Here is a 72,089-nt window from a genome sequence, read left to right as displayed (position 1 = left end):
CATGGGCTTATGCTACGCCTGCACCACTTCATGAATCGCTATATGCCTTCATTTGCATGGTGCAACACTCCACATGGGGTGATTTGCATACCTACGCCGGGGGCTGCGCAGATCTGGCATACGCCGGTAGTGCAAGTGGAATTGGATTGTACCTGAATCGCTCGGCAGCCATATTTGGCATTATAACACCTACGCTATGCGTGCGCCTGGCGCAAGCTTCATGAATCCCGGGGTATACCTAAATATGATACTGGTGGGCATGTACTCTGTTCAATATGCACATCTGTGTAAAATAAAGGTGAGACATGCCGATCTGGCAGTGAAAGTGCGTGGTAGGGGTTTAAAGGAAAAGTGAATAGCTGTAAAACCGAAAAAGACAGTACTATCAGGTCACACAAAGTATACATAAATATAATACTGGTGGGGATGTACTCTGTTCAATATGCACATCTGTGTAAAATAAAGGCGAGACACGCTGATCTGGCAGTAAAACTGCGTGGTAGGGGTTTAATGGAAATGTACCAGTTTTTGTACATTTATATAGCATTTTGAAAATATTTCCTTTTACAGTTGTATTATCTAATTATGAAAATTCTGTTAAACATTTCTAGCTTTTTGGGATTCTGCATGTAAAGATTTACATTGCAGGTGAGGATGGTAACATCAAACAGTTTAAATGCATCTAGCCCACCTTTCAGTATCATGACCCTGAAACTCCATACTTTATAGCCTTGTTGGTCAGTTGTTAGCAGTTTACAATTTAACAGCTGTATTATTTGATTATGAAAGTCTGGTAAATACTTTTAGCTGCTGAGATTTTGCATGAAAGGATTTGCATTACAAAAAAAAAAAAACTTTGTGGTATCCCTCGAAGTCTCAGGAAAAACCCAAAATGCAACCTATATTGGGTGAAAGGATGTTCCATTTTTTAATTCAGCTGTGGACTACCTACTATTTTCTATTTGATTATTTTGTAGCACTTACTTTATAGTTATATTTTACAGTTTGATTTTTATTAAGTGAACTAGGTGCATAACATAATTCCGGAAGTGAACTATCACACCCTCCATAATGCAAAGGATTTGCATTACAAACAAATACATGAAGATGAAATAGCTTAAAAGCAACCAGGCAGTTTTTCAGTATCATGATCCTGTACGTACATACTGTTCAGCATTTTGTTTGTGTTGTAAGATCTTTGACTCACATCTCCAGGATCGGGGTTTCAGTTTAGAAATTTAGACCACCAATTTAGAAAGCATATGCAGAAACAGTGAAATTATGCAAACAGGGAACAGAGTTGGTTGTACAGCATTACAAAATTTGCCCTTTCCCCACTATAGTGCAATCTCAGAGTTGGTATATATCGGGGGGTTGTGGTATGCATAGCCCCCCCCCCACCTGGGTGGGTTTGATATACTGTGGTGTGTGTTTTGGCATGAATGTTGGTCCATTGTCTCTTTTCCCTGGTAAAATATTCAATAATTGAACATTCACTGAAGTGAACATTTGATGTTTTAAGTTTGACGAACAGAAGTTCGATGGATTTATCATTCGATGACTGAACATAAAACTGATTCCTACAGCAGTTCCTTGATGAGATGCTACAACATATGGATTAACATATATGGATTCAATGGACAGCAGAGGATAGAACCACTATGTGGGTATTGTATGACATAGCTCATTTGCTTGAGGCCCTGGAGGCCATTGATTGTACCCATGCCACCATTAAAGCCCTGCTTCTTACACATGATGTTTGATATATCAGTCTGAAGGGCTTTCACGTCACCAATTGCCAGGTGCTGTGCAGTGTACATGTTATTACATATTGTGTGTTCTGTGGTCCATTCAGACAGTTTCCCTCCAAGCACATACAACAATAAAGGAGGAAAAATAACCCACCATAGAATAAACAAGTACACCACTGAGAAAAGGGAAAGAGCAGGCTCAGATTAAGTCACAAGAGATATGATCAAAATGCTGTGTGAGTAAGGGAGACATGGCTCTGGGGGTTCTCATCACAGTTTGTTGAGGAAAAAAAGTATTCTAGATGACTGAAAAATAAGCATTTTAATGCCAGTTTACAAGGGAAAGGGGACATTCAGGACTGTAGGAGTAGAGATATATCAATCTCCTATCAAATTGCATGAAAGTGATGGAGAGGGAGAATGACAGACAAAATTGATGAGTATTAGAAAGTAAGGTGGGAGATGATCAGTTTGCATTCAGATCATGATGCAGCAAAATTGACCTGATTTTTGCAGTGAGAAGGATGACAAGGTGCCAGGAAAGTGAATTTTGGCAGCCCTGTGATGGATCAAAATCCCAGAACTGCTGGTAGAATTAGGGCAGGCTAAGTAAAAGGATTCAAAACCACAAGTACAATCAATGTTAGGACTCACAGATGGGTGTAAAAGGGTGTGCATGAGAGTTCGACTCTGAGCCCACTACTGGTCATACTAGTGAAGGACTACATTAGCAAGCAGGTCAAAGGGGATAGAACAATAAAGTTGCTGCATTCAGATTATGTTGAACTACAAACAGACTCTGAAAAAAAAAATAACTGATAGGAGAATAGAATGCAAAACTAAGAGAGCACATGGAATGAAGCTGTGTATGGACACACAGTTGTCATTGCAGCATAGAAACAGAAAGGAAAATAATGGAAAATGCTAGCATCTTCAAGTGTCTGGAAAGGGTAGTTGCAGAGAACAGAAATCTCAATGAGAAGGTCAAAGTTGGAATCAGAGCTTCTGTAGCCAACTGGTACAAAGTGTTAGGGATAGTGTGTAACAGAAAAATGCCAATGAAGCTGAAAAGTAAGGTGTTAAAAACAGTGGTGTGACCCGTACTACTGTATGGTACAGGATTCTGGGCAGTAAAAGCAGAGCACTTCTGGAAGCTTCAGATGATTGTGATAATGTGTCCGAGATAAGAAAGATATACATTGCAGGACAGGTGAAGAAATGATGTCATAGCAGAAGCCAAAGTAGCACTAATTGCAGAGATGATCCAGGAGAACAGATTATGATGGTTTGGTCATATGTGCAGGAAAGCAGAAAATGATTTAATGAAGAGAATTTGCAGATACAGCAAGTGCACAAGAGAAAACAGGATGCTCAGTCAGGCATGGATGGGTTGCGTGAGATATCCTGTGACTGTTAGGCATTTGAAGATGGTAAGAGAGTGTTACTGCATTAAGACAATTGGAGACAGTTAATGTAATACCCAAACCCCATGTAGAAAAAAATGGAAAAAGAGGGTGATGATGATGATGGTGTAGCAGATATCTCATTAGACAAAGTTATTATTTTATGAGACATCTTTGTGGGATGCACAGCAGTAGACATCCTGAATAAGTCTATCTTTAAGACTGTATGTCCTCCTCTAGCTGTACTCCATCCCTGACTTATCTGCTCACAAAGATCATGATAGATCCATGACTCACAAATGAAGGTTGGTAGAGAGCATACACTAACTGCAATGAGCTGATCCAATGAACTGGTAAAGAACAAATAGATAACTCTCCCCAATATCACCTGTAGATCAACATTCCATTTTAGTAGGAGGTGATCCTGTACACAGATCAACATGAGGGATTTTTTAAAATCACATTTTTCTTAGCGTGGAGTGATACAGAATTGTCATAATTCACACTATTCGTAACATTTATTTATTTATTTAACATTTGTTGACCGGGAAAGTCTGACTAGGTTCCACAGATCCTGTTTTCAGAGGAGGCCCAGGGAGAAATGCTCCAGACACACATCTTTAGAATGTGGGAGGAAACCGGAGTACCCAGAGGAAACCCACAAGAACACAGGGAGAACATGCAAACTCCACACAGAAGGCACCCCGGCTGAGAATCAAACCAGAGAACCTCTTGCTGTGAGGCGACAGCATTAACCGCTGCACCACTGCGCCACCCAGGCAAGAAATTATAGGCAAGAAAGTTTGTGAAAATGACCTAAGCAAAAAAAAAAAAAAAAAAAACAGAGGCAGAATAAAGAAGCAAATAAGGGAACTGGATTGAGCTCTGTAATTGGTTAATTGGTTATATTCTGACTAATACTTACTTAAACAATAATCCGCATCTGGGTGTGGGTAATGCTGGATTTACCCACAGCTGGTGTGGTTTAGTCATGAGGGTGAAGCCCAAGTGATCAAACAAAGACAACTATGGGTAAATCCAACATTACCCACACTCAGACATCGGTTATTGCTATTACATAATGACATTATTTAAGAAAAAAAAAATACTTACTTTTCTTAAATAATGTCTTTATATAATGGCACCGTGCTGTCCTTCCACTGCTGGACATTTTCTTGAGCCTTATCTGATGTACTGCACATGCGTTTGGGACTTGCATTTCTACACATACCCAGCACATCAGTGCTCGGGAAAGTAAGCAATGGAGAAAAGAAGATCTCCATTGCTCCATTTTTTTTTTTTTTTAATTAAAATAAATTTTAGGGCAGTTTAGTGGTAGGAGAGAGACAGCATGGAATAAATACAAGGGAAATCATGTACATGTCTTTAGTTTTAAATAACTTACCTGATTTCCCTAGTATTTTCTCCATGCTGCCTCTCTCATATGTCCGGAGTCCAGAATACATAGATTTTATTTTTATTTTTTTAAAAAATAAAACTTACAGAATATACCAACAGAAAATAGTCTGGGTGACCGGACTTTTTTCAGTTAGTATATTCTCAGATTTACAATGGGCATGCTGGTTGGGCTAGACAATCAGTGTGCTCATTTTAAAATATTAATGGCCAGTCATTGTATAATTTACTTATACAATGACTGTCCATTAATATTCCAAAATGTGCACACTGATTGGACAGCCCAATCAGCATGCCCATTATAAATACCAGAATATAACAATAGAAAAAGGCCCAGTCACACGGACTTCTTTCCGTTTGTAGATTCTATAACTTTTATTTTTTTTTTCAATAAAAATTAAAAAAAATGTAAAGTCCGGACTCCGGACATACCAGAGAGGCAGCATGGAGGAAATAGAAAGAAAATCAGGTACATTATTTAAAACTAAAGACGCATACCTGATTTTCTTTGCATTTCCTCCATGCTGTCTCTCTCCTACCCCTAAAGTAGCCCAAACATTTTTTTTTTTTAAATTAAAAAAAAAGTAAACCAAACAAAAACGGAGCAACAGAGACTTTCTTTCCTCTCTTGCTCCCTTTTCAAAGCATTGATGTACTGGGCATGCATGGGAATGCAAGTCCCATATGCATGCGCAGTACCTCAAAACAAGGCAGCAAGATACCACCAGCCACGGAAGGACAGTACGGCGCCATTATACAAAGGCATCATTTAAGAAAAGTAAGTACTTTTTTTCTTAAATAATGTTATTGTATAATAGCAATAACCAACTCCATGGTTGTGGTATATTGAAAATTACCCATGGTTGCCTTTATTTAATTACTTGGGCTTTGCCCTTGTGATCAAACCATACCAACCATGAGAAAATCTTCAATATACCACACCACATCATCGGTTGTTGCTTAAATATTTCATCCCTCATTACTTGAAACAAAACTGGATTGCCTGGATAACACACACATACACACACACACACGCACACACACACACACACACACACACACACACACGCACACACACACACACGCACACACACACACACACACACACACGCACACACACACACACACACACACACACAGGAGCACTACAGAATCCTGAAAGCCCAAAATCCTGAAGACCAAAATCCTGAGACCAAAATCCTGAAAGTTCAAAATCCTGAAAATGTAAAATACTGAAAACTCAAAATCCTGAAAACACACGGGATACCAACACTTACTATATTCCAGTATAAGTACTTACAGAAACATATTACCCTTCAACTATATACAGGGGGGGCAAGCCCCCTTGCACCCCCACACCCCCTGCTACTTAAATAAATCAACTCTGAGATTGCACTGCACCCCCACACAACCTGCTACTTAAATATATCAACTCCAAGATTGCACTTCACTACACTAATTGCAATCTTGGGGTTGATATATTTAAGTAGAAGGGGGTGTGAGGATGCCGGGGGCTTGCCCCCTGCTTATACTTGTAGAACAGTAATATAGTTTGTGTTTTATTTCTTTCTGTATGTACTTGTGCTGGAATATAGTAAGTGTTGGTATCCTATGTGTTTTCAGGATTTTGAGTTTTCAGTCCCCAGGATTCATGAAGCTTGCGCCAGGTGCAGGCGTAGCTTCGGTGATCTAACACCAAATATGGCCGCTGAGCGATTCAGGTACGAGCTGTTTCCACGTGAACTACCTGCGTATTTACACCCACACAGCTCCCAGTGCCTGTATGCAAATCACCCCATGTGCAGCAGTGTAGCATGCAAGTGAAGGTATATAGCAATTCAGGAAGCGGTGCAGGCGTAGTGTAAGCATGCAGAAATGTAAACCGAAAAAAAGGTTTACATTTTTCAAACATAAAATCAGAGCCATGACAGCGGACCAAACTCACATATTATACTGTTAATATATGCCAAAGGCTAAATATATGGCCATTGGCATAAAACAACATGCACAAAATATGAAAAAGAACATTTGATATTATGCCCACACTAACGGGAAGTTAAAGCGCAGGGCATCGGTGCGCAAAGGGGATCGCAAGGAATATACAAAAATATAAAATAAAACTGCAATGAAACACATATCACGATTGCCCCATAATAGTCAATGGCAGGCATGCTACACCATACTCATGGCACAAGGGTTGCTAAGGGGTAGTGACAGTGTTATGCGCAGTAGCTAGGAATTAGTAGGCAATGCCATGCAAATGAGAGAAGTAATACTGAATTGCAGATTTCCCGCTGGTATAACAATGCACAAAACAGAGTAGCGTTATAACACTGAGGTGAGCCCTTGAGATAAAAATGACATCAAGAGAGGGGTGTATCACCATTGCTGTAAACACATTGGAGTATTGCTAACTTGGTTTGCCTGTTGCTAAGCAAAGCTGCAGGATAGGGGTGTGTTGAAGTAGCCATAGCTTTGCTTAGCTGAGAGCACACAAGGTAACCGAATGTGCATGTGAATGTGGTTGAAAACACGCTGTAAACCTGGTAAACGGTTGTGTGTGGCGTGCACCAGAGCGAAAACAGGAAGGATATGGGAAAAAGATAAGGAAATGCTGCAGCATGGAAACAGGAGTACAAATGAGTAATTAACACCTAGGAACCCACAGTGGGCCATTGACAACAGCTAATAAGGCTTCTAGCAGCTACCTGAAGAACGGGAAAGGGGAGGTGCCATACTGCAAAGAAAACAGAACTGTCAAAGCAGAACAAAGCAAAATTGCAGTAGATCAGCAACATAACACATTTCGCAACACATTCCTGGGTAGGGAAAGTACAAAACAAGAAAGCCAGCAGCTGTATGCATGCCTGTCAATGGGAGGGGATTCAGGTTGAAAATTGAAATAAAGGGCAACAGATAAATCATGGCAGGCAAGCATAATTCAACACCAAAGGCCCTACAATTGCAGTACTCACTGTAAAACCCATAATTAAGATACCCTGCAGTTGGAATTGCACATACACACCCAATGACATCAGCATCATCCATAGCACAATAGTATAAAGTGTGAAAGCACCTCACACACACTTGTGTATTCCCAAACGCTCTGCACTATCGGTGTAAACAGACGGGGAACTTTTAAAATGTACATGTTAGGGGCTGCCATAGCTTTGATTCATCAGCATGTGTTGGAGACTGAACGTGGTGTGGAGGATGATGCTGACAAACACCTCAGTCACCAGAGGAGAAGAGTGTTCAGACCAAGGGTAACCTACCAGGGGCTAAATGATCTGGAGATAGTAGAGCATTACAGGGTGGACAGGGATACCATAAAGCAACTTGTTGAGCTGTGCCGGCCATGCCTCAGAGTGAGAAATAACAGAGGGGAACCCATCCCAGTGGACACAAAGGTATGTGTAAGCTTGAGAATACTAGCCACAGGTAACTTTCAAAGGCCAACTGGGGATATCCTGGGGGTCTCACAGACATCAGCATCCAGGGTACTCCACCAGTTCCTGGATGCCATGTTACCACATGCCAATGAACACATATACTTTCCCCGAATGTAGGAGGAGTTGGCCAGCAATATGCGTCTCTTCCACCGTGTGGTAGAATACCTGGAGGTACTGGGTGCAATAGACTGCACGCACATGCACATCAAGTCACCACCTGGTGAGCAGGGTAGGCGCTACATAAACAGCAAGGGATACCCCTTCATCAACTGCCAGGTTGTGCGCAATGCCCAGGGTATTATCATGGATGTGTGTGCTGGCAGCCCTGGAAGCTATCACGACTCCCACATCTGGCATGCCTCACAGCTGTATCAGGTATTTGCCAGGGGGGGACATCCCATATGGCCACGTGGTGGAGAAATGCTGGCTATGCACTGGAACTGTGGATGATGACTCCCATCACAAATGCACACACACCCATGCAAGAATGCCATAATGAGGCCCATGTACAAACCAGAATCAACATAGAGCATGTGTTTGGGATGCTGAAATCATGGTTTCATTGCTTGGACATATCTGGTGGAGCCTTGCAGTACTCTCCATGTACGTGTGTTCATATCTTCATAGTATGTGCCATGTTACACAATATGATCCTGCGGAAACAGCTGCAGCAGGGACAGAATGGTGGAGGCCCTCACAACCCACCGCCGTTGCCAAGGGCCCCACAGGCACAGAGGTACTCAGACCATGAACACCCTGAGCCAGCCCCAGTAGGCAGATGGAGGCGTGCCCAGTATGCCTATGCCTTGGCAAACAGGGAATTGTATAGCACACACACTGACAGTGTAAGCACCTATGGACTGACACCCTTCTCCACCTGCACACACAGTAAACATGGATGGCACACACACAAGACCACCTGTAAATTGTCATGTATAGGTCGTCTAATGTGTGCATCCTACAGAGGCAACCCTCAACTATTGCACACACAACCGCTAATAGCACAAGGTAAGTCAACACCTGAACAGTAAATTAAGCTATCAGCATGTGCTGATACTGTATGTATAGGTTCATATGTACATAGGTAGGTACTTGGCTAACTGCCCGAGGCCAATCATATGCCTAGCCAAAATGTGTCAGCTGTTGCCACCTCATTGATTAACTAACTGTCCCTCTGTGGAGCAGAGCCAATTGCGGGATCCCTGGGGTGTACCCACTGTTCCCCATCCACTCTGTGAGGTGTCCCTGGAGTGTTAGTGAGGGGCTCCATATAATGTAATCAGGGATGTAGTTCCAAAGCATGGGGAGTACCTGTGACAGGAATCTGTTACCCCAGCATCTTATAGTTATGGTTGTGGCAAGCTTTAGCTGATTACAGTGTGTAGCTCACTGTGACATGGATTCCCATAGGTGCAGCATATCCATTAAGCCTGACTTGGACATGGCTTTGTTGGGCAGCAAAGATCATCTCTGAGTAAACGAGATGCCACTGAGTAATGCAAGAGTTCATGCAGTCTGGCAGCATAGGACACATGTCTGAGGCCAGTAATGCTCTTGGTGAGGTATGTTCGTGGACCCTTCAGCTGTTGGATGTGCCTTCTGAGGTACATCCCAAATGGATTATCATACTCAATGATGGGATTGATGAGTGATGAGTAAAGGGGCACAATAACCTCAGTATGTCTAGATGCGAACCCTTAAGTAATCAGATGGCCTACATAGACAGATGGGCTAATTATGTTGGAGATATGATTGTCAAATGAGAGATCACTATCTAATGTAGTCCCCACATATCCATTACCTTGTCTGTATTAAAGTGGCTGCCACTCATGTGTCAATATGTGGGTGTTTAGTTTTCCCAACATGGAATGACCATGCAGTTCATGGCCTTTAGCTGGAGGCCATGACTGTGACACCCTGCGTTGGTCTATGTGAGGCACCTTGAAGGATGTCTGTGACAGCTGGACTGTCAATTATCGCTCCCAGTTTGCATTAATCACCAAACACGGTCTGCTGTAGTCCACCTGTGTTTGCCTGTACCTCTGAGAAGTATATGGCAAACAGTAGGAGTCTCAGGACTGAGTCCTGTGGGACACCAGTTGTGACTGGTTAAGAGTTGGACCTGGAGGCTGCTAGGCTTACCATGTGGGTTCTGTGTGTAAGCCTGTTTGCAACCCAACCTGTGATGTATGGGAGTATGTACTGGCTTGTGAGTTTATAAACAATACCTGAGTGGGGAATGGTGTCATAATCCTTACGAGGTCCAGGTAGTATGTGTGAACTACCACACCCCATACCTAAAGTCTAGGTGACTGTAAGACATCAAACAAGTTCAGTAGGCATTATCTGCACTCAGTCAAGTAGACCTGGGTTGGGTTGAGTGTCTGGTGGTTCCCAGTGTCTCTGTTAATGAGTTCCATGATGATGCACTCCAAAGCCTTGCAGACCAGGCTAGTCAGGCTTATAGAGCAATAGTTCCCGGAGTCTGCTGTGGTGCCACCTTTGTGGAGTGGGATCAATGCTACTGTGTGTCACTCTGTGGGTATGTAGCCTGTAGAGAATCTGTGTTTGAACAGTGTGTTTAGGTGAGGGGTTAGTTCATTTGGAGCTCATGTAAGACACAGCCTGGGACACTGTCTGGTCCCATTGAGGCTGTATTTGTGGCTTTGGATTGGGCTGTTTTATCCTGTGTGTCGGTGGTTGCCAGGGCTGTACATTCTTCTGGTATGGTTAAGGGTTGTTTAGGGGTTGAGAGGGGTGTGAAGTTTGCACTGAACCTGTCTGCCAAAATGCTGGCAATATCAGTCGGTTCAGTGTATTTTGTGCCAGTCTGCACCAACTCTGAGCAGATCTGAGAGTTCTCACTTAGGTTCATGACATAGCTGAAGAACGCTTTGTGGTTGTCTGTAGGGTCCTTGGGGAATTGTCTTTTGAAGCTAGCCTTGGATGCTTTCATTAGGGATCATAGTTTCTTGCTGATACTGATCAGGGATGTCTGTCCTTCTAGGGATTTCACTCTTATCTGTACAAGCTACCTCCTACTATTGTAGAGCCCGTGTATGGCAGGGGTCCACCAGACCGGTTTCCTGTTCTTGGAGGAGTGAGTCTAGGTTAGACTTGGGATAGCATGATCCATGCATTCCTGCAGAAGATCATAGAGTGCCTTTGTATAGGTTTCAGCATCTATGACAGCATTGTCCATTGGCGTGGGGGCTGTGAACCATTCCACCTTGGGCATAAGCAACGTGAAGTCTGCTTTGGAAAAGATTTTCACTGTGGTTTCCTTGTTTGGGGTTGTGGGTGGAATGTGAATATCCAGAGTGATTAGTCTATGGTCTGATCTAACCAGTGAGGGGTTGACGTTGGGTGTGGAACACTGGTCGCCCATGTTGGTGATGACCAGGTCCAATATGTTGTTCCCTCTGGTGGGGGTGTAGACCAGTTGTTCCAGGGCATTTGAGTCAAGAAATTCTAGGAAGCGCTGGGCAAGGGAGTTAGTACTCGAGTAGTTCTTCCAGTTAATGTTTGGGTAGTTGAAATCACCCAGTATTAGGGTGTTTGGTAGGACCCGCATATTTCCCAGTGTCCCCGGAAATGCAGAATGTGGGTCCTGGGTCATGGTGGGTGATCTGTAGCAAGCTACAATTTGGATTGCAATGTTGCCCATTGTCAGTTGCATGTGGATGATCTCTGATGCATCGTGCTGTACCACTAACCTGGATGTGTGAGTATCCTTGATGAATATGGATACAACACCCGTCTTTTGTGTTCCGGTCTGGGTTCTGTGGCCAAAAGGAATGGTATGAGTTATAACCTGGTGGTGCTGGGGTGCTCTCTGGAGCCTTAAACCGGGTGTCTGTTACTGCACAGATATCGATGTTCTCCATACTGAGGAGTGCCTCGAGTGTGTGCAATGTGAGGTTAGACTTCTGGCGTTGAGTAGCAATACCCTCAGTTTCTGGTTACTTGTGCTATGTACAGTGGTGGGTTTGTCTTATGAGCCTTGCTTAAAAGTCCACCTTGCCTAATATCCACCTCTCTACTATTGTTTGCAATCAATGACAGCTGTGCATGTGTACATGTTCTGCAAATGTGTACTGACCCTTGTTACAGGGCTGTGCCAAATGGCTATGTGTACACCTACATAGAGTGGATATTGACAGTATAGACACACTGGATGAACGTGTAGATTTGTGTAGCCTAACCTCTCATTTCCAGACTAACAGCTGTTTGGAAATATGTTGACAGTACTGGTAATGAAACAGGGTGCATATCATCTTTAACTCCAGTGTGACATCTGCAGTAGGCGTGTAAGATGTAGGAAACTGCTGTCCATGTGTAATAGCAGCTTCATAGGTGATGGCATACACTATCTGATTATATCCTGATCATGTCGATAGTGGCAGCAGAGTCTATTGATATTTGCCTCTGTGTGGGGAGTGGGTGTCTGTACCCAACAGAGCTCATGGTTCTGCTGGGTATGTGAGTTTATACCCAGACAAGGGTACAGCCCTGTTCACACTTGCATCATCTGTAATCAACTATCAGGATGTGATGTGGCCTTCAGAGGAGGATTGCTACTAAAGGTAGCTACCATGTTCCTGTAATAGTTAGCATTGCCATGTCCAATGTTGTTGTGTCTTTCGGCTTTTCCTGGTTAGGGGTCACCACAGCGGAACTCCGGTCCGCTAATGATTGGCAGTAAATTTTTATGTGCCGAGTTGCTGGCCCTGATGCACAACCTTCAATGAAGGTACGCCCATTCACACATGTCTCCATACAGAAGACGCTCTAGCTGAGAATCGAACAGGACGTCTTACTGTGAGATGACAACACGACAGCAGCACCACCACCACAGTACAGTGTTGCCATGTCCATAACTCAGATATTTACATGTGTGCATCACTGTCTAAAACATCTTCATAAGCAGTAAGTATACTAAATACAGTACGTGGTATTGTAGTACTGAATGCTCATACAGGCATGTCCACTACTCAGCTACTGGTGTTTACTAATGTCAGCTTTGTGTATGTGGCCATCCTGGGGGAATGCAATCTCTGTGCCATGTACACTGCCAAACCCACCTAACACAACACCCCACACATTGTCTGGGATGCAGCTACAGGGGTGATCTTGGAGGCAGTCCATACTACACCCATGACTAGACTAGACAGTCAAGAGGTGTAGGTTAACACATGCATCTCATCACCACAACCAACACATACACTTACCAGAACACAGTAAGGACACACACACATTTCACCAGATATCGCACACATCCACAGAGGCCTCTAAGTATCTGGCCAAGCAAGAGGCCTCCCAAGTTGGAATAGACAGACAACAGAATACAAAGACTGTATGACATAGTTCACATAATTGTGTCACACCTCAGAACACGTGGCCTAAAACATGGCCAACAGTACTCATTTGTGAATGCAAACCCTAGCACTATGTTACACACCAAGCTATATGAGGGCAAATATACTGTCAACTGCCTGTCTGCCATGATTAGCCACATACCCATACACTCTGACCACCTTTAGAACTGTACACATGTCTCTGGCATATGCTATGGTGTTGTGCAGGACCTGTGATGCAGTAGCCTGGCCTGCATGGAAACACATGTAGGAAATGTCAGGTCATGTATCCCATGCAGGTATGTCCCAAGGCCTGGGTAGCATTCTACCAGTGGCCAGAATGATGCAGCAGTACAGGGACAAAGATTGTATTCCACAATCGTGAAATTTACTGGTGTAATTCAAAGAGTATCCAGCATCTCTCTGCCTGGGATAACATGATTGATAGATCATGATGCTTTGCCAGACAGGGCCTGCACCTGTCACCCCTGAGAATCTGGATACTGGCAATGGCCCATGCTTCCCCTATAGTGCCCTCATCATGCCAGGTTCAAGTGAAAGTTCACTGGTGCAACAGGGACAGCCAAGAAATAAACTGTGTGTCTTGCTACTCAATGATACAAATTAGGTACTCAATATGGACTCACTTACGGCAATCTGAAACATGGAGAACATATCTGTGCAGTGATTGAGATATGGTTCAATGCTTTGGAGAGCACCCCTGCATGACCATGTTATAACATATCTCGAACCAGGAACCAAACCACGACACGACCAATAAGAAAATCCACGGAGTCTGAAGCTCAACCACCACAGTACTTTATTGCACAAGCTTCACCAACTGAAAAGACAAAAATGAGAGAACTGGTTCTCCACAACTGACCTAGGTTTCGTCTTTTACTTTATAAAAACACATAAGTATCACAAGTATCATTTTATTTGTATTATCCTTATAGTGAAAATGAGTTTGTGTCAATCAAGCCATTCTTGAGATTAAGTCATATTTTGGGATAGACACACCTATAAGGATAATACAAATAAAATCAATCAATATACTATGCGGTATATTATTAAATTAAACATTTTTTAATATTTATACATTATCAGTACCATAACTACAACACAAATACATTTTAATTTCAACAAATATATTTATTTAAGTATTTAATGTATTTGATATGTTATGTATATACATAGTTAATTATAATAAGTTATTTGATTATACACAACACAAGTTAGTTACTATTTTATGTGGGGTAGTTTCTTGTGATACTTATGTGTTTTTATAAAGTATTTTTTAACTATGATTATTTTTAACAATACATTAATTGTTAATTTATTTTAAGTGATAATTGTTGTAATTAGTGAGTCATTATTGATTGTGGTTATATACTGGTTCAACACACTCTGAAGAAGTCATTTGACGAAACCTAGGTCAGTTGTGGAGAACCAGTTCTCTCATTTTTGTCTTTTCAGTTGGTGAAGCTTGTGCAATAAAGTACTGTGGTGGTTGAGCTTCAGACTCCGTGGATTTTCTTATTGGTCGTGTCATGTTATAACATATACCTCACCTCTTAGTCAACATCCTTTATTGGAACACATGGGCCACAGGTGTGTCCAACATCCTGAGGGATATCTACACCCCAACACAGGTTGCACTTGCACAACATAAGATGCATTATGCTGAGCAACTACCTTTGTGCCAAAGTTTAATCCAAATTGCACCTCGTGACAGATCATCCACCATGCCTCAGAAGTCCCAACTGTCATTGTGCTGTAATGGGGAATAACAGTTGTGAGACAGGACACCATAATCATGGCCACTCAGCTATCCCATAATGAACTGGGAAGACTCATCATGTACCAACACATGTGCACAGTGCATGTTGGATGTTATCAACACCAATGACCTGGATCACCATGGTCACACCAACAGGGCTAACAGTATGCCACACATGGTCAGTCTTCAAAATCAATGTTATGCTCCTTAAGAGCGAAGTGGTGACTATCATGGCATCCATGCAGATGTACAATGCATGTGCAAATGCTGGGTCCTACACAAATGCACTTTAGACACTCACATATGTGCAGTGATTGTGCCATTGAAACAGAAACAGGATTCAAACAAACACAACTATGAAGGCAAACCGGTGGTACCCTGCCTTAAACTGTACCACAGAAGGTAGTAACTGTTTCAAGGGTCAACACATATGAGTGGAAGTTGATCTATGGTCAGCCTCAGTAAGATGCAGATACATCATATAATGCCACGCAAAGCTACTGTGAAACTACTCATCCACATATTATGAGGCCATACACAGAGGTTTCCATAGCTGTGTCATGAAACATAATGGCAACAACAAGACCTGCTGTGCTTCACAGCACTATGGCATGAGAGGTACTGCACCTACGGAAATAGCACCTTTTCAGCCAGGTAGGGTCTTGGATAACATAAACACACTGCCCCCCAACAGGTACACATTCATATTTCCATGTACATTACAGAGCCCCTGTAATAACAACTATGCAGGTAAAAGCTGCACTCTCTAATGCCATGCATACAGGCTGCATGGGACCTGTCCACATTCCGGGTTATATCCTACACAAATGTTAAAACAATCTTCTCCCCACATAAACATCTTGAACAATCATAGCTTTATGTCAGGCTGTGTACACACTGAATGGTGCACAGCAACAGTTATCTGTTAATGCTGTCAATATCCAATGGACCCTGGTATGTGTACAGCTGACCTGGTTACAACAGTGGTATAATTGCATTGCATGATACATAATGTAACTGTGTCAGTACATGGGTACTCTGCACAGTTGTTGTAGGGCTAGGTACAGTCCACCAGTCAAAGGTACTTGGTGTTGTTCCATTACATGTCATACCACATGCATGGATGTGTGTTGGTAGTCTGAGGACATGGTGGTGTCTGAGGATTACATCCTAGAATGCAGCTTTTGACACTGTAACCTGCACCTGGCTCATTAGTGATGATATATGTTGGAGTACTGGTCTGTACATATGAGTAGCTGTTATGAATGTGGGGACACCACCACCTGGAGTGGTCCATACCAGTGTTATGGCCCACATGTCTGGTTCTGAGTTATATGGTGGTACTGCTATTGTGCACAACAGAGTCATCAGCCAGGTGTTGCTCACTGCACAGATGCCAGTATTCCCCATTGTAGGATCAACAGTGAGCAGCTGTGATTACGACAGCAACACACCTGGCACTGGTTAGCATAAGCATACAATGCAATTGTCTTCTAGGTGTCAGGGTGTTATCCTGTGTTTAGGTCATTTGCCTTGGAATGGCACTAAATGGGCAAATGCGAATGAGATATTATCAACACTCCCTTGAATCATGGATGCATGTGATCTGTGACAGTGGCTTTTCTTCTGTCAGTCATGTCATTCCAGACTGACAGACACTGGACAACCTCATAATTACAGCAGCACATTGGCTGATTGTGTTGGTCAAGCAGTTGCCATTCCTAGCATGAAATCACTGCAAGTGGTAGTATTGTGCTTGGTATAGACTGATACATCTAAGGTGTCGGACAGCAGCAGGTGTTGTGTAGATGACCAGTGTCAGATACATGTAGTGCAGCGTTCCTGCTAACAATGTCCACTACTAACACCAGTGACCATTACAACATGTTCTGTACATCTAACTGTATGAGCATGGCCATTGTGGCCTTCCGTGTTTAAAATCAGAGTGCATCCTAAACAGCCATGTGCTAGTGTATGAGCATGCCCAGTATAACCTTGTGTATTTGGATTCATAGTGCATTCCAAACAGCCCTGTGCTACTAAGTGTGTGAGCATGTCCACTGATACCTTGTGTAAGTTATGTGCTTCTATATGTATGAGCATGGTGATTGTAACCCTGTATAGTGATAGTAGTTGCCCATTCCACAGAAAGGCATACTCCTGTTCGGGATGGACTCCTACATTAAACACACATGTACACAGCTATGTACATCGTAACTGTCAGCATCCCTGTTGATGTCCGCAATCCTAGAAGGTCATGATGAATGCCTTGGAATGTGTAATCTCTGTGGCGCAACTTGTAACTGCGTAGTACTGTAATAGTGATCTGTAGATAGGCAGATGTTCTGATCCCATCACTTGTGTGTGTGTGTCCGTCTGCTGGTGGACAGAACAATGCTTTTTAGAGTACTCACACTCCGTACATTTCCTATACTCAACTTTGGCAAGGCTGATGATGTCACCCACCTAGGAATACACCTCTGGAATTGCTGTGACCCAGTAATCTCTATAGCGCATTCTGTAACTGCATAATGCTGTAGTGTGATAAAGTAGATAGGTGGGTGTTCTAATCCCAGACATGCCAAGTGTGTGTGTCCATCTGCCAGTAGACAGAGCAATGTTTTTTAGAGTACTCACACTCTGTACATTTCCTATACTCAACTTTGGCAAGTCTGATGATGTCACCCACCTAGGAATACACCTCTGGGATTGCTGGGACCCAGTAATCTTGATAGCACGTTCTGTAACTGGGTAATGCTGTAGTATGATAAAGTAGATAAGTCGGTGTTCTAATCCCAAATATGCCAAGCGTGAGTGTGTGTGTCCATCTGCCGGTGGACAGAACAATGCTTTTTAGAGTACTCACACTCCGTACAATTCCTATACTCAGCTTTGGCAAGGCTGATGATGTCACCCACCTAGGAATACTCCTCTGGGATTAATGCGAGCCAGTAATCTCGAAAGCTCGTTCAGTAACTGCATAATGTTGTAGTGTGATAAAGTAATTAGATCGGTGTTCTAATCCCAGACATGCCAGGTTTGTCTGTGTGTGTGTGTGTGTCCATCTGCCGGTGGACAGAGCAATGCTTTTTAGAGTATTCACACTCTGTACAATTCATATTCTCAACTTTGGCAAGGCTGATAATGTCACCCACCTAGGAATACTCCTCTGGGATTGCTAATCTCAATAGCGCATTCTGTAACTGCGTAATGCTGTAGTGTGATAAAGTAGTCAGGTAGGTGTTCTATTCCAAGGCATAGCAGATGTGTGTGTTTGTCAGTCATATCCTATGTGTTGATGGCTGTGAGTGACTAGCCACTGGATGTGTTGAGGAGTGTGTTTTGTTGTTTCCATATATAGTGGCCATAAATGTCACAATCAACCAAGAGACTGGGTTGGCAAGACATACCCATACATTTGGTAATAGGCCTGGTGAGTAAAGTCAGCAACCCTAATATTACCCTGAATACAGTCTGAACCCATGTGTAGCACAGAAACAAACTTGCCTTGGGATTAACACCAGTACATAATACAGAAGTCGCTGGTGGTTTCCTTTTCATTCTTGTGTAATGCTTTGGTGTCATGAGGTTTGTTCTTGAGATATATATTCTATATCTATGTATATATATATATATATATATATATATATATATATATATATATATATATATATATACATTAACACGCATACATCTACAATCTACATGATGGAATACATGTCCTATACTGTTGAATGCCTGTGCTGGATGATATGTACGTGATAACATCCAATGTATGTATATCTGCCATGGCTTAGTGGTAAAGCACATCGTTTGTAGTGTGCAGGGTCTCGGTTTTGAGCCATGTAGAGGCTGGTTGTTTTGTTGCTGGGCAGAATAAGGGCTGTTGAATATGGTGTGAGTAAGGCACTTTTAAGCAGTTGTGTGCGGGTTTGTGCGACGGTAAGCAGTGGTTAGTTTTGGGGAGGCTCAGTATGGGTCATGTAACTATGCATTAGCAGCCAATCCTATGCAAATGAGGTAAAGGATAGTGAATCCCGATTATCCCCAGGGTGTGAGGAAGGTCCCAATAGAGTATGTGTATAGATAGCCGGGTGCAGGACTCAGATATAGGTGACATCATGGTGAGTGTGTCAGGCATACTGTACGTGGATTGGAGCCCTGTGGCTCGGGATTGCCCCTAGCTTAACATGGCTAAGCTAGGGGTGGGTCTATACCTGCCTAGTGCAATTGGGAGGGACAACAGCAGTAGGACAGTAATCAAGGTGATCTAGCTGAGCTGACAGGTGATATGTATCAGAATCTGCCAATTACAGGGGCAGCAGACCAGCCCAGCCCAGAACACTACTATAAACTAAGCAAACACCTTCCCCTCTGGTTTTTCCACACTCTACACCACCGGTGTATACATGCAGGGAAATTTTAACAAACAAACCTACGAAATGAGAAGGGCTGCAGCAGCAACATAGACCAACATGTGCAAGAGGCTGAGGGTGGTGAAGATGTGAATGCTGCCGAACAACCCTTAGTGAGGAGACAGAGAAAAGTATACAGACTCAGGGTAACCTACTAGGGGCTTCATGAGCTGGAGCTAGTGGAGCGCTATAGGGTGGGCAGAGACCTCCTACAGCAGATTGTTGAGCTGTGCCGGCCACACCTGACACATCAAACAGGCTGAGGGGAACCCATCCCAGTGGATACCAAGGTATATGTTGGCCTAGGTATACTAGCCACAGGTACCTCCCAAAGTACAACTGGCAATATCATGGGGATCTCACAGGAATCAGCATCCAGAGTATTCCACCAGTTCCTGGATGCCATGTCAGCACATGCCAGTGTACTCAACATATTTCCTCAACACACGTGAGGTGCTGACAAGCAATATGCGTCTCTTCTACCAAATAGCAGACTACACACACTTACGCATCAAAGCACCACCCAGTGAGCAGGGTAGGTTCTACATCAACCACAGGGGCATCCCCTCCATCAACTGCCAGGTCATATGTGATGCCCAGGGCATTATAATGAATGTGTGTGCTGGCTGCCCTGGAAGCGATGACGATTTAGACATATGGCATCTGACGCAGCTGTACCACAGCTTTGCCAATATGGACATCTGCTACAGTCACCTAGTGGGGGATGCTGGGTACCCACTGGAGCCGTGGCTGATGACACCCATCAGAAATGCACACACACCTGAACAACAACGCCATAATGAGGCACATGCACATTCCAGACATATAATGGAGTGTGTGTTTGGGATGCTCAGGTCACGGTTCCAGTGTCTGGACACATCCGGTAGATCCTTGCAGTATTCACCAGCTACATGGACCCAAATGTTATGGTATGTGCTATGCTACACAATATGATCCTGCAGAAACAGCTGCCGCAGGAACAGCATAGGGCAGGGCCACACAGCCCCCCACCAATGCCAAGGCCTGTACAGTCACAGAGTGACTCAGAGGAGGAACAACCTGAGCCTGATCCAGTAGGCAGAAGGAGGCATGCCCAGTATGACCTGGCCTTGGCAAAGAGGCAATGCATAGCATATGCACTGACACAGCAGGGACCCAAGGAATGTCACCCTCTCTGACTCGCACAGACAGTAAAAGGGATGCCAAACATGACACTACCTGTGCTCAGCCATGTATAGGGAGTGTACTATGTGCATCCAAAATAGGCAGCCCTCCAGCACCATCCTCAAGTCTGGCACACCCTCAAGGTAAGTCAATCAACCTACCAATTGCCAAATGTAGTAGAATGTGTTGGTACCTGTAGCTATGGTATGGATGTGAGCATGCGACGAAACTGGGTGGCTGAATTTTAAGGCAGCAGAAAGTAGACACCCATAGTGGCACCATGACATCTGTAAAACATACTGGAGTCACCATAGTAGCCAGTACTATACAGGGTGACAAAACCCACTGCAGGTAATGGGTTGAGTGTCATGTGTGTCCATAAGACCCACACAGGTCTCAACCAGCTGGACAGGTGTAGACCGACACAAACAAATGCTGTACTATGGCTTCTGAATGTGCCCTATGGGTAACCCCTCCCACAGACCCACACAGACAGACTACAGCAGGCCAGGCAGTTGGATGTAGGTCATGAAGGATAGGAAGTCAGAAACTAATATGTTGTTAATTAAAGCTAAGATCTGTAGTACACTGGTATGCCTCTAGCCAGCACAATAGGTAAGACTACACACTGAAATGGAGTGCCTGACATACCAGTACAGTACTAGCAAATGTGTACAAGTGTCAGGTGTGCCCCCCATCCAATGTACACTTATAGCAACAGTCAGGTGTGCCCCCTCACTCCTGTGTAGGAATGTAGATACAGTCAGGTTCCCCCCCGCTATGCAGAAATGTAGCAACAGTCAATGCCACATGACCGATGGATACCCTGCAGACACAGCATGCTACCTGTCGGTGCACAACACAAAGGTCAGCACCACAGTACAAACTACCTGGACATGTAACATATGCAATACAGTTGGCCATACTGGGCATGCTCACACACTTGAAGGTATGAAGGCAATGTCAGTTGACAACATACTGAATGGTCATACTGGGCATGCTCACACACTAAAACACATGAAGGCCATGTCTGCAAACACCAGTGGTCCGGGCATATCTGGAGGTCACAGTTCTTAGTGCAGACACATGTCAGTATGCACCACTCCTGCCTTGAACACACAGTGGATAGGAATATGGGCATATATGTAAGGACAGCACACTATAATACATCAAAGGTAATTGGACATAGATGTGTGGAAGAGGGTGTCCGTGACAAGGAGCCATCTGGGCCTGTCGCATCCAGCACACAGCCAAAGGGCCCCAAACACATGAGGTACAGATGTCATTCACTGCAGATACTAGCCACCTGCATCTGTCAGCATGTCAGACTATGTGGCGCACGTGCCAGCTGTGCAACATGACTGTACAGGGAAGTAGTCATCTAGTAGCTGTATACACGTACCTGTGACATATGGCCCTGTGTGTGCCTGCATGTGGCATGTCAACCCCTACATGACTGGGTTATGGCCAATGCACACACTGCCCTCCCCATAGCAGTATTATGACAAGCCTGCTGAGGTTATCCATTGTGAAATACACCTTTGGGAGAGCTGTAGCTCAGTAATCTCCATGGCGCGTCCCATAACTGCATACTGCTGTAGTGTTATACTAGTTAGGTAGTAGTTCTAACCCCAGACTTGCCAATTTTGTGTGTCAATGTGTGCGCATATGTCTGTCTCAGACCGTGTAGAGAGAAATGGGTTTATAGGCTACCCATAGTCTGTACAAATCATATACTCACCTTTGGCAATGCTGCTGATGTCACTCACCTAGAAATATGCATCTGGGAACATCGTAGACCAGTAGTCTCTGTTGTGCGTTCTGTAACTGTGTATTGCTGTAGTGTGATAGAGTAGTTATGCCAGTGTTGTAATCCCAGACTTGCCAACTGTGTGTGTGTGTGTGTGTGTGTGTGTGTGTGTGTGTGTGTGCCCGTCTGCCTGAGGACAGACTAATGCTTTTAGAGTACTCACCCTCTGTACAATTCATATACTCACCTTTGACAATCCTGCTGATGTCACACACCTAGAAATACACCTCTAGGATTGCTGTAACCTGGTATTCTCCGTAGTGTGTGCCGTAAATGCATACTGCTGCAGTGTGATACACTAGGTAGGTAGGGGTTCAAATCCAGGACATGGCAGGTGTGTGTGTTTGACTCTGTCAGAGTCTGTGTGGAGGTGGCTTTGAGTGTCTAACCACTGGACATGTTGAGCAGTGGATTTTGTAGTTTTCCTATATGGTGCCCATCTTATGACAGAATGCCCACCTCACGAGGTGTACAGATGTCAGTCATCCATGGGACTGTGTTGTCAAGCCATATCCTACATCTGGCAAAAGGTCTGGTGAACAAACTATGCAACCCTACTAGTACCCGGTATATGTCCTGAACCCATGTGTCATACACAAACACACTTGCCTAGGATATCCTGCTATATTGCTAGTACCATGCACATTGATGACAGATAGTAGGCATAGTGTGATTGCAGTGGACTGCAGAGGACATGGCACCCTGTACAGCAGTACAATAGACACATAATTGCTGACAATGTGCCTTCACAATGTTCCCCACTGGATGCTTGCAACATATGTGGTGCCATCAAATGTGATCCACAGAGGCCATACAATGCCGTACACATGTGCCCTGTATGGACCCATGCCACTGACACCAGGGAATACCTGTATCATGCTATCAATGCAGGTGCAGGGTCAACCTGCTGACTATAGACAGGCTTTGCCACACCACGCCAGTATTGGCATATTGGAGGATAACAGTCTGTGTACACAACATATGCCTGCCAAACCAGGTACACCTGTACATGTCACTGTACATTATTGTAGGATATGCACATCCCAGGCAATGTCCATGTCAAGGACTATCAAACCCAGACATGGCATGCATTGCAAAGCTATGGCCATACACAATGGTAACCAGGATGTCAGGGCAGTTCATGCAGTACCCATCTGTGTGGGAAACTGCAGACACTACACCCCTGTACTATACTGCACACCATTGTTGGGTGGCGTGATGCCAAGGATTACCCCTCATCCAGCTTTGTACAGCCATCTTGCACAGCCAACCACTACACACCCATGAAGCAATGCATGCATCCATGTCAGTACTGTCACCTTGTGTCTGCATGTGGGTTATGATGCTCCCAACCACAGTCCCTCCCAGAATAACCCATACCAACATATGCCAAACACTTTCACATGCCCTAGCCCATTGAGCCTCCAGATATCCCCTGTGGTGCATGTAGTACCTGTTCATTACTGCAGTGTGGCAAACTAAGTAGTTAGGGAGTGTATTTGTGGCCCTGGCAAAGAATGTCAATGTGAGTCCATTAAAGAGTGTGGTTGTGGTGACAATGGCATCCGTTCATGTGGACAGCCATGTGTGCTACACCTAATGTATGTCTACTATATCTCTGTTGCACATGTCTCTCACCAACACACATATATGTTCTTATAGCACAGCAACATGTCAGCTTTGTGGCACATGTAGTAACTGCATGCACTTGTAATAGTAATGACTAGTCAGTCAGGGGTTTAACCCCTGTACTGGTAGGTGTGTGACAGATGATGATTAGGTTTTAGTCTCCAAGCCCTTCTCTGATGTACTTTGTCTGTCCCTGCCACACACTCTCTGGTGGATGTGGAGGTGCACACCCCCTCAGCAGCAGCATGTGTATTGTAAGTGATGGACATGATCAGGTGATGGCCTATGCACCTATTGCAGTCTTCCTCTAGCTGATTGCATGTGGAACAGCTGCGATGATGTTCCCATAGCCATTCACATGATAAACACAGTACAATATCTAGGAACATCATGTTGGTGTTTGGCAATGACAGACGTTGTGAGTGGTACCTGGATGTGGTGTTTGGAAACGGCATCACAGATGATATCTGGATGTTCCTCAAACATCATACGCAGTGGGAAATAGCCTAAAGACAGGAGGGGGATGTGCCAGACATGACTACAGCATGTAAGTGTAGCTATGCTTCATTGAGACTACTGCCTGTTTAACATTTTGTGTGTGGTAATGGCTATTCTGCATGTTTTAAAACAGACATGACAGTGCTCTGTTCATGAGGGACCCCCATCTGTAGGGCCATCTGTGGACTGGTCAGTGTGTGGAACCATTTGTTTCCTGTGTTACACACTAAATGCACATCTGTGCACAGCAGGAGCATAGTGTGAGGATTGCAGCCAGTACATGGTGATAGGGATGTGTTATTGCCATCACATCCATGACTGGACATATGTCACATGAAACAGTGGTATGACAGACACTGTCTGGGGTTCTCAGTGGCAAGGCAATAATGGGCCACTGTTCATATCTGCAGTCACACGTCTTCTACACTTTGTACAGATGTTGTGCAGTATATATGCATGTGTTGTGCTCCCTCTGCAAATGTATGCCATCTGTTGTGTTGGGTTGATGGTCATATCTATGCATATTGTTGTAAGTAATCCTGAATGCTGTTGTCTATTACTAAGCCATATCTGTGTTTAAACTGCAATATCATAGGCTGTATGAGTTTGGAGGTCTCGGCAGAACCTCCTGTCCCACTTCAGCTGGCCATGGCACTGGGAACCAGCACATCTGGGGCCCAGTCTTGGACCTCAACCTCTGTTGGCTCTGCACCACCTTCTGGTGGTACCACCACTGAGAATGAGGCTTGCCCCCCCCCCTGGGAGTAGGGACAGACAGGAACATGTCCGCTGTTGTGCGGTCCCAGATGTGGTGCGTTGGGGGATCAATAAGGGGTTCTGAGGCCAGATATGCAAGCTCAAGGGCAGAGTGTCACATTTACAGGCTGAGGCTGCCCCTCCTGGACAGCCTCCAACTCTGCCTCCTTTGCAGCTGTTTTGGTGTAGTGGTGGCTGCCCATGGCTGGGGGCCTCCGTCCCACTGTTCCCATGGGCTTGTGAATGCCGAGCACCCCTTCCCATCTGAGGTGTATCCCCCCACATGTGTCATATACTGACCATGTATGCTGTCTTGTCTGTGATCCTACCCTACCTATCCTCCACTGGCATACCTAGTCTCCTTCCCCCACATCCCACTCTCACCCTATGGAAACATAAGGCCAATCAGTTCCTAGGACAACATTTGCCACATACATAGCTGTCCATTTCACACACGTGTCCACTGGACACATGTAACCCTTGTAATATGCATCACAACATACTCCTGTTATCCTCACCCCTGTCCCTCAAGTGCACGATCCTGGTATGTACATTACTCCTAAATGTTCCATGTACACGTGATGCGGATGACCCCATTGTACACACAACACTACCAGTCTCTCTCTGGTTACCCCATTTACCTTTATCATCATGGTGATGTTGCACACAGCAACTTGCAAGAGTACTGTTCTTACATAATGATTGGACAGGAACTGTTGTGTTAATGTACATTACATGCATAGAGTGATGTATACGGCCAATGTACAACTGTTTGCATGTATGAATGACACGTCTGTCTGCGGGAGTCTTGGTATTACATAAGACAACACCACTACATAATACAGGCGTCGTTGGTGTTTCCCTTTTCATTCATTTGTAATGCTTTGTTGTCACATGGTATGTTCCTGATATATCTCTATATATGTCTGTACCTATATGCTGGACATAAACACTCACACATACATCTACATGATGTAATACATTCTTATACTGTTGAATGACTACACTGTATGATATGTTTGTGGTAAGGTCCGATGTCTGTATATCTGCCATGGCGTATTGGTAAATAACATTAGCTGTGTGTGCAGGGTCCTGGTTCCGAGCCTTGCAGAGGCCATTTATTTTGTTGCAGGGCAGAACAAGGCCATTGGATACGGAGGGGTTAAGGCACATTAAAGCAGTTGTGAGCAGGTGTGCGTGGGTTTGTGCGTAGGGTTGCCAACTTTTCGAATGCACAAAGTGGGACATTTTTGGTACAAACGTCAGATTTTGCAGGCTGAAACATACTGATGGCCAGTATAAAGGACAGAACTTCACTTTTCTTTTGCCTAAATAAAACCTTATTCTTGAAGCATTTTAGTTTCTTATTCTGTTACTTATAACATTTAGGTGTTTCAGCTATAGAATAACTGTTTTATGCAACTATTATGTAAAATATAGGAAATAAATTTTTCCTAAAATCTCAGGACATTTGCCATTTTTACAATTATTTTGCAGGGCATAACTGCCCAAAGAGGGACTGTCCCTCGCGAAGTGGGACAGGTGGTAACCCTATATGTGCGGTGTTAAGCAATGCTAACCTCTGGTTACAGCTTCTTATACTCAGTTAGCCTCTACATTGCTTTACCAGTGTAATACTCGCATACTGGCGGCCAAACAGGCTTACACCCGCTTGCTCCTGCATTTGCAAATGCACTGACATTGGTGCTTGCATCTGACACTCACACCAGTGGGTAGGAGCGAGGACCACAATATTACCTTGTGATGCCTATTACATTGGATTATATGCCTAAAGTATCGGGAATGGCTGCCCATTAGGTGACGGCATACCGTTCGACTGACGGAATCCGCGGCCTGCCCAGTGTTTTATTCATATTATTTGTGTGTTCCTCTTACAATCTGCACCTGTCTGGCTGATACATGGGAACTAAGACTCTTCAATACAGACAAGTAATTGGGTTTTGGGACCCACATCCATCAGATGAGCCATGCTACTGCATACCTATTATTATATCATCTTTCTAAGGTAGTCAGTGGAATATGTGCTTTTTATCTATCAGACCTCTCATACGATTGGGGAAAAATGAAGACTGAATCAGGGACATGGCATAACAACATCAGGGACACATTTAAATTATTAGTGCTATTAACCTGACACATTGACAGACTCAGAGCATATGAATTCATACACATTGTCTGAGGTACATGCTGTTTATGACTCTTAATTGTTGTTTTTATTCATTACGTGTAATCCACCGCCTTTCTTCCTAATATCACTAGTTCTAGGAGGGTTTAGGTGGGACAGAGTTAGAATCTGAGTCGAAATCAGGGATGTCCCTGGTAATCGGGTACAGTTCAATGGTATGGTCCATATGTGTTCCCCCAATGGTTTATGGTCTATCTAGTGGATGTGCTCTTAGGGGTTGGGAGGTATGGGCATCATCTATGCCCATAACGGGATATTACTTACATCCCCGGGGCAGTCCTAATATGGGTCTGCCAGCCAACACCTGCATGTCTTGCCCCATAATCGCATACACATAGTTCCTCCACCTGCCACTCCTCTACAGCACTCATCCTTACTGTGGATGCAGGTTGGGTGTAAACACACCACTACACACTGCCCACTCTCCCCGTGTCGGGACACATGTCATACGTTGTGTCGACCCATGGGTTATCAGGCTTGCACAACCTACGGGTCCATGTACATCTACAGCCTGGTTTGATAGATCATTACCGGTACTGGCTCCGACCATTAATTTTTGGTGTCCCACAAGGGACATCGATGTCTATGTTTCAAGATTAGACCTTGCCGGTCTCTCCCACTGGTAGTATCCTGCTGGTGGTCTGGGAAGCAGTGGTGAGTTTACCTTTATTGTGTGTCTGTATGTCTCACCAGCCTAGCTGGGGGGTGGGGGTGATGCTACGTGTTACACGTTTGTTTATTGGACCTCCCACCACCTTATGCATGGCCTGTGAACATATGTTACTCATAACTGCTGTATCATATCCTAGCTATATACATGTGTATATTTACTGTCATATATATATACATATATATATATATATATATATATATATATATATATATATATATATATATATATATATATATATATATATATATATATATATATATATATATATATATATATATTTACATTAATATATACAGATATATCTGTATATGTGTGCATACATGTATATTTATATATCGCTGTACATACATATATATATATATATATATATATATATATATATATATATATATATATATATAAAATCTAACGACATATGGGTCTATGGTGTTCTGCATATGTATATGTTTATATGTGGGTATGTATCTGTATTCTTTCTCTGTATGTATACAGTCACACTACGGTGAGGGTGAGGCATATCTCTATGTCACTATGGGTAGATATACACACATACCTCTACATATATATGTCTACATCTGGTTATTCCGTTCCTTTCCATATAGATTACACTTTGCTTTAGTGGGTCTCGCAGTGAGTATGGCTGCTCATTGGCCGACGCCTCTGCCCAATGAACACATTCGCTTGCATCCCTAGAGCTGTCCATATAGGCCCACATCAGCCAACACCTGCACACCTAGACCCATAAGTAGCTACCCATAGTTCCCCCACCCTGGCCTCCTCAAGAGCACCCATCCCTACTCTGGGTCTTGGTCTGTTCTGGACACTCCACTACACGCTGCCCACTCTCCACTTCACGGGATCCATTTCATACAATTGTCTCAGCCCATGGGTCATCAGGGTTACCCACCCTTGTATTCCGAGTCTGAATACACCGGGGAGAAAATGGCTGGTCTATCACCTTTATTTGGTTTGGGCAAAATTTGGGGTGTCCCGCATGGGACGCTCCAGTCTGTGTTCCAAGATTAGAATCCACGGGTGCACTGTGTACCCCCTGGTTGAATCTTGCCTGTGGTCTGGGAAGCAGTGGACTCTTTACATTGTTTGCGTGTATGTTTCCCGTGTCCGGCTTGGGGGGGGGGGGTGGAAGGGCATGCTACATGTTTTATGTTTCTTGCCTGGGCTACTCACTTACATTGGCATAGCCTGTGAACATATGTCATTCCTGTATGCTGTTTCCTATCATAGCTGTATATCTACGCACACACACACACACACACACACACACACACACACACACACACACACACATGTATAGATATATATATGTATTTATGTATGTATATATGTATATATATATATATATATATATATATATATATATATATATATATATATATATATATATATATATATATATATATATATATATATATATATATATATATATATATATATATATAGATATATACATATATGTATATGTCTGCAACTATATATATATATATATATATATATATATATATATATGTATATATGTATGTCTGCAACTATATATATATATATGTGTGTGTGTCTGTAAACCAATACATACCCCACACAAACACACTGACACATGCGTAATGGTGTTTATATATGCTTCACCTGCATACTAGTGCCTTATTCATTATGACACTGACATTTCACTCATTATCTTGTAATCGATATTTAGCAGGTTATACAGTGGACAGATGTCGCAATATGTTTATGTACGGATTACCGATGGTAATTGGAATGTGATACAGTGGGATTTGGTACGAGAATGTCTGTTTGTTAGGGGGTTGCTGTAACGAATGCACTATTGCTGTGCTGCTCCATATGCATATATACCCAAATACCCATGGCTCCTGGCACCCCAAACACACACCCCAATGCTTCCCTAACACTGCTGTCATCCATTCTCCTGTCGGATTCACGGTGTATTGACACCACTACACACTGGCCACTTTCTACTCCTATAGAGCCATCTCATCGGTTTACTCACTCCATGTATCCTCAGAACTCCCATACATTTAGTCCACAAACATTGGTGACGTGAGCGATGAAAGGAATACCATTTGCAATTATTGGGTTGCCCCACATGGAACACGCATGTGTTTATGGCAAGATTAGGCACTATAATTCATCACATCCTTACTCCCGTTAACACGACAATACAATTGATTACTATGTATGACTATGTTGTAATGTACACGTTACACATGGGAGCCTAATTATGTATCTGTTCAGCATATTTCTTTTACAAATAGACTGGTTTAGTACTTGGTGTTGCCGCAGCGGGCAGATCACAGGAATGATTCCATGTGTGGAGAAGCCCTCACATTTGATTATCGTCAGCACAGCACTGACTTTGGACACTGTACACACCTCTGTGTTTTAGCAGTTTCATCCTGTCCTTCTTCTGCACAGCCTATTATTCCATCTACTGTCGATGTTTGTATCTGCACATTCCTGTTATGTATGTCTCCAAATGGAATGCATGTGTTACAGAGAATGTACTTCTACATATTGATGTCTGTATGTGTGTATGCATATATACCTGTTACAAACTCGATGACCTCCATGGGATAGTCCAATTAGAACCGGGCCATCCAACCCTGGCATGCCTGGATCCATAATTTCATACCCATAGTTCCTCTACCCCATCCGTGTTCAACTTACACAAGTAACTTCCATTATCCACTTATTATCGCAGCCATGACACACCTCCAAACATTGCCATCTCCAGAGTGTTAGGGGCCCTACACATATGTTGTCCCGCCTCATGTATTCTCATGCTCTCCCACCATTTATTCTTTGAACATACCTGCCCTTGTTTGTGTAATGGTCAGATGCCAAAATGCTCTATATAATTTTTGGGTAGTGCCAGCAGGGAATACCCTCTGTCTGTGTGTAAAGTAGACTTAGCAATTCAACGATGTTACTCCCACTGGTAAAATATCCTGCCTGTGGTGTGAGTAGCAGTGCTTTGCTCACTCCTGGCCAGCGTGATATGACATACGCTGACAGCACACTATAATACTAGAGTTGCTGTTGATTCTCTTCTCATCCCTTGTCTATGCTTTATTGTTATGACGTACATTCTTCATATAGATATATATATATATATATATATATATATATATATATATATATATATATATATATATATATATATATATATATATATATATATTACATCTGTACATACTTATATACATTTCCTATGCTGGGCGCTGCTTACACCCGTGCAAGCACACTCGCATATGCTTACTGTTTGTTATATATGTTTACTGCTGCTTATTTGTGCTTACTTGTGCCTTATTCATTATGACAGTACCACTTTAATTGAAAGGATCTGGTTAAAAATCCCATGCAATACTCAAGTTCACTTTTACATGTTATTATGTCGGTTTTACAGCAGAACGACATTCATTCAACATGGAAAATGATATGTGCTATAGTCAAAATTGAAACGTGAATGCATGTTCATTAGGCGGATGCTCTAACCACTATACTATTGGTGTGCTGCCTCATTTAGATGTATACCCATGGTTAATAGTTACCCAAACACAAGCCTCAACACTTCACTAACACAGCAGGCATCCATTCTCCAGTTGGATTTGCGGTGTATCCACACCGGTACACATTGGCCACTCCCTACCCCTGTAGACCCATCCCATCAGTTGACTCACTACATGTATCCTCAGGAAAGCCTAAGGTTTAGTCCACAAACATTGGTGACATGTGTAACCAACAGGACACTATTCACAATATATGTGTTATTCCACATGGGACACACTTGTCTTTATGTCAAGATTAGACTCTTACTTCCTTACATACTTACTCCCGTTAACATGACACTACAATGAATTTACTAGTCTGACTATATGGTAATGCAGACATTATACATGAGAACTAATTATGTACATGTTCGGCGTGATTCATTTACAAATAGACCGGTTTATTAATTGGTGTTGCCGTTGCAGGCAGATCACAGGGATAATTCCCTGTGTGAGACAGTCCTCACATTTGATTTATTCAGCACAGCAGTGATTTCGGACATTGTACACACATCTGCGTTTTAGCAATTTCGTCCCTTCCCTTTTATGCACTACCTATTATTCTATCTACTGTTGAGGTTTGTAAGGGCATATTCATGTGTTTATGTCTGAAAATGGAATGGATATGTTACAGGGCATGTACTTCTACATATAGATGTATGCATGTGTGTATGCATACAAACATATAAGTAACTCACTGGCCTCCATGAGGCGGTCTAGTTAGAAACAGACCATCCAACCATGAGACACCTGGATCCATATCACATACCCATGGTTCCTTGACCCCACCCGAGTTCGACATACATGCAATCCATCCATTATCCAGTTGCTTTCACAGCCATGACACAGCACCACACACTGCCCTCCCCCCAGCATAAGGGGCCCTACATCTATGTTGTTCCAACACATGTATTATCATGCTCTCCCACCATTTAGTCCTTGAACATATCTGCCCTTGCTTGTGTAATGCATGGAAATCCAAATATCCAGTCAATTTTTGGTAGTCCCACTGGGGACTACCATCTGATTGTTTGTAAAGTAGACTTAGCAGATCAACGATGTTACTCCCACTGGTAAAACCATGCCTGTGGTGTGAGTAGCAATGCTTTGCTCACTCCTGGCCAGCTTGTTATAACATACGCTGACAGCACTATATAATACCATAGTTGCTTTTGATTCCCTACTCATCCCTTGGCCGGGATTCACTAATCCTCTGTGTAAAACTAACTAAGTCTTACACGGAAACTGCAGTCTAAGATTATGATGTCAGCGCATCATGCATATTCATGAGGGTGCGCTGACTCAACTCTAAGGCTTACACAGAGCGTGCACGAGTGCAGGGGGCATGTAAGACTGCCGAGCAGTCCAAATATCCACACCCCTGCAAGTGCCTAAACTACAAATGTCAACTAAAATGAGCGAGTCCGCTCAAATGTCCACATACCCAACACTACACTCCTCCACATTCTAAATCCCTGTACAAGTTTAAAATGTAAAGGTTACCTTTTTTTTTTATTATTCACGATATAGCTGCCAGTATTTGCACGTGTATACTGGCGTTTGCCCATTGCTTAGCTACAGGTAGCAGTGTAGACATTGAAGAGGATAATAAACTATTTATATGCAAATTAAGCCAAATAGCAATAGTATAGTGGTAGAGCCCTCGCGCAAAGGTGAGGCATTCCCAGTTTGAGTCCCGCCACTCCCTACCTATTTTCTGTCTGAAATGTGTACATAAATAGAATTCCTGACATTTACCTTTTAAATCTCAGTAAAATGCATTGAAATGGCCTATGTGGTAGTGAACGATATTTTATATATATATATATATATATATATATATATATATGAAGGTGGAATGGTCATGCATACTGATAAATGCATAAGTAATGTATCTTAAGCAATGTGAAGCTCTACTAAGCAAAGTTTACTAGTATTAAGCATAGTTAAGTACAATTGCTCATAGCTGAGCACTGCTTTAACTAGCGCAATAGTTTTGCGCGGAGCTGCACATTGCGCCAACTAGCGCAAACAAGACATGTTTGCACGGAGCTGCGCACTGCGCTAAGTAGCACAACGTTGGGCAACATCGGGCAACATTGGGCAGTGTAGAGCAATGTACAGCAACATCGAGCAACATTGGGCAAAGTTGAGCAAAGTCGGCCAAACACAGCCACACCTCCTAGCCGGCCTGGCCAGTAGTAAAATAAAAAGCAATGACAGGCCTAGAACCCGGGATACTGTGCACCATAACCACAGTACTAAACCACTAAGCCATGACAGCTTTAAATATGGATGCATTACCAACACACTCATATATATCAATGGAAGTTTACCCATTGCTAAGCAGGTTTGCTTTTAGCTGAGAATTTTCAAAACCGGCCAATTACAAATAAGTGCGGGAAATGAGGCATATTTAAGCTCCATAGGTGGGAATAATTGCCATAACTGGTTGTAGCTCCCATCTGCAGACAGTATGGCTGGTGTTGGAGAGGGATCTCATTTTCGAGCGCAACGGTGGGGCATTGAGGAGTCAAAAGTAATGGTTTGGCTCCTCGTCCATCATCATGATGCAAGACTCCTGCAAGGCCAGTTTCAGGGCACTGAGTACAAAGCGGAAGCCTGGAACCATCTAGCACATGATCTCACCAGTGCCACAGGTGTGCCTTGGACTGGTGAGCAGGTCAGACACCACTTCTCAGACCTGAAGAGACACAAGGAGGACCAACTGAACCAGTGGATACAGGAGGCCAGTGAAATGGAAAATACCCCACTACTGAGTATGTAGCCATGGAATGAAGTATGTAAGAATTGCTATTGTAGTCTATCTTATGGATAGGTATGTCTCAATATCCCTTCATTTACTTCACAGCTGCAGGTGTCCGTGCTGCGAATCAGCAAGCCTATTCAGATAGGCTGCTAAGGCTGTGTTACCAGGCAGTTTAGTAATTATTCTGCATGTGTTGTCATATAAAAGAAGTGAGAGAGCCTGAAAAAGAGTATTGTAACCCATTAATAAAGATATAATGGGTGTTGAATAACTTCTCTGCATGTACTGTTATATAAAATAAGTGAGACAGCGTGAAAAGATGTTGTAACCCATTAATAAAGGTATAATATGTCTTGAATAAAAGACCTCTGCATGCACTGATATATCAAATAAATGAGAGAGCCACTAGAAAAGTGTGTAATGTAATGAATAAAGGTATAATTCCTGGAAAGTGTCCATGTCACTTTCTTCGATATGTTGTTGTACCCTTGCATTATAGAAATAGTACAGTTGTATTAAGCACAGTCAACCCACACATGGGTAGGCCCATATAAAGTGGATGAAGGGAGTGCCAGTAGCTGTTACATATATACAGTCCTCAACTGTCAGTTCATGGCCGGCATGTACAGGTTAATCTGGCACATGAGTAGCGTGTTCCCCAGAAATGTCAGTGTGCTGCTAGAAATGTAGGCGGCTGTCAACATATACCTGATAATGTCACCTGAACACATACAGACATGTAGATATATAAATATAAATGAAATATATAAATATGTAGCAGTAACATCTGCATCCAGGACAGTTTATATGTCAGATACATGTCACTTATATCAAGAACTAGCAAAACCCATTTTACAATGTAACGGACATTGCCCAGTGTAATAATACATGTAGGGGATATATAACTGCAGTCAACAGGAATATAGTGTAAACTACAAGTATTTATAAGTTGTTAATGGAGGTATATTTTACACCCTAATGTATGTGCATAAACAATGCAATTCCACACCTCAATGGGTATGTTTAATCTCATAACATTTGTTGGGACACATGTCCTATTGGTTTATAAATATCTGCATTTACTTTGATGCATGTGCCCTGTTCACATACCACAGTCTTGGTGGCCTGTTGCCACCAATCAATCCTACATGCTGTTGGAATGTCCACTGTTGCTCTATATATGCATGTGTTATGCTTGCTGTTCAACTGTTGGAACTCTGGTGTGTTGGGTTAATGGGAATACTACTGTATGCTGTTACAACTAAATTGGAATGCTGTTGGCTATTATTAACCCATATTGTCATTAAATCCTCCTAAACATAGAACGTATAGGAAGGCCGGTCCCAGCGGACATACCTGTCCCACCTCAGCGGGCGATGGCACCTGGCCCCAGCAGGTCTGGTGCCCAGCCCGGGACCTCCTCCTCCATTGGTCCTGTGCCACCTTTGGGTGGAAGCACTACAGGGATGGGGCATGTCTCCACCATGCAAGTGTGGCCGGAGGAGGGCCACCTATCACCCTCCGAACGGTCTGGGCTGTGGTGCGTAGGGAGATCGAGCGTTCAGTCGCTGATCCTCTACTCTAGCTTGAAGCAACAGTGGCGTGACTCTCGTGTGAGCCTGCCCCTCCTACGCAGCCCCCAGCACAGCCACCCTCAGGGCTGTGAAGATGCAGTGGTGACTGCCCATGGGTGGGGATCTCAGTTCCACTGTTGCCATCTGTGGGCTCATGGGCTTGCGATTTCCAAACACCCTTCCCCGTCAATGGTGTTTACCCACCCCATGTGTCATATTCTGCCCCTGTATGCATCTTGTTTGTCTTGTCTGTTTACCTCCCCAACCTACCTCCCCAAATATACCTACTTCCCCTACCCCACATTCCACTCTCACCTGAAAAAAAAGGAGGGGACAATCTACTCCCACAAAAAAATTACACCCCATACATAGCTTCCCATTTTGCACACATGTCCGCTTGACACATAAACTGAAATTTAATTGGCAGTACAGCATACTTCGTTGTCCTCACCCCTCTCTCAGGGGTGGAAGGTTTCAAATTTCCATCCAAAATATTAGTATATGCACAGCTGTTGCTGTTAAAGAAATGGGCAGCTATGGACCTTCCCTACACCCGTCCTGCACATCCCGCGCTGTTTTCCCTACTGTCTTTCCCTCTTTGTGCCCCTTTTTCACCACTTTCCTATCTCCCCATTTTCTTTTCTTTCAAAGAAATGAGTGCCGTGGGTTAGCTGGAGTAAGCACTTTTAAGCAGTAGTTAGCGGGTTTGTGCGAGTGTGTGCTTTTATGCACTTAGCTAAGTATTGCTAAGCGTCACGCAAACCTGCTTACAACTGCTTAAAAGTGCCTTAGTCACTCTCTATGTCAGGGCCCTTGTTCTGCTCAGCAGCAAATTAAAATACCTCTGTCAGTCTCGAACCCCGGACCTTGTACACACTAGACTGCATGAAGTACCACTGAGCCATGGTAAGCATACAACAAATTGGTGCTGAAATCAATATATCATGCATCAGAATGAGTGCATGTAAAGGACAAATAGGAATGCCATAACACAAATCCTGTTCTGTGGATCCTTACCAGCAGTTCTTGTGGAATTGCATTACATGACTGTGAAAAGAGAACCAGCCATACTAGCAGGAAATAATGTTACAGCAGCACTTTACAACCCCCACACAGTATCTTAGTAGGACAAACACTAGCATATCTGATTAGGGCAGAGGCCATACTTTGCAACTGTGACTAAATTTCAGGCATGTCCCTGATTTTGAGACAGGTTTTAGCGGTGTCCCTCTGAATCCCTCTGAAAGCTACTGACATTAGGCAGAAAGGCGGTGAATTACACTTAATGAATAATGATAATAAGTAAGAGTTGGACACATTGGGCAGAAAGGTGATGAATTACACTTAATGAATAATGATAATAAGTAAGAGTTGGACATCGCTTGTACTGCAGGAAATGTGTATTAATCCATACGCTCTGGTTCTCTCAAAGTCCCAACTTAATGTCCCTAATATTGTAAAGGTGTACCTCACTTCTACCTACTTTTCCCTGAGTCTGTTCACATATGTACCTGAGTGTTTGAGAGGCCTTGCAGAGGCAGAAACACACAGGATTATCAGCTATTCTGCTGCTACGCACTGTGCAAATAGCTTTGGAAGGAGTTCCAGAAGCATACCCTTATGTAGGAGTACAACAGTGAAATACAAAAGGATGTCACCATGTACTGGTAGCAACCAACTGTGACAATGCCATTGTTCCAGTGCTGAAAAGACTGGTGTGCTGCACAGACAAAGAATAACAGGCTAACCTCTGACTACCATCTGGATAGGTCCACAGTTGGGAGCTACGCAGACAGACTACTTGCCTTGGTAAACTAACAGGTACACAGAAACCCTTTAAGTCCAGCAAGATACAATTCTCACATCAATACATAATGCTCTCTGTCCTTCTGCACCCCTACCCAAATGTACAATAAACCTGTATGTTCAGGGTCTACCAAGAATGTGGGTAGGCATACTCAGTACTGAAATTTGTCCAGTTTTCTTGAGCAGCCCATGCTAATGGCAACACTAAAAAAGCAGAAACTATTTAAAAGTGGGTAAATTAATATTCACAGTATAGCAGTTCACAAACAGTTCATGTGCCAAATGAATGCATCTCAATAACTACTTTTGTATGTCAGTTAATTGTATAAGTAGAAAAGAAACAACATACACCCATGTATCTTGCGTTAGTCTTTTTAGGGGTGAGTACAATTCTACACTGACAACTGTGTAGTGGAAGTGGCAACATTCAGGTCTGAGTACAACATTTAAATCACTGGCTACACCCCTAGCTTCACATATAAGAAGTATACCAACCTTCTGACTTACACAACGGTGTCCACAGCAAACAAGAATGGGCCCCACTTTGGAAAGCTGAAAGGGCTACGCCTACCTGAGTACTGCAATTACCACATAGCAGGCTGCATGCAATTACCAAATGGTGGCCACCAATTGGTGCAGAGGCCATCACATGCACATGTGCAGATACCTATAAAAGCAGGCTGTACTTGCTGGCCACACATGCAATCATCCCATTGCAGATGCTGAGAGAGAGAGACAGAGAGAGAGAGAGAGAGAGAGAGACACACCCCCACACACACCAGTGGGAATAAAAAAAAAAAAATTAAATAAAGCCAAAGATACAGCAAAGTGAAAACTTCAAACACATACAAAGGAAAGGTATGTAACAGATATGTATTGACTGGCATGTAGTAGATGTATTTGAAGACTACTCTAAATACTTTGAAACATCAATATGTGGCAGCAGTACGTATCTATGCACAGATGCCCTGCATAACTACTGCCATGGACAAATCAGTATGTAGCTGTGTGCAGTGGGACATAACTGTGATATATGTAGCTCAGCATTAAATGTCAAACATCTGAACCATGTCATATGTGTTCTGTACAGTAGTGTGGACAATGGCTGTTTGCTGGTATATGACATGTGGTGGTTAAACGCTGTGGGTGTGATTTGTTAGGTTTGCAGTGTCGCAGCTAGTGAGGCCTGCTAAAGCCACATGGGCTGAGAACACCTTCGATGCATTTCGCACAAGATTGTGCAATATCATTACATAACTGTATACCTCACATACTTCGTATAATTGATATTCCCACCATGAAAGGTGGACTGTATATGTGCCTATATGTATATCTATATGTACACCAATGGATGTTTATATGTATGTGTGTATATATATATATATATATATATATATATATATATACATATATATATATACATATATATATATATATATATATATATATATATATATATATATATATATATACATATATATATATACATATATATATATATATATATATATATATATATATATATATATATACATATATGTATATATATGTATGTATGTATATATATATATATATATATATATATATATATATGTATATATAGAGAGAGAGAGAGAGGCAGGGAGAGACAGAGTCACATTTACTGCGACAGATGCCTGGTGACAAAGCCATGACCTCAAGCTCAATGTCTGAAATTCATTCACATCCCTTTTGCTAAAAACTCTGTACCCATGAACTACCACATAGGTGGTAGTCGACTTAACACCGACAGTGTGATAAGAGACCATGGGACACAGGTGGACAGTAGTCTCACCCTTGATAATCACAGTGCCACACTAGTCATGTGATCTGTCTACAAGGCACACCTCATCACAAAAGCTGTGTCATCCAGGGAAAAAGAGGTCAGTGTTCCCCTCTACTCATCACTCACAAAACCCATTATAGAGTACAATGCCCCTTTTGGTATGTACCTCACAAGACATCTACCACAACTGGAAAGGCCACAGACATATCTCACAAAGAATAATACTGTCCTCAAACAGGTGGCCTATGCATACCATCTCACCAAACCACAGCTACACTGTGTTGCATACCGGCAACCCAGAGGTGACCCCTGCCTAACATACAAAGCTATGTCAAACCCAGAGCTGTTGGACATGTTCCACGTAAACATATCACTATCCCTACGAACTACACGCTCTAGGGACCTAAACCTTGTCACCACAATAGACAGAACATGCTGGAAAGATAGATTCCTATCTCAGAGACATCCCATACTGTGGAACAAACTACCTAGCAATAGCAAACAAAGCTCCTCAGTAGCACTCGTCATGAATAGTCTTGATGATTGGATGGGAGATAGGAATTACACCCCGGGAATCACCTATGTGGCTCTGCTTGACAGGGACACATGGAACTAAATTACTTGGGTGTTAAAGGCCAGGGTACCATCTGGCTAGACTTCTATAGGCCCTAGAGCCAATAGCCTATAACCTACCTATGAACCAATACACATCCACATGTACTTGTTGCAATAATTGCTATGTGAGGCTGATTGAGTGTGATGGTGAATGTGTTGGTGAATGTCTCACAGTTGTGTATATGTGGGATAGCTTAGTGGGAAATTGTTTCTGTCATGGTATTATGTGTCCTAGCTCTGATCCCAGCAAAAGATGTGTATGCTATTGCTAGCCAGAAAAAGCAGTATGGCATACAGTCCGACGTAGTCCCTTTGGGTTAACTGGGGTGTGCCATTGGAGGATAAAGCAGTACATGTATGCTCATTGATTGGTACTGCCAGTGAATCAAACCCCTGTATGAACTGTAGTACTACCTAAAGCTGTAGGCCTAAACAGCACAGTATGGTGCATGTCCACATTGCTTGGAAACACTGTTTTGTGTGTTCCCTGTAGTCCTCACAGATTACATACCTCAGGCATAAGGGTTTGTAAGTACTGACACACAGTACTGTATGGTACACATGGAAAGCTCACCTGGGTTGCCATACTCCTGTGTCCTGTATGTATGTCTGATGTGTGTGTGGGTATGCCTGTAACATGCCCCGGTCATAAGTGTGTTACAGGATATGAGTGGGTATCTAGCAACATGTATAGTCTAGTACAGCAGTATGCCTCCTATATTCACGAATGTGCACATATTGTAGGCAGGGGTTTTCCATCAACAACTAGTGTGGTATACTGGTAATACTGTAACTGGACTTTACAATCATTGCAATGGATTACATATTTTGTTATGCATTAGCTGGATATATACCTACTGTGGCTAGGTGGTGCATTGTGTCACATACAGTGTGCCATGTACTGTTGCATAGTCTTACATAGTAGTTTCTCTTTGTTGCTGTGCAGAAAATGTTTTAATATATAGAGTGTGTCAGGCAGTGTTAGGCAATTGTGGGTTGAGCACTGATATGTGGTATTGAAAGTGTGTATCCTCTGACAGACAATAGTTTGCTATTTATGGCAGTTCAGTGATATCTGTACTGTAGAATGTTAAGTGTGCCACATGACTTGCTCACACATATTGTTTTCTTGTCTTCCAGGGCCATGTCCCACCATCACAATCCTGCCTACAGCCATGCAGAGGATGAAATACTAGCCAACTGTCTCATCGAACAGTACACCCTGCTATTTTCAAGAACCAGCCAGGACCAGCATGAGCAGACTGTGCTGTGGCAAGATGTCCGTAGGATAAATGACATAGGCATGCATACTTATGAGCAGGTACGACATTACTGCAGTGATTTACTTAGACATGTCCGGCAGCGTGCGTCTGATGTCCGTAGACAACAGCTTGCCACAGGTGGTGGGGTTGCCACCCACCCCCCCCCTCACCAGAGTGGAGGAGCTGCTGGCGACAACAACAACAGCACACATGCATCATCATGGAGACCGGAGCCCCCCAACAAGTTCACATGGATCGTGCACGTAAGATGGCATGACTGTAGACTACTGTTACCTCTATTGTTAGATCATGCATATGTGAGTTGTGTACTGTGTAGTTAGAAGATGTGGAGCCTGGTGTTATTCAATACTGATAATTTGGAACATGATGTGTAGGCCTGTGACTGTCAACCATTGTGCTACTGTAAGATTGCAAAGCCACAGTAGCAATGCCACAGTTGTTGCCACTGACAAACTGTTTCATATCCTTGTAGGTCCCTCTGGTGTGACAGCAAGGCAGCAGACCCATGCTGGTGAGTGTGTTCTACATTTAATATTGCTAGTAAAATGTACATGTCATAGGTGAGGTGTAGGCCATGTACACATGTAACACACCTACGCATAATGCATGCTGTACATGTTTGCTGTGAGACTATGCACATCTCAGTAACATGAGTGGCTGCCTTAAACAGATGCAATACACAGAGCATCCCAAACAATTGTGGCTACACTATAGTGGACATTGGATAGGCAGTCGATACACATGCACACGACATACACAACTCCGTCATACACAGTACATGTTAATATGCTACACATGGCGTATTCAGACAGATGCTGTAAGGTCACACTCCAGTATCCCAAATGTCATCCACACAGCACACATAATATACCTGAGGGTTAGAGGCCTATCATGGGGCAGTGTGACACTCTCCAACACGCAACAAATTCATGTTAGGCAATGCTCCCTATTGGGCACCTTACAAACCCATGTAACAACTGGCTGTGAAATGGTGAATGTTGCCATGGTACTGCGGTTCAGGTACAGCATGATAGGTGCCGGTCTGGCACACATAAGTAGCTGTGAGTAACCACATGATGCTGCATGATGATGGCTCATGATACAACATGCCATCCAGTTACAGTAACCACAGTACTACACATAGCATTAACTGCTATGCACCTCAATGTTGTGTGTGTGCAAACATATGCACTGATACACAATATGCATAGCAATCACCATTTGTACAAAGTGACACATATATGTCTTGTAATGCTATTGAGTGTATAGGTCACATGACACACACTGTGTATGTGTGAAGTTTAATGTTGCAATTCTGTTGTAGCATGCCACGCCATGGCTGGCAATGGCATGTCCACAATATGTCCTACACTCACCATAACCACTGTACAATGGCTATGTTGAGCAATGGTATTCCATCAGGTATACATGCACCACTCATCCAGTGTGTATACAGAGCATGCATGGGCTAAACCTGTGTCCACAATCATCTGCTAAAGACACAGACGCTCTAATCAGAAATGGATATCTATGTGACACACAGATACACATCCAGCCATGGTATGTATACCTGTGAGTGATGGTGCACAGGACATTGCAGAGCTTGTAATACTTGCACAGCAATGTTGTGTCCATGTAGACATTGCATTCCAGGGTGAGGACAATCACTGAACAACAACACACATGCATCAAAGCCATGTATACTGTTATTAACAAGGACTGTCTACACTCGCACTGCGTGCTGTTGAGCAACACACATCCTGCATGCTGACACATGTGATATGACTGTCTGCCTTGTGATACTGTGCCCCACCATCAACCACTATTGGGTATGTTCTGGATTGTTGGTGGTGTGTGTGCATGTGTGTCTCTGCTTTAGTGAGGAGTGTATTTGTGTGCATGTGTGCATGTGTTCATGTGTGCATGTGTGCATGTGTGCATGTGTTCATGTGTGCATGTGTGCTTGTGTGCATGTGTGCATGTATGCATGTATTCATGTGTGCATGTGTGCATGTGTTCACGTGTGCAAGTGTGCATGTGTGCATGTATGCACGTGTTCACGTGTGCATGTGTGCATGTGTTCTGACATCATGTACAGGTCGTAAAGTGTGTTTCCTGTCTTCCTGTCACGGGTGCTGAGGTTGGGCTGGTTCACTGCAGCAGGGAATCTGATGTCACTGGCTCAGATAGTGATAATGATGATAGGTGTGTTGAGGCACAGGCATGTTTGTCAGGGTCTGTCGTTGGGCCACCAATCGACAGTACACAGCTGTCCACCCCATCCATGCACACAGTCATACTGCCAATACATCCCTCTACACCAATGCCCATAGCTGAGGGACAGTTTACAGTCGGCAATGGCCAGGACAGTGTGGTAGCTATGGCACATGCATCCGGACACAGCAGCCATACCCTGAGGTCTGGAACGGTACCACATAGGCAGATGTCCAGGTGTTCTCGTCAGAGCACTGCTGGTCATCATGCCCCTGGCAGACGTGCCACAGGTCTTACAACCTCATGCATGTCCCAGGCTGTCATGGAGGCAGAGGCACGTATGGAACGGTACACTAGACAGGGACTAAGGGCACAGAAGGTACATAACACCACTTTAACTGACAGTATCTGTGACCTAGCAGGTGCCATCCATAATTACACTGAGGTCATGGATAGACGTTGGGGTGAGACATTAGATGTCCTGCACAATTTCATGTCCATGTGTCAGGACAGTGCGGGATGGGTGAGACGTCGACATGGACGTATGTCAGCAACATCAGCAACTGGAAGTCGCCGTGGACATCCCTCAAGTTACAGCCACTCCCGTAGTGCCAGTACCAGCTCCAGCAATGTTGAGGGTGGGCTGTCCATAGACAATTCTAGAAGACCATGTGCACATGGCTCTGGACAGTCCCAGCAGGGACCTGGGTCCAGTGTACATCCATCTACCTCTGGGGATAGTACCCAGTCTGGCTTAGTACCTGATAGTGTCAGAAGCACCCCTGCCAGGCACAGGTACTGTATCCATGGCCAGAGACGGTGATCTGTAAAGCCTGGCAGGTACAGTCTGTGGCTGTCCCACAAATACCCGTATATGGCAGCCACATGGTGGAACTGTGTGCATGCAAACACACACACACATGAACCAGACACCTAGGGCTAACACATACCTGCACACATTACATCAACATTGGCCCATAGCAGTACTCTTGCCCCTCACACACACACACACACACACACACACACACACACACACACACACACACACACACACACACACATACATGTCGATTGGATGGCTCATTGTAGCCCTCTGGCAAACCAACAACACACCCTGTGCATATGATGAAACCTGTGCCACCTCCTGTCATCTGTAACATCGATGCAGGAACAGGCTACCATGGTGCTGATGCACAGGGTGACTTTATAGCAATATAGCAATGTTACCATGTTGTCGGCAGTAGAGTGTAATGATATGCGTGAAGGTGTAGCTGAGCAGGCATGATGCATTAAAGCTGTGATTGTCATTGTAGTATTGTTTACACCAGTGTTAGTTAAAATAGTGTATTGTCCACCCACGTGCCACTTGGCTGATGTGTGTAGTATTGGCAGCATGTGTTAGAGAGTGGACAGTATGTGGGGGACGTGTGTAGCACAGATTTGCAGGTGTACATTTGTGAACATGGTAGAGGTGCACTGTCTACATGTACATGCATAGTGGACACATAGGCAGGGTGGCATGCCCTGTATTACACAGTAACACTCCATAGTTTCTTTTGGTGGCCAGTATGCATTGTACTACACACATTTCGGAACCTGACTACACTTGTGTGTATGACATGGTTTGACACTGTGCTGTGGGTGATACTGTTACTATCTGTCATTGTTTTGCATTCTGGTAGTATACATAACTTCAACAGCCTGACCATAACCAATCATTAAATGATGTCTTGACAACTGACACACAGATGTAGGACACACAGCAACATTTGGATCCTTCAGGTACTATACTATGCCAGTAACCAGTGGTATTCACCTGCACCCATTACTGAGACCACTCCTGTTTGCCATATTGCTCTCTTAGGTACAAGTAATCACAGTAGGGATATGTCCATCTGGTAATGCATACTGTGGCCTATAATGCATTCTCCAGATGACACACACATCCACCACAAGGGTATCATACAGACAGATACCAGTTGTCATACCCATGCTGTAAAGCTTTAAGCCAAACTATACATAGTCATCCACCTTTATGGAACATAGTATCCCCACAGTAACACATAGGTAGTAGCCATCAACTTGAAGGACAGGTACAAATGTGTACATGCAACCAAGTGGTACGTCATCTCTCCTTTGATAATCAAATTTCCAAAGGTATGTTTAAATCCCTCGGTGGATCACATAAGCAATAAGGGGTCTGCATGCATATCCACAAAGGTTGTTGTACACCTATAATGAATAGCCATCACTGGTAGACCCTGCTGCGTTTGAACAGGTCTGACATATACCTCAGCCATAAACTCTCACTCACACAATTCTATAGAAACCTTAATGAGTGTGTGTGACACAGTTGACCTAGGCCAGGGATCACTGCAGTGGCTGGCCTTGTCACAAGCATACAGATGTGATCTAAGGTCTGGAAAGCAGCAGCACACTCTTGAAAAGATGACAGATGTGTTCTTGGAGAAAGCAGGGTTCCCACACATGCAATCACTGAGGTCACATGTACGCATATGTATTTGTCACACTGCTACCTCACATGTGCAATGCACATACTGGTGTCATACTGATATGTCATACAGTAGTAAAAGCAAAACCCACAACCCATTGCCCAAGTGTCACACACATAAAACACACACACACACACACCAAGTGCAGGATTCAAACCCCTACCTAACCCTTCATGATACTACAGGAGTACTGATTTACATGACACACTATACACATTACTGCGAGTTAGCTTTTCCACAGGTATATTTGTAGGATGGTGACATCATCAGACCTGACAAAGATTAGTATACCACTTTTAAGGTGTTTGAGTACTCTCCAAAAAGGCTGCTCATCTCTAAGGAGATCACCCACAAACAGACACACACTTGTCAGGTGCAGGATTCAAACCCCTATTTAATTGGTTTATGATACTACAGGTGTACGTATTAACATGACACGCTATACAGATTACTATGAGTTCTTGATTCCACAGGTATATTTGTAGGATGGTGACATCATCAGACCTGACAAAGATTAGTATACCACTTTTAAGGTGTTTGAGTACTCTCCAAAAAGGTTGCTCCTCTCCAAGGAAATCACACACAAACTTGTCAAGTGCAGGCTTCAAACCACTAATTAACTGGTTTGTGATACTATAGGAGTACGCATTAACATGACGCGCTATACACATCACTGGGAGTTCTTTTTTCCACAGGTATATTTGTAGGGTAGTGACATCATGAGACCTGACAAAGATTAGTATACCACTTTTAAGGTGTTTGAGTACTCTCCAAAAATGTTGCTTTTCTCCAATGAGATCACACACAAACTTGTCAAGTGCAGGATTCAATACACTATCTAACTGGTTTATGATTCTACAGGAGTACGCATTATCACGACGTGCTATACACATTACTGAGAGTTCTTTTTTCCACAGGTATATTTGTAGGATGGTGGCATCATCAGACCTGACAAAGATTAGTATACCACTTTTAAGGTGTTTGAGTACTCTCCAAGGAGATCATATGCAAACAGACACACACAGACTTGTCAAGTGCAGGATTCAAACCCCTACCTAATTGGTTTATGATACTACAAGAATATGCATTAACATGACACGCTACACACATTACTGTGAATTCGCTTTTCCACAGGTTTATTTGTAGGATTGTGACATCATCAGACCTGACAAAGATTAGTATACCACTTTTAAGGTGTTTGAGTACTCTCCAAAAAGGTTCTCTTCTCCAAGGAGATCACACACAGACAGACACACACACACACTCTTGTCAAGTGCAGGATTCAAACTTAATTGGTTTATGATACTACAGGAGTACACATTAACATGACACACTATACACATTACTGTAAGTTATTTTTTCCATAGGTATATTTGTAGGATGGTGACATCATCAGACTAGACAAAGTGGGTTACATTAGGTGACATTGGGTGGGCTACATAGAAGGAATGTCTAAACACTTTGGCCATGTGATCATCACAGGACAGTTTACCATCTAACTGTGTTCCCAGGGCCTTCATGACTTTCTCCATACATACTGGAGTACCACCTATGTGGTCATTTGCTTGCACTTTGTTTTAGCCAAAGGGGATGACTATGCATTCTTTGGCATTCTTCTTGGGGCATTGTTTTGACACCAGGTATCTGTCTCTGTAAGTGCCTTCTGGAGGATGTGTGTGTCAGCCATAGAGTTGATTATGGACCACAGTTAGCAGTCATCTGCAAACCTGTTCAGCCTTACTCCTTCCATGCTTGCCTGTACCTCTGAGCAGTGTCTACTGAACAGGTGGGGTCCCAGGGCCAAGACCTGTGGGATACCATTTGTGACTGTCTTAGAATCAGACATGGCACCAGCAACTCTGAACATGTGGGTTTGATCTGTGAGCCACTTGGCCACACATCCGGTGACATAGCTGTTGATGTTCAGGCTGGTAAGCGTGTCCATGATGACAGAGTGGGGAATGGCGTACACTCTCCTTATTGAGGTCCAGGTGAGCTGTGTGGACTACATTCATCTCCTTCTATGTCCTTGGTAACTGTTTGAAGTAAGTCAACTATGTTTAGGAGGCAGGATCTGCTTTGACAAGGTGAGGTTGTGTAGAGGCCAGTGTCTGGAGGTACCCAATGTCACTGTTTATTTGTTCCATGACAATTTGCTCAATAGCTTTGTAGACCAGGCTGAGTAGACATATAGGGCAATAGTTTCCAGGTTCTGTTGTGGCACCCCCTTTGTGGGGCTGGATGACTGTTAGTGTATGCCATTATTTGGGTACATACCCTGTGGTACAATTGAGTCTGGGCAGTGAATGTAGGTGAGGGTGTAGTTACTTTTGGGCCTAGTGTAAGATGCAGCCTGGGACACCATCCAGTCCCATTGATGCTGTGTTCTTGGTTTTGGAGAGTGCTGTCTTTACCTGCATGTCCATGGCGTCTGGGGCTCTGCATCCTTCTATGATGGACACAGGCCCTTTTGGGGGTGATGGGGAAGTTTTCACTGAACTTGTCCCCCAGGATGTGGGCAATGAAAGTTGGTTCAGTGTATTCCTTGCCATTTGTCAGTAGCTGACAGCATATTTGGAAGTTGACACCTACATGTCTGGTATAGCTACCGCAGGCTTTGTGGTTGTCATTCCTACAGTCCTTGGCAATTTGTCTTTTGAAAGTGTCCTTGAATTATTTTATAAGCGATCATTGCTTCTTCCTAATAATGATCAGTGATGCCTTTCCTTTAGTGTAGTTGGCTCTATGAGGTGTTAGTTTCCTCCTTCTGTTGTCTAGCTTATTTATGGGCAATGACCACCAGATTGTTTTCTTATTTTTAGAGGAGTGCACCTTGGTTTTATTTGTGATGTCTCGATCCATGCATCCCTGTAGATGCTCATAGGATTCACTTGTAACTGATTTGGCAGATTGTATACCATTATCCTACAGCAAGAGGTCTTTGGAACTTTCCAGTTTTGTCTTGGGACATGTGCAGTTTGCTTTTGAAAATGTCTTCCCGGTGGTTTCATTGACTGGGTGGGTGGGGGGGGGGTGTGGATGTCCTGTGTGATTACTTTATGATCTGATATTACCATCGAGGGTTTTATCTCTGTTGTGGAACACTGGTACCCCATGTTGGTGATGATCATGTCCAATATGGTGTCACCTCTAGTGGGCATGGTGACCAGCTGTTCCAAGGTGTTAGAGCTTTTAAATTCTAGGAAACATTGGACAAAGGATGTTGTACACAAGTCATTTTCCCACTCAAGGTTTGGGTAGTTGTAATCACCTCATATAATGGTGTTTGATAGGACCTTTATATTTTCCACTGTTCTCAGGAATACTGAGTGAGGTTCCTGTGACAAGGTAGATGATCTGTAGCAGGCTATAATCTGATGAGCAGCGTTGGCCAATGTTAGTTGCACTTGCATGGTCTCCAAGGCCTCATGCTGTAACACTAACCTGAAGGTGTGGGTATCCATAAGGTAAATGGGTACACCCCTTCCTTTTGTATTTCACTCGTGGTTTTGGGTCCAAAGGTCAGAGGGATTGTGAATGTTTTACGTGGAGCATGTCCAACAGCTCTGCGTTTGACATAGCTGTGTATGTTAGGCAGTGAACACATCTGAGTAGGTGATATGCAAGGGAGTACAGATGGAGGATTTTGAGATGGTCTGTCTATGGCATGTATTTCTGTCCACTAATGCTCTTTGTGAGGTATTTCTGCAGGCTTTACAGTTGTTGTAGTTGTCTTGTGAGGTACATAGCAAAAGTGGGGTTGTACTCTATTATAGTTCTAGTGAGTGATGAGTAGTGTGGAACAATGTTGTCTTCTATTCTGCAGGAGACACATTTTGTGATGAGGTGTGCCACATAGCAGGGTTTCCTGACTACAGTGGGGATGTGATTATCACAGTTGTGTCCAGTGTACACCTGTGACCCGAGGTCTCTTGTCACACTTTCAGTGTTAAGTATACTACCACCTATGTTGTAGTTCTTGGCTACAGAGTTTTTAACAAACGGGATGACAATGCACCTTTTAGCATTGAGCTAGAGCCCATGGCTTTGACAACAGCTATTTGTCTCAGTGAGGCCCTTTTGTAGGATGTCCACATCTTTAGTATTTACAATTATGGCTCCTAGTTTGCAGTCCTCTGGAAACTTCTGTAGCCACAGACCTTCCATGTTAAAGTTTACTTCAGGGAAGTAGATACTGAACAGGACAAGACCCAGGACTGGACCTTGTGGTACTGCACTCGTCACTAGTCCAAAGTCATACTTGGAGTCTGCTACTTTCACAGTGTGTGTTCTGTCAGTGAGCCAGTTGGCAACCCATCTTGTGACATAGCAATTTATACCTAGTTTAGTGGGTTTATCTATATTTCCAGACTGTGGGGTGGTGTTGTAAGCCGTGGCAGGATCAACATAGGCTGTGTGAACCACCTTACCCTTGTTGACGGTTCTGTTGACTGCTTCAATGTCATCTATCAGGTTTAGGTGACATGATCTGCATTTTACAAACCCAACATGGTTGTGGTCCAGGGTTTGGGTATTACAAATGTAATTGTTTATATGTTGTATGATGATACATTCCATGGCCTTGAAGAGCGGGCTCGTCAGGCTAATGGGTGCTAGTTCCTGGGGTCTGTGGTGTCTCCACCCTTGTGTAGTGGGATAACCGTCACTGTGCACCATTCTACAGGCACAAAGCATGAGGTGAGGCTATGACTGCACATGGTACGTCAGTGTGGTGCTTGTTCGTTCTGTGGTTTGTGTGGAACACAGCCTGTGAAGTTATCTGGTCCCATGGTTGCTGTGATACTGGCTTTGGAGTGTGTTTTTTACCTGTGCAGCCATGATGACAGCAATTTTGCAGTCTTCTATTATAGAGATGTGCTCTTTCATGGGTGAGAGGGAGGTACAGTTAACACTGATCCTATCTGCCAGGGTGTTGGCAATATCAGTTGTGTCTGTATATTTAGTGGCATTGAGCTGTAACTCAGAACAGATTTGAGTGTAGCCATGACATGGACCTGTCTGTTGGGCAGAGATCTCCTGTGTAGACAGTATGCAACAGAGTACAGATTGGGTTACATTCAGTCTTGTTGCATGGGGCAACTGTTTGAGGCCAGTAATCCTCTTGTTAGGGTACTTCAGTGGTCTTTCTGGCTGCTGAATGTGCCTAGTCAGATTCATCGCAAGTGTGTTGTGGTACTCTCTGGCGGGTCTGATGACTGATGAGTACTGGGAACCTCCTTTGACCTATATGCACAGACCTTGGCAGTTTGTGTGAACACATAGCATGATTTTCTGACAACTTTGTGAATGTGTTTCTGGAAGTAGAGATGTCTATCCACATTTGTCCATAGATCCCTTATAATGACCTCCTTATTTGTAATAAGTGTGTAAGCATGCCCAGTATGACCTTTCAGTATGTTGTTGCCTGACATTTGCTTCGTTTTTTAAGTGTGTGAGCATGCCCAGTATGACCTTTCAGTGTAATGCTGAATGACATCCACTATATTTGTTGGACTGTGTGAGCTCGCCCAGTATAGACATTTATACTATATGTGTATGGAAAATCAAGTTGTATTTTTACAGCAGGGCTCACCTTTGTGTCATAGATCAACAGGGATCATGCTGTGCCTGCAGGGCTTCCATGAGACACTTTGCATAGACTTATCAACATTTCTACATACAGGGGGGACAGCTATTCTTTGCACATTTCTACCCAGGGGCACACTTGATTGTTACTGTGGGTGTACATAGGATGAGGGTTTCACCTGAAACACCATTTCAGTCTGTACTGTTGCCTATCGTACTGGCTTGAGGCATGCTACTGTGCTACAGATCCTAGCGTCCAATGTTACGTATATTAGATTGCAACTTCATAGCCTACACAAACCACATCACACCGCCTGCCCTGATGCTCACTGTCTGCATGGGCCTGTGGGGGAGGTAACCCATATGCCTCTTTAGGGACATGATACAGCATTTCCTTGTGTTTGCATTACTGTACAGGTGTCCTGCTGTGTCTATGCCACTGAACAGCTGTTATGGCTTAGTGGTTCAGTACTATGACTACTGTGCACAGTATCCTGGGTTCGATCCCTGTCACTGCTTTTTATTTTCATGCTGGGCAGACCAGACTGCTTAAGGAACAGTAAAGCAAATATGAGCATGTTTACCTGATTTTGCTCAACTTTGCATGACTTTGCTCGACCTTGACCAACATTGCTCAACGTTGCCCAACATTGCATTAGTTAGCACGGGCAATTTTGTTTACATATGCTAAATATTGGTAAATGCTGCTTAGCACTGCTTTATATTGCTTAGAACATGCTAATCATGCCTCCGGTGGTGCTGCAGGGCTGCCTATGTCGGATGCACATACTACACTCCTTATACATGTTTGGAAACAGGTAGTGGCAAGTTAGGCATCACTTTTATTTTATGTGCGAGTCAGACAGAGGTATCATTTACAGGGTTCCTACTGAGCCAGTGTATGTGCTATGCGTTGCCTCTTTGCCAAGGCCAAGGCATACTGGGCACGCCTCCTTCTGCCTACTGGGGCAGGCTCAGGTTGTTCCTCCTCCAAGTCACGCTGTGCCTGTGCAGGCCTTGGCAATGGTGGGGGGCTGTCTGGCCCTGCCCCATGCTGTTCCTGCTGCAACTGTTTTCACAGGATCATATTGTGTAGCATGGCACATACCATGACAATTTGTGTACATGTAGTTGGTGAGTACTGCAAGGCTCCACCAGATGTGTCCAGGCACCGGAACCGTGACTTGAGCATCCCAAACACACGCTCGATTACATTTCGTGTTTGTGCGTGTGCCTCATTATGGAGTTCTTGTTCAGGTGTGTGTGCATTTCTGATGGGTGTCATCAGCCACGGCTCCAGTACGTATCCAGCATCCCCCACTAGGTGACCATCAGGGATGTCCCCATTGGCAAATGTCTGGTACAGCTGCATCAGATGCCAGATATGGGAATTGTGGTAGCTTCCAGGGCAGCCAGCACACACATTGCATCGCACATGACCTGGCAGTTGATGGAGTAGAAGCCCTTGTGGTTGATGTAGGCCCTACCCCGCTCACCGGCTGGTGCATTGATGTGTATATGCGTTCAGTTAATTGCACCCACTACCTCTGGGTATTCTGCTATTTGCTGGAAGAGACGCATATTGCTGGCCAATACCTCATGGGAACTGGGGAAATATACATGATCACCGACATGTGCTGACATGGCATTCACGAACTGGTGCAGTACCCTGGATGCTGATGCCTGTGAAATCCCTATCATATCACCAGTTGGTCTCTGGAAGGTACCTTTTGCTAGTATTCTTAGGCCAACACATACCTTGGTTTCCACTGGGATGGGTTCCCCTCTGTTGGTTCTGTGTGTGAAGCATGGCCTGCACAGCTCAACAATTTGCTGCAGGAGCTCTCTGTCCACTCTATAGCGCTCCACTATCTCCAGCTCATGTAGCCCCTGGTAGGTTACCCTGGGTCTGTACACTCTTCTCCGTCTCCTCACTGTGGGTTGCTCAGCAACATCCACAATGGCACCACCCTCAGCATCTTGCACATGTTGCCTTATAATAGCAATGGCAGCCCCTAACATTTTTTTTTTCTCAGTTAAGCTTTTTACATTTTCACTTCTCTTTGTATACTGCAGTGTTGCAGTTTTTCTGAGTAAAACATGGGGGACTGTTGTTTGCATAGTTTTAAGTGGTGGGCTGGGCTGGGCTGGGCTAGTGTACTGCCTGTGTAATTGGCTGATTCTGATTGATTTCACCTGGCAGCTCGGCTAGTTCTCCTTCGTTAACTTCCTACTACTACTTTTCCTTCCCTTTCCCTTTCTGTTTCCACAGGGGGCAGCGCCACGCAAACAAGTGCAAGCACGCGCACACGAGAGGACACGCGCACACACAGCCTTACACAGGCTTACACAGGCTTAGGCGGGTGCACATCCACGCACACAGGCTTAGACAGCCTTACACAGGCTTACACGGGTGCACACGTGCACACAGGCTTAGACGGGTGTACAGGCGCACATACGAGCGCACACAGTGTAAGCATCTTTGCAAGAAACTTTGGGTGTAGCCACAGCGTACGTCTTCGGTTTCTGGGTTTCAGTTCAGACAACTGTAGACACGCCTCTTCCAGTCCTGAGTAACTAAAGCAAACACATGCCATTCTGCTCCAATAAGCTTACAGTCATTGATACATACCCCCCCCATGATGTCACCTATCTACTACTCTGTTACTCCCCTAATCCTACTCTTACACTCTAGGGACATGGTTCACATGGCAGGGAAAATTGGGATTCACTATCCTTATACTCATTTGCATAGGATTGCCTACTAATGCTTGGTTACATCTCTCACGCTGAGCTTCCCCCCTTAGCAACCTCTACTCAGTAGCCATGTTGTCTTCAGCCTGCCATTCACTTGCATGGCAGATGGATATTTGTAATAAAATGCCTATTTGTGGCTCTTATTTTTTTTGGGGGGGGGGTTTTAAAGCGCCGCACTTTTGCGCTACGCTTAAACATCGGAGATCGGGGGGAAAAAATTCATTTTTTATTATTTTCCAACACATATAAATGCCAATGGCCTTATATTTGGCCATTGGCATGCTTCCTCAACTGGATAAATCCTTTATTTGGAGCTGTCATTGCTCCATTTTGCTATTTGCAGAACGGTACTCAGTTACCAACCGAGTGCATTTCTGCAAATAACACTACTCTTACTCGGACAGGTTAGTATTTCCTGAATCGCAAATTTACCTCATTTGCATAGCTTTCAGCAGCAAATGAGGTAATTTGCATAACCTAACACTGTTTGTGCAAGACTCATTTTAGAAGCTCTCATGCACGCCCCTGCCGGCTGTTCCTGGATCGCTCGGCAGACATATTGGCTGTCTGGAGTCTTACACTACTCTTAGACTCCATGCAAGCCTTTGTGAATCCAGCCCCTTGTCTATGCTTTATTGTTACAACGTTCATATGTATATATATATATATATATATATATATATATATATATATATATATATATATATATATATATATATATATGTGTGTGTGTGTGTGTATATATATATATATATATGGGTCTACTTCACATGGTCGACAAGCCATTTGATCGACTTTTATTTGGTCGACAAGTCATTTGGTCGACAAGCAGTTTTATGTGGGGGACTTCACCCCCCACCCCCCTCTAATGTGGGGGCTGTGCACACCCCTAACTATATATATCAACTTCAGGGTCGCACATCATCGGGGAGGGGGGCAAATCTGCCTGTCAACCAAATGAATTGTCGACCAAATAAAAGTCGATCAAATGGCTTGTAATTATCTCAGGTAGACCCATAGATATATATATATATATATATATATATATATATATATATGTATACACACACACACACACACATACACAGACACACACACACACACACAAACACACACACACACACACACATATATATATATATATATATATATATATATATATATACATATATGTGTGTGTGTGTGTGTGTGTGTGTGTGTGTGTGTGTGTGTGGGCTGGATTCACGAAGGCTTGCACGGAGTTTAAGAGTAGGGTAAGACTCCCTGCAGAACATGTCTGCCGGCGATCCAGGAACAGCCGGCAGGGGCAAGAGAGCTCCTAAAACGACTCTTACACGGACAGGGCTAGGTTATGCAAATTACCTCATTTGCTGCTGAAAGTTATGCAAATGAGGTAAATTTGCAATCCAGGAAACCCTAACCTGTGCGAGTAAGAGTAGTGTTATTTGTAGAAATGTACTCCATTGGCAAATGAGTACCATTCTGCAAATAGCAAAACGGAGCTGTGACAGCTCCAAATAAAGGATGCATCCAGTTGAGGAAGCATGCCAATGGCCAAATATACGGCCATTGGCAATCCTTCCCGTTGCAAAATAAAAAAAAAAAAATTTTTACCTCGATCCCCGAAGTTTAAGCGTAGTGCAGCGGCACGCAAAAGTGCTGCGCTCTAAAAACCAAAAAAAATAAATAAATAAGAGCCAAAAATAGGCATTTTATTACAAATATACATCTGCCATGCAAGTGAATGGCAGGATGAAGTCAACATTGCTACTGAGTAGAGGTTGCTAAGGGGGAAGCTCAGTCTAAGAGATGTAACCAAGCATTAGTAGGCAATCCTATGCAAATGAGGGTAAGGATAGTTAATCCCAATTTCACATGGCATATGTGGAGTCCTGTTCAAGCTGGTAACACCTGCTTGTCCCCCATGGCTCAGTCCTGGGATTGCATAAAACTAAATGTACACACATTACCATGTCTAGTCTGATGGTTTCAGCATCCCACAAATACAGCAGTGGAAATAAAAAGCCCCAATAAAGCATGTAGCGCGTCGTATTAATGTGTATCTGTCCAGTATCATACCATAGTTAGGTAGAGGTTTGAATCCTGCAATTGCTGTATGTGTCTGTGTGATTTCCTTTGATAGTATTGCCCTTTTAGGAGACTAGGCAAACACCTTAAAAGTGTTATATTCCTGTTTGGCAAGTCTGATGATGTCAGCATCCTACAAATATAGCAGTGGAAATGCAAACTCTCAGTAAAGCATATAGCGCATCGCATTAATGCGTATTTCTCTAGTGTCATAACATAATTAGGTAGGGGTTTGAATCCTGAAATTGCTGTGTGTGTGTGAGGGGGGGATGTGCATGTTTCTGTGTGATTTCCTTTGAGAGTATTGGCCTTTTTGTAGACTAGGAAAACACCTTAAAAGTGTTATATTCCTGTTTGGCAAGTCTGATGATGTCAGCATCCTACAAATATAGCAGTGGAAATAAAAGCTCCCAGTAAAGCATATAGCTTGTTGTGTTAATGCATATTTCTCTAGTATCATAACATAGTTAGATAGGGGTTTGAATCCTGCAATTGTTGTGGGGGTGTTTATATGTTTCTGTGTAATTTCCTTTAAGAGTAGTGGCCTTTTTGGAGACTAGGAAAACACCTTAAAAGTGCTATATTCCTGTTTGGCAAGTCTGATGATGTCAGCATCCTACAAATATAGCAGTGGAAATAAAAACTCCCTGCAAAGCCTATAGCACGTCATATTAATGTGTATCTCGCTAGTATCATAACATAGTTAGGTAGGGGTTTGAATCCTGCAATTGCTGAGAGTATATGATACTGTTGGTCAATGTGTTGTGGGTTTAGCTTTTACTACTGTATGACATATCAGTATAACAACAGTATGTGCATTGCACACTTCAGGTATCTGTGTGGCAAATACATATATGTACATGTGACCTCAATTAGTTCATAGGTGTGAAGCCTGCTTTCTACATGAATACATCTGTTACCTATGACAGATTGTGCTGTTGCTTCTCAGACCTTCGGTCACATATGTATGTTTGTGACAAGGTCAGCCACTGTAGTGATCTGTGGCCTAGGTCATCTGTGTCACACACACCCATGGCAGTTTCTATAGAATAATGTGAGTGAGGGTTCATGCCTTGGGTATATTTCAGACATGTTCAAACACAACAAAGTCTGTCAATAATGGACATTCATTATAGGTGTACAATAACTTTGTCTTTGTGGATATGCATACAGACCCCTTATTGGTTATGTGATACACCGAGCGACTTCAGAATACCTATGGAAATGTGAATACTAAAGTACAGATGACATAACACTTGGCTGTATGTACACATCAGTACCCGTTCTACATGTTTGGGGTTACTACCTATGTGGTACTGTCGGGATACTATGTTTATGAAATGTGGATGACTATGCTATATTTGGCTTACAGCTTTATAGCATGGGTTGGACAACAGGTATCTGTCTGTATGATACCCTTGTGGAGGATAAGTGTCTCATCCGGAGAATGCATTGTAGGCCACTGTATGCATTTCCAGATGTGGACGGACATATCCCTAGTGTGTTTGCTTGTACCTAAGAGGGCTATATGCCAAAGAGGAGTGGTCCCAGGAATGGGTGGCGGTCAATACCACTGGTTACTGGTATAGTATAGTACTGGACAGATACAAATGCTACTGAGTTTCCTACATCTGTGTGTCAGTTGTGAAGACATCATTTAATGATTGGTTATAGTCAGGCTGCTGAGGATGTGTATACTACCAGAATGCAAACCAATGACAGATAGTAACAGTATCACCCACAGCATAATGTCAAACCATGCCATGCACACATGTGTACCCAAGTTGAAACATACGTGTATTAAAATGCATACTGGCCACCAGTAGAAACATTGAAGTCTTGACACTGTGTAATACAGGGCATGTCACCCTTCCCATGTGTCCACATGCAGATATTGCACCTCCATCATGTTCACAAATGTACACCTGCAAATCTGTACTGCACACATCACAAATGTACTGTCCACTCACCAACACATGCTGCCAAATGACACACATTAGCCAAGTGGCACATGGGCAGACAATACATTTTTGGAATTAATACTGTTGTAAACAATACTACATTGATAATCATAGCTTTAATGCATCATGCCTGCTCAGATATACCTACAGGGATATCATTACACTGTACTGTTGACAACATGCTAACATTGCTACACTGCTATAAAGTCACCCTGTGCATCAGCACCATGTTAGCCTGTTCCTGCATCAATGTTACAGATGACAGCAGGTGGCACAGTTTCATCATATGCACAGGATGTGTTGTTGGTTTGCCAGAGCCCGACATTGACCCATCCAATTGACGTGTGCGTGTGTGTGTGTGTGTGTGTGTGTGTGTGTGTGTGTGTGTGTGTGTGTGTGTGTGTGTGTGTGTGTGAGGGACAACAGTACAGCATGGGTCAATGCTGATGTAATGTGTGTGTGTATGTGTTAGCCCTAGGTGTTTGGATTATGTGTGTGTGTCTGCATGCATACAGTTCCACCATGTGGCTGCCATATACGGGAGGTTGTGGGACAGCCACAGACTGTACCTGCCAGGCTGTACAGATCACCGTCTCTGGCCACTGACATAGTACCTGTGCCTGGCAGGGGTGCAACGGACAGTATCGGGTACTAAGCCAGACTGGGTACTATCATCAGAGGCAGAGGGATGTCGACTGGACCCATGTCCCTGCTGGGACTGGCCAGAGTCACAAGCACGTGTCTTCTATGATGGTCTATTGACAGCCCTGCTCCAACATTGCTGGGGCTGGTACTGCCACTACGGGAGCAGCTGTGACTTGTGTGTCATCCGCGACGACTGCCAGCTGATGATGTTGCTGGCATATGTCCACGTCAACGTCTTGGCCGTCCTGCACTGTCCTGGCACATGGACATGACATTGCGGAGGACATCTAATCTCTCCCCCCAACGTCTATCAATGACCTCGGTGTAGTGGCGCACTGCACCGGCAAGGTCATGGATACTGTCATTGATAGTGGTGTTATGGGCCCTCTGCGCCCTCAGTCCCTGTCTGGTGTACCGTTCCATACGTGCCTGTGCCTGCATTACAGCCCGGAGCATACCTGAGGTTGTAAGACCTGTGGGGGCACGTCTGCCAGGGGCATTATAACCAGCAGTGCTCCCACGAGAACCCCTGGACATCCGCCTATGTGGTACCATTCCAGGAATCTGGGTATGGCTGCTGTGAGGGGATGCATGTGCAATAGATACCACACTATCCTGGTCAATGCCTACTGTATGCTGTCCCTCAGATAAGGCCATTGGTGATGAAGGATGTATTGGCAGTATGAATGTGCACATAGATGGTGTGGAAAGCTGTGTACTGTTGATTGGCGGACCAACGACAGACCCTGTCAAACCTGCCTGTGCCACAACACGTTTCATCATCTCCACTATTTGTGGCAGTGTCTTCAGGTTCCCTGCTGCACTCAACCAACACAAACTCAGCACCTGTGAGAGGGAGACAGGAAACACACTTTACAATCTGTACATGATGTTAGCACACATGCACACATGCACACATGAACACATGCACACATGCACACATGAACACATGAGCACATGAACACATGTACACATGCACACATGCACACATGAACACATGAACACATGCACACATGCACACATGAGCACATGCACACATACTGACATGCACACATGAACACATGCACACATGCACACATGAACACATGAACACATGCACACATGAACACATGAACATGCACACATGAGCACATGAACACAAATACACTACTCACTAAAGTAGACACACACACACCAATAGCAATCCAGAATATACCCATTAGTGGTTGATGGTGGAGTACAGTATCACAAGCCAAAGATTCCTATCACATGTGTCAGCATGCAAGATGTGTGTTGCTTGACAGCATGCAGTGTGAGTGTAGAGAGTCCTTGTTAATAACAGTATACATGTGTTTGATCCATGTGTGTTGTTCAATCATTGGCCTCACCCTGGAACACAATGTGTACATGGACACAACATTGCTGTGCAAGTATTAAATGCTTTTCAATGTCCTGTGCACCATCACTCACAGGTATACATACCATGGCTGGATGCACACAACTGTCAGGTGTATAGCAATGAATGCTATGTGTTGTACTGTAGTTACTGTAACTGGATGTAGTGTAGTACCATGAGCCATCATCAGGCAGCATCATGTGGTCACTCAAGGCCACTAATGTGTGCCACACTGGCAACTATCTTGCTGTACCTGAACTGCAGCACTGTGGCTACATTAACCATTTCACAGGCAGTTTTTACATGGGTATGTAAGGTGTTCAACAGGGAGCATTGCCTAACAGGTATATTATGTGTGCTGTGTGGATGACATTTAGGATACTGGAGTCTGACCTTACAGCTGGTGTCTAAATACGCCATGTGTATCATAATAACACGTACTGCGTATGACAAGGTGGTGTATGTTGTGTGCATGTGTATTGACTCTGCCTATACAATGTCCACTACAGTGTACCACAATTGTTTGGGATGCTCTGTGTATAGCATGTGTTTGAGGCAGCTACTCATGTTACTGGGATGTGCATAGTCCCACAGAAAACTTGCAGAGCATGCATTATGTGTAGGTGTTTTACATGTGCATATGGTCTACACCTCACCTATGACAGGCACATGTTATTTGCCATATTAAATGTAGAAAACTCACCAGCATGGGTCTGTTGTCTTGCTGTCACACCAGAGGAACTACAAGGATATGAGACAGTTTATCAGTGTCAACAACTGTGGCATTGCTGCTGTGAGTTTGCAATTTTACAGTAGTACAACGGTTGACAGTCACAGGCATACAGATTATGCTCCAAATTATCAGTATTGCACAACACCAGGCTCCACATCTTCCAAATACACAGTACACATCTGACATATGCATGTTCTAACAATTGAGCTAACAATAGTCTACAGATATGGCATGTTACCTGCATGATCCGAGTCAACTTGTTGGGTGACTCCGGCCTCCATGATGACACATGTCTGTTGTAGTGGTTGTCCAGGAACCACCACGTTGAGGAGCAGCTCTTCCACTCTGGTGAGTGGCAAGGTGTTGTCTGTGGACATCGGAGGCATGCTGCCGGACATGTCTGATTAAATCACTGCAGTGATGGCGTACCTGCTCATAATTCCGGTTATGCATGCCTACGTCATTAACCCGATGGAGAACATATTGCCACAGTGCAGTGCACTCATGCAGGTCCTGGCTGGTTCTGGAGAACAGCAGGGTGTGATGTTGTAATAGGGTGGATATAATTATTTCCTCCTCTTCAGGGGAATACGCAGGGTTGTGATGATGAGACATGTCCCTGGAAGACAATAAAACAATTATTGTGAGCAAGTCTTGTGGCACACTTAACATTCTAAAGTGCAGATATCAATGAAATGCCATATATAGCAACCTATTGGCTGTCAGTAGATACACACTTTTAATACCACACATGAGTGCTCAGCCCACAACTGCCTGACAGTGCCTGGCACATTCTATATATTAAACCATGTTCTGCACAGCAACAAAGTGAAACCGGTATGTAAGACTGTACAACAGCACATGGCACACTGTATGTGACACAATGCACCACCTAGCCACAGGAGGTATATATGAAGTTAATATATACAGAAATATGTCATCCATTGAAATGATTGTAAAGTACAGTTACAGTACTACCAGTACACCACACTACTTGTTGATAGCAAACCCCTAAGTAACATATGTGCACATTCATCAATATAGGTGGCATACTGCTGTACTACACTATACATGTTGCTAGATATGCACTTATATCCTGTAACACACATACGACCATGGCCATGTTACAGGCATAGCCACACACACATCAGACATACCTGCAAGACACAAAGATATGGCAACCCAGATGAGCTTTACCTGTGTACCATACAGTACTGTGTGTCAGCACTTACAAAACCTTTTGCCTGAGGTATGTAATGTGTGAGGACTACAGGCAACAAACAAAACAGTGTTTCCAAGCAATGTGGATATACACCATACTGTGTTGTTTAGGCCTACAGCTTCAGGTAGTACTACAGTTCATACGGGATTTGTATTCACTAGTGTTAACAATCAATAAGCATACATGTACTGCTTTAGCCTACAATGGCACACTCCAGTCAACACCATGGGACTATGTCACACCGTATACCATACTGCTTTTCCTTCCTAGCAATAGCATACATATCTTTTGCGGGGATCAGAGCTAGAACACTACATACCATGATATAAACAGTTTCCCACTAGGCTATCACACATATACACAACGTTGACACATTCACCTACACATTCACCATCTCACTCAGTCAACCTCACATAGCAATTAATGCAACATGTACATGCGTGTGTGTATCGGGTCCTAGGTAGCTCATAGGCTATTAGGTGTAGGTCCTATAGAAGCCTAGCCATATGGTACCCTGCCCTTCAACACCCATATAATATAAGTTCATGTGCCCCTGTCATGCAGAGCCGCAGAGGTGATTCCCGGGTTGTATTTCCTATCTCACATCCATTCATCATGATTATTCATGATGACTGCTAATGAGGACCTTTCTTTGCTATTGATAGGTAGTGAGTTCCAGAGTATGGTATGTGTCTGAGATGAGAATGTACCACTCCAGCATGTTCTGTTTTTGATATTACAAGGTTTAGATCAGTACAGTGTGTAGCTTGTAGGGATTTTGATCTGTCTACATGGAGCATGTCCAACACCTGTGGGTTTGGCATAGCTTCATATGTTAGGCAGAGGATGGCCCTGGGTAGGCAGTATGCGACACACTGTAGCTGTGGTTTTGGAAGACAGTCTGTATAGAGCATCTGTTTGAGTCTGGTAATACTCTTTGTGGTGTTTGTGCCTGGCATCTACAGTTGCTGTAGATGTCTTCTGAGGTACATACCAAAAGGCCCATTGTACTCTATGATGGGTTTTATGACTGATGAGTAGAGTGGAGCACTGACCTCTCATTCGATGGAGGACACACCTTTTGTGATGACATGTGGACCGTACACAGTTTACATGACTAGTGTGGCACTGTGATTATCAAAAGGGACACTACTGTCCACCTGTGTCCCGTGGTCTCATCACACTTTTGGTGTTGAGTAGACTACCACCTATGTGGTAGTTCATGGGTACAGGGTTTTTAACAAAAGGGATGGCAATACATTTACAACATTGAGCTTGAGCGTACATATAAACATCCATTGGTGTACATATAGATTTACATGTAGGCACATATACAGTCCACTTTTCATGGTGGGACTATCAATTATGCAAGGGTTGAGAGAGATACAGTTATGCAATAATTTTGCACAGTCTTGTGCAGAATGCATTGAGGGTATTCTCAGGCCATGTATCTTTAGCAGGACTCCCTGTCTGGAAGACTATAAACTTAGCAAATCATACCCACAGCGTTTAAACACCACATGTCATATACCAGCACTGTATGCTGTCTTGTTTGCCACACACTACAACTTACATGAAAATATGCACATAACAACCTTCACCAACATAAATATGTCCACCCTTCACAAACAGTTGCAGTATGTACCTTGCTCTATGCACATGTTAAGATGCTAATATATCTGACACATAAATATCTCTACATATGTGTGTGCCATACACACACATGGTACACATTGTTGTACGTCCGTAGACCTCACGGATGACCTGGTGGGCCTTGCTACAACATGAACAGTTGTCACATGTGTGCATAACAATAATATTACAGGGAGTATTTATAGCTGCTAATACTACATTACTATACTAGCCTGGTACAGCAGTTGCCAATGCTAAGCTACACATTATATGACTATCATGCATGTGTTACTCTGTCACATCCAGGTTTATATAGCTGTTTGCACTACTCCCCCAGACAGCCATTATACACAGTACTGTGCAGAATATAGATGACATGATCGGATGTTTGACATTAAATGCTGAGCTACATATGTCACAGTTATGTCCCACTGCACACAGCTACACACTAATTTGTCCATGGCAGTAGTCATGCATGGCATCAGTGCATACATACCTACTGCTGCCACATATGCATGTTTCAAAGTATTTACAGTACTCTTCATAAACATCTACTACTTGCCAGTAATCACATATCTGTTACATACCTGTTTGTCACTTTCAGGTCCGTCTGTGTATGTTTTGAACATTTTTTTTGGTGTTACTTAAGTAAAGATTGATTTTACTTAATTTCTTTTGATTATTAATTAAGTTTTTTTTTTACTTAATTAATATATTTGGTTGCTAATTCACTCAAGTCTTTTTACTTAATTAAACTTTTGTGTTATTACGTAATAACTATTTTTACTCCTCCCCAAGTTCAGTGATGCTTTATCACTTTCAATGTAATGATTGCATGTGGGGATAGCAAGTACAGTCTGCTTTTATAGGTATCTGCACATGTGCATGTGATGACCTCTGCACCAGTTGGTGCCCAGCATTTGGTAAATGCATACAGCCTGCTGTGCAGTAATTGCAGTACTCACTGTCATAGCAGCCCAATGCTATAAATTACTAAGTTTTGTAGGTGTAGCCCTTTCAGATTTCCAGAGTGGTGCCCATGCTTGTTTGCTGTGGACACTGTTGTTTAAGTCAGAAGGTTGGTATACTTCTTATATCTGAAGCTAGAGGTGTAGACAGTGATGTACATGTTGTACTCAGACCTGACTGTTGCCACTTCCAGTACAGAGCTATCAGTGTAGAGTTTAACTCACCCCTACAAATGGTTACACAAGATATATGTGAGTATGTAGTTTATTTTCTACTTATGTAATTAACTGCCATACAAAATTAGTTATTGAGAAGTATTCTTTTGGCACATGAACTGTTTGTGGACTGTTATACTGTGCATATTAATGTACTCACTTCTGCAGGGTTTGTGTATTTTTATTGTTGACATTAGCACAGGAGTCTGAGGTAAACTGGACAATTCCATTACTGAGTATGCCTACCTACATCCTTGGTTGACCCTAAACACATGTATATTTAAAATATGGGGGGGGGGATGCAGACATACAGAGAGCATTACATCTTATTGTGTGAGTGTTATCTTACTGGACTTAATGGATTGGTGTGTACCTGTTAGTTTATCAAGGCAGGTGGTCTGTCTGCATAGTTCCCAACTGTGAACCTATCCAGATGGTAGCCAGATGGTAGCCTGTTATTCTTTGTCTCTGCAACCCACAGGTGTTTTCAGCACTAGTACAATGGAATTGTTACAGTCAGTTGCTATCAGTACATGGCTGCGTCCTTTGGTATTTCTGTGTTGTACTCCTACATAAGGGTATGCTTGTGGAAGTCCTCTCAAAACTATTTGCAGAGTGTGTAACAGCAGATAAGCTGATATGCCTGTGTGTTTGTGCCTCTGCCAGGCCAATGAAACACTCAGATACATATTTGCTTGGAGTCAGGGATAGGTAGTTAAAAGTGAGATACACCTTCCAACTAATAGAGGCAGTAAGTGTAGACATGAGTGAAGCAGTGCATATGGATTAGTACTCCTTTTACGAAGTACAAGCGGTGTCTACTGTTATTATTGTGATTATTCATTGTGTAATACACCACCTATCTGACTAACATCAGTAATTTTCAGAGGGATTCAGAGGGACACAGCTAAAATATGTTTCACAGTCAGGAAGTATGGCCTTTGCCCTAATCAGATATGCCAGTGTTTGTCCTGCTATGATACTGTGTGGGGGTTGTAAAGTGCCTCTATAACATTATTTGCTGGTAGAATGGCTGCTTCTTTTATCACAGTCATGTAATGCAATTCCACAACAATTGCTGGTAAAGATACACAGAACAAGCTTTGTGTTATGGCCTTCCTATTTTTCCTTTACATTCACTCATTGTATTGCATGATATATTTATTTCAGCACCAAGTTATTATGTATCTGCTGTGGCTTAGTGGTACTTTATGAAGTCAAGTGTGTCCAAGGTCTGCGGTTTGAGACTAACAGAGGTGTTTTATTTTGCTGCTGAGTAGAACAAGGGCCCTGACATACAGAGTGATTAAGGGACTTTTAAGCAGTTGTAAGTGGGTTTGCGCAAGTTTGCACGATTCTTAGTGATGCTAAGCTTAGCGCACACATGCGCACACTCGCTCAAACCCGCTAACTACTGCTTAAAAGTGCTTACTCCCGCTAACCCCCGCGCTAATTTCTTTGAAAGAAAAGAAAATGGGGAGATAGGAAAGTGGTGAAAAAGGGGGCACAAAGAGGGAAAGACAGTGGGGAAACCAGCTCGGGATGTGCAGGATGGGTGTAGGGAAGGTCCATAGCTGCCCATTTCTTTAGCAGCAACAGCTGTGCATATGTTACAAATTTGGAGTGAAATTTGAAACCTTCCACCCCTGAGAGAGGGGTGAGGACAACGAAGTATGTTGTACTGCCAATTCTAATTATCAGTTTACATGTCCAGTGGACATGTGTGCGAAATGTCAAAACGCACGAACCAACAACAGAATAAACTCACAAACGACAAAATTATGTCTCAACTAAGCTTTACAGTACAAGTGAAACTCGACTCGAACAAGAAAGGAATATATATTTAATCACATTCCAAGCATATAAAAACGGTTAAGCGCTTTCATCTGTGTACTACAGACTTCTTCAGAACCATTATACTAACAGCTGATGACATATTTAAAAACTTTTTGGCGCCATTTTATTCAAGCGCTATACTTCTTAACAATATTTAAAGTGCTACTACAATTATTATCAAAAAACATCTATTTTTCTAACACACATATATGTATATCCACTATAAATACTTTAAAATCAATTTATACTATCAGTGCATACACTATATTAAAATATTAAAATTAAGGCAATTATTGCAATTAAAATAACAATTCAAATAACAATGTTATTATGCTATAATAACTGTAAAAAAGGTTTTATGGAAATAAAATCATTTATGCCAGGAAATTTTGTGGCATTTGTCAACATTTGCCACTGACTTTCTTTTCTACCCAGATAGGCTTTATAATTACCACCACACGGTGATATATTTACATAATCAATAATGCCAAATAGAAAATTATGTGTATCACCTTTCTCTTTAATATGTCTGAACAATGCATTTTTGGTATCTTTAACCTTAATCTTATACCTATGTTCATATATACGCTTTCTAAACTGTCTTTCTGTTTTCCCTATGTCGAAAGCAGTACATACTGTACATTTAACGAGATAGACTATGTTCCTACTATTACAGTTTCCCTTTTTAAACTTTATATAAGTACTATTGACATCATTTAATCTACATCCAATTGCTTCATTTATTACACAACACTGTTTACAAGACCCACATTTCTTAGTATGGGTATTTGTGGACATTTTCTGAGAATTCAAGCCATTTAATAAATTTTTTATATTCCTACCCATTTTATATACAATACAAGGTTTTATTCCTACTACACCTTTGTACTGCTTTCTACATAGGGATAACAGAAAGACAGTTTAGAAAGCGTATATATGAACATAGGTATAAGATTAAGGTTAAAGATACCAAAAATGCATTGTTCAGACATATTAAAGAGAAAGGTGATACACATAATTTTATATTTGGCATTATTGATTATGCAAATATATCACCGTGTGGTGGTAATTATAAAGCCTATCTGGGTAGAAAAGAAAGTCAGTGGCAAATGTTGACAAATGCCACAAAATTTCCTGGCATAAATGATTTTATTTCCATAAAGCCTTTTTTACAGTTATTATAGCATAATAACATTGTTATTTGAATTGTTATTTTAATTGCAATAATTGCCTTAATTTTAATATTTTAATATAGTGTATGCACTGATAGTATAAATTGATTTTAAAGTATTTATAGTGGATATACATATATGTGTTAGAAAAATAGATGTTTTTTGATAATAATTGTAGTAGCACTTTAAATATTGTTAAGAAGTATAGCGCTTGAATAAAATGGCGCCAAAAAGTTTTTAAATATGTCATCAGCTATTAGTATTATGGTTCTGAAGAAGTCTGTAGTACACAGATGAAAGCGCTTAACCGTTTTTATATGCTTGGAGTGTGATTAAATATATATTCCTTTCTTGTTCGAGTCGAGTTTTACTTGTACCGTAAAGCTTAGTTGAGACATGATTTTGTCTCTTGTGAGTTTATTTTGTGTGCGAAATGGGCAGCTATGTATGGGGCGTAATTTTTTTGTGGGAACAGATTGCCCTTTTTTTTTTTTTTTTTCAGGTGAGAGTGGAATGTGAGGTGGAGGAAGTAGATATATTTGGGGAGGTAGGTTGGGGAGGTAAACAGACAAGACAAACAAGACGCATACAGGGACGGAGTATGACACATGGGGTGGGTGAACACACTTGACGGGGATGGATGTTTGGAAATTGCAAGCCCATGAGCCCACAGATGGTAAAAGTGGGACTGAGATCCCCACCCATGGGCAGTCACCACTGCACCTTCACAGCCCCGAGGGTGGCTGTGCTGGGGGCTGTGTAGGAGGGGCAGGCTCACCCGTGAGTTGCGCCACTCTCACCTCGAGCTGGCATAGGGGATCAGTGACTAAATGCTGGATCTCCCTACGCACCATGACCCGGACCCTTCGGAGGGTGACAGGTGGCCCTCCTCCACCCATGCTTGCAGGGGGGGGACGAGCCCCATCCCCTGCAGAACTTCCACCTGAAGGTGGCACAGGACCAATGGAGGAGGATAGCCCAGGCTGGGCACCGGACCTGCTGGTACCAGGTGCAATCGCCAGCTGAGGAGGGACAGGTGGGTCCGCTGGGACAAGCCTTCCCATACGTTCTGTGATTAGGTGTCTTTAATTACAACATAGACAATAGCATTCCAAATTAGTTGTAACAGCATGCAATAATATGCCCATTAACCCAACACACCAGGGTTCCAACACTTGAACAGCAAGCATAACACATGCATATATTGAACAACAGTGGACATTACAACAGCATGCTGGGATGATTGGTGGCAACAGGCCACCAAGATTGTGGTGTTTGAACAGGGCACATGCATCAAAGTAAATGCAGATATTTATAGAACAATAGGACATATGTCCCAACAAATGTTTTGAGATTAGACATACCCATTGAGGTGTGGAATTGCATTGTTTATGCACATAGAGTAGGGTGTAAAAAGAAACCTCCATTAACATCTTATAAGTGCTTTTACTCTATACTACATTCCTATTGACTGCAGGTGTATATCCCCTACATGTATTATTACACTAGGCAACATGCATTAGATTGTGTAATGGGTTTGGCTAGTTCATTATATACCTGACCTATATCTGACATAGTAACTGTCCAAGATGCAGATGTTACTGCTACATAGTTATATTTTTTATTTATATTTATGTATCTACATATCTGGATGTGCTCACGTGGCATTTTCACTTAAATTTCTACAGAACCCTACATTTCATGTAGCACATTCACATTTCTGGGGAACACATTGACAAGCTACTCGTGTGCCAGATTTATCTATGTATGCCAGCCATTTACCAACTGTTGAGGACTTTATATATGCTTCACAGGTAATGGCACTTCCTTATTCCACTTTATATGGGACTGCCCAACTGTGGGTTGACAGCACTTAATACAACAGTACTATTTATTTAATGAAAGGGTACAACAACATTTCAAAGTAAGTGACACAGACACACTCCAAGTATTATACCTTTATTAATTACATTACACACTTTTCTACAGGCTCTCTCCTTTATTTGATATTACAGTGCATAGGGAAGACTTATTCAAGACATATTATACCTTTATTGATAGGTTACAACACTCTTTTTCAGGCTCGCTCACTTCTTTTGCATGACAGTACATGCAGAGATAGTATTCCAGACTTATTTTACCTTTATTAATGGGTTACTACACTGTATTTCTGGCTCTCTGACTTATTTTATATGACAGTACATGCAGAGAAATTATTCAGGGCATTTTATAACTGTATTATCGGGCTACAACACTTTTTTCAGGCTCTCTCACATATTTTATATAACAATACATGCAGAATAATTACTAACCTGCCTGGTGGCGCAGCCTTAGCAGCCTATCTGCATAGGCTTGCTGATTCATAGCACGGACACCTGCAGCTGTGAAGTAAATGAAGGGATATTGAGACATACTTATCCATTATATAGACTATATTAGCATGTCATACATACTGCATTCCATGGCTACCTACTCAGTAGTGGGGCATTTTGCACATGACGGGCCTTCTGGATCCATTGGTTCAGTAGGTCCTTCTTCCATCTCTTCAGGTCTGCATGGTGGTGACGGACCTGCTCACCAGTCCGAGGGACACCTGTGGCACTGGTGAGATCATGAGCTAACTGGTTCCAAGCCTCTGCTTTATACTCCATCCCTTGGAACTGGCCCTGCAGGAGTCTAGACTCATGACGGTGGACAAGGAGCCAAACCGTGTATTTTGACTCCTCGCTGCCCCAGCGTAGCGCTCAAAAGTGAGTACCCTCTCCAGCACCAGACATTCTAACTGCAGATGGGAGCTACAATCAGTTATGGCGAGTATTCCCACCTATGGAGCTTAAATATGCCACATTTCCCACACTTTTTTGTGATTGGCTGTTTTTGAAAATTCTCGGCTAACTGCAGACCTGCTTAGCAATGGTTAATATACCATTTATAAGTATATGTATGTTAACAGTGGATGTTTATCCTAAGCTGTCATGGCTTGGTGGTTCAGTACCACATTGCTCCACGTTGCCCTATGGTGCACTGGTTAGCATGGTGTGCAGCTCCGCGCAAACGTATTGCGCTGGGTAAAGAACTGCTTAGCTGTGGGCAACTAGATTGCACTGGGTAATGCGCTGCTTACCTGTGGACAACTATATTGCACTGAGTAAAGCTCTACTTAGCTACGGGCATTAATATGTCAAGACCCTTCTTACATTTCTATATATACATTTTGTTCACTGATACATAGGCCATTTCAATGCTTTTTAGTAATATATTATTCATATATGGCAGGAATTATTTCATATGCTAATTTAAAACATAAAATAGAGAGGGGAGTGGTGGGACTCGAAAAGTGAACGCCTCCTCTTTGTGCGAAGGCTGTACCACTACACTATTACTATTTGGATTGATTTGCATAAACATCTGTTATTATGCTCTTCAATGTC

This window comes from Protopterus annectens, chromosome 4.part0, assembly GCF_019279795.1.
Source record: "Protopterus annectens isolate FY-2018-M chromosome 4.part0, PAN1.0, whole genome shotgun sequence".
NCBI classification, from domain to species: domain Eukaryota; kingdom Metazoa; phylum Chordata; order Ceratodontiformes; family Protopteridae; genus Protopterus; species Protopterus annectens.
This window is presented reverse-complemented; position numbering follows the sequence as displayed.